A 72,089-nucleotide genomic window follows, 5' to 3' on the forward strand; every position below is an offset into this window, starting at 1 on the left:
GAAAAACTACTCAACATATATAAACTCATCAAGAGTATGAAACTTACTTTCACTTTCGAGTAACCAACTAATTAACCCTTATATATGTCTGTTGAGGCGATGGGATCCAGGCGCCAAATATGTATGTATAGAGGATTTGACAGAGATTATATATTCGATCATCATCATATTCGATCCTAGACTGTGGAGTGACAGATTCGAGACACAGTGAAAAATACAATATGTGGATGTGGTGGAGAGGAAGAGACAGATGGAAAGTAAACGGTGAATCTATTATTAAAGTAATGGTGGGTGAGTTTGGGGAAGACGAAGACAGTAGGTGGGTTTTGGGCTTTTGTGTTTTGTCCATTTGCATCTAATATTTTACTAAATTATATATGTTTTTTCAATTTATATAATGCTTTTTTATTTCATATGTAAATGTATTATAATATTTTTTTAATACTATTAATAATGATTATGTTTTCTTATTTAATATTGTATATGCAGTATTATGTTACGTTTGTTTTACGTATTTTAGATGTATAAAATTATTATTTTATTAAAAAGAGAACGAAAGTGATAAATTGGTGACAATTTCCTTTGTATTGTGAAAGAGAGTGGAGTGGATTGGGGTGTGATGTAAACTAAGAAGCAAAGAGGCATCCATACCTGATAGTCTAAGCGTGTGACTAAGTAGTGTACCACACCACCCCATTAATTTTATATAAATATATTAATTACACACACACACCCATTGTAACACGGAAGCCTAATACCTTATTCAACACATTTTATTAAGATATTGCCCGCCTTATTCCGACAACCTACAATGTCCTTGCACTCAAGATTTCCAGCAACTCCTCAAGGTGATATCGAAAACCAGCTGGATGATATCATTACGGAAGAACACAATGGAGATGGTATGAACATGGGTCAGACCGGAGATGTTCAGATCCCGGTCAGAGAAATGTCTATTCAAGCCTCCGCAGAAGACATGTTCATTTGTCTTTTACTAATCCGACTACATTATATCTTTTTAATAGCAGTTATATACAACAACTCTGGAGTGAACCCATAGATAAAATAACAAGTGAACACATTCAAAACTCGACATTGGATAAAGCCTACGTTTTCACGAGAAAACCCGTGTTCAAATCCCTTGGCAGTTGGTTTTTAACCTTTATTTTGAATTCCGGTTACCTATGCTGCACTACGAGTGTCATCTCTTCATGAGTTGACTCTATGGTTAATTTATGTTATAGAGTTATGTTATTTTTAGATGAAACTACATTTGTATTGTTAATGTAAAAACATGTTTTAGAACCTGTAGCTAAAACTGTAGTAGTACTACATCAAATTGTATGTATTGAAATTACCACCTTAATTAGTTATAGCAATATCGCATAAGGTACCTTTTTTTAAGTGCACTACAGTAGCTAAAAGCGTCGTAAGTAAAACATATTTTTTTTATGAAAAGGGCCCTGGTTTAGGAACTCACTTGGGGCTCCTGAAAATGTTGATCCACCAACCCGACCCGAAAGTTTTAACATTTACTTGTGAGAAATACGATTAATGAAAAACGGTGAACCCATTGAAAAATAATTCCGGATGTGTTTGGTTATTTGCGAGTTATATGGAATTTGATACGATTGTTGGGGAGCATTACCTGGAGCTGGTTGATGAAGATCCGCATTGTTTTGTCGAAAATATGGGTCCTTTGGTGGTGTAGAACGATGCCATTGATATGGAACATGATACGATTGTTGGGGAGAGTCTCCAGAATATTGATCGTTTGGTTGTGTAGGCTGATGCTAATGACAATGAAACTGATACGATTGTGTGTCGAAAATCCGGGCAGCTGGAGGTCAAACATCTACTGAAGTTGAAGAAGACAGGTTACTTCATGTTAATATTATAGTATTAATATTCTTAATTATTAACGTTTTCGAATATATATATATATATATATATATATATATATATATATATATATATATATATATATATATATATATATATATATTGCCTACCATAAAATCCTACGTGTCGCTCTCACGTCGCTCCTCACCCCCTCTAAAACCACCAGATTGCTTGATTTGTAAATGGTGGCCTCTCATTGATTTAGCCCATTTTAACCCATTTACCTTATACGGGTCATAACGTCTCACCACCCCTTTATTTGTGTAACCCTAAAATCAATCTTTCCCATCATCATCATCATCATCATCATCATCATCATCATCTAATTCAACTCCCTCATACCTCACAAACACCTCAACCCCCCCCCCCCCCCCAAAAAAAATACATAAGTAACCCTAATTATTATTTGATTTTCTTCTTTGGTGGGTTGGTGACTTTTATTTTTGTATCCTGTTCTAAGTCGGATTTCTGATTATTGTATTTTCGATTTTCCCGTTGACGATAATCTAATTTAACTCACCGATGTTTGTTTAATGGATTCAATTTGGGTAATTTGTATTTGTATTTCAATTGCGTTATTTGTATGACTTTGTAAATTGTTGTAGTTTCAATCATGATTAGGGTTTTTAATAGTAGTTGTTTATTATGTTATCTATTAATTCTAGTTAGATTTACATTTATGTTAATTTTGAGTATTTGAAGTGGTGATTTGATAATATCATTCTCATGTTTTTAGTTCCCATAAATACACCCCTAAATTGATTCTTTTTCTTTTCTTTTTTGTTCATCTTTAATGCTTAAAAGGTTATATTATAGAAGGAAGTGGAACATTGTTGTCAAAGTAAACGTCAATAGATTTTGGTTACATTTAGTCTAACATTTTGCTAAGAGTACTTTATATCAAACTTATTTTGGTCATGAACAAAAATCTTTGATGGCGTCAATATCATGAACTTGTAATAACCTCAACCACATATAACTTTTCCATAGTACTTTTTTTTCATGATTTTACCCTATGTACATGATTTGATTTTTCACGTTATATATTATGTCACACCACATGTAATGTTCTTATTTATTTAAAAATGCTTAAATCTTTTAAAAATGAATAAACACACTATTAAAAAAAACTTTATCCTCTAATCATTACAACACAAAAAATAAAAACACATAATGAACTAAAACACAAATTACGAATTTCCCCTATGGCCACTTTCACGTGCCAGGTATGACTTCAGATCCGTCGTCTAATGACGGTTGTTGGTTATCTCCTCGGAGGTGGAATTAGGGTTTGGTAATTCAACTTCGTCTATCGCCACCATCGTATCAGGAAATAAAGTGTAGTTTTTCGTCTCATGAATAGGAAGTTCCCGATGAGCTTTTAGTGGTCGTGTAAGGTGACTAAAACGACAACTGTTCTTGCTATCACACCTTCAAAGCACCATTGTTAAAAGCTTCAGCGGGTTTTGGTCTTGCTTCAATCATCCAGATTTTCTTTTCTATCGTGAATGATGATGATGGTGGTGGTGTTGATGATGATTATGTTTGGTAGGGTTTTGAATATTCAATGAACCCTATATTAAGATCCATAAAAAAAAAGAAAATATTAACTACCACATAATTATCAAAATTAACATCAAAATCAAAATACCACATTATACTTTTGTGCTTTAATTTAAACATGTTTCATGCCATTATTTGATGGAGAAAACATGGTATAAGTATATACTATTGGACTTTTAAACCACTCAGGCCAACTAACAAGAAGTTTGCCATATCTATTACCTATCTACAAAAATGAAAAATTAAAAAGAGAGTCGAAAATAATATGTATTCTTTACCATCATTAGCAAAAGCCCATTCATTTCGAAATTTCTAAAGAACCCGCCATGCAGAGGAAAAATACCATGAATCAATTTCCGCTACTTAACAGTAACCGAAAGCGAATCTAGGCAAGTCAAGATGCCTGAGATTGTAATTAAGGTCAAGAACCGAGGTCAAGTAGAGCCATTTAAAGTCTAGACACAATCCAACACCCATCGAATCAAATGATCCATAGTCTCATTAGAACATAAAGGGCAGAGAACCGAATCAACACCTATACCCCTATCCACTAAACCGGTACACAAAGGAAGCTGATTATTTACGTTACGCCAACCCAAGATATTGTAGTTTAGTGGGCACCAATCTATTCCAACGGGTAACTAACCCTTAATCAGGTGAGGTCATAAAAAAGGTATTTTTTAGAACTAATGTTGAATTGTGTAAATAATTTTTCCTATTATAAAGTGTAAACTTATTTATTGAGTCATTCGTATTTTGATGGAGTAGTAAAGTGATTAAGGTGTGATATAAGAGGTCATGGGTAACATTTAACGATTAAAAACTAATTAAATAAATAAACCTATTCATTGAGTTGATAAATCTTAAAGGCACTAGATCAATATAGGATTGGTGAATTGAAAGTTTGAAAGTTAAAACTTTAGCAATTGTTAATTCTCCACATCTATTAAAAAGCCAACATAATTTAAAGGACAGTAGGGTCATTTGGAAAATAATTGCAAGGTGACAAATCTACTACCGTCATCACATGGCTAAATAATTCAAACATTAAGGATTTGTATATTTTGTATTTTATGGTTAAATCCAATATTTGCTATCAACTCTTAAAAGTCTTCATAAATTTAATTTTATAGTATGTTAAAACAGGTTTGATTGATCACTTAATATTTTTTATTTTTTAATCATAATTACTATATTAAAAATATGATTGCAAAAACTGATATTTAGATGATTATTAAACTGTTTTATGTTTTAGACTTTGCTAATTTGTTAATCTATAATATATATAAACGAAACTACAAAAATCCTACGTGTCGCGATATGGTCTTTCCATTTTTTTGGAGTCACCAGATTTGCTTGATTTTGTAAATGGAGGTTTCTCATGCATCTGAACCGAATTCACGGATATGAGTCTCATCAAACCCAGATATATCTTAAACAGGCTATAACATCGCATTAAATTAAAAATTAATCTCACCAAATATTTGATATAAAAATCTTATAAAGTAGGGATATGCTAAAAATTAATATCTGATTTATTTAAAAAAAGATATATATTTATAATTCAAAAAACATTTTTATAATTAAAAAAATAAACGGTTCTTGGGTCTCATCAAACCCATATAGCTTTTAAACCGGGTTATAACATCTCATTTATTTGTGAAATAATTTATCAACAAACCATAAGTATATTATTAACTTTCATACAATAAAAAAAATAAAAAATCAAAAAATCAATAAATGTTAGAAACAATTATAAAACAACCCCCACAATACGGGGGATAAAAACTAGTTTATATACATATATCTATATATAACATCTATGATATATATAAACGAAAACCCAAAAATCCTAGGTGTCACGATGTGGTCGCTCTCCCTTTTTTTGGAGTCACCAGATTTGTTTGAATTTAAACGAAGGCTTCTCATGCATTTGACCCAAATTCATGAGTATGAGTCTTATCAAACCCAAATATTTCTTAAACGGGTTATAACATCTCATTAATTAAAAACTAATCTCACCAAATATTTGATTTAAAAATCCTATAAAGTAGGGATATACCCAAAATTAATATCTGGTTTATTTAAAAAAAGCTATATATCTATAATATATATAAACAAAAATAATAAAATCCTACGTGTCGCGATGTGTTCGCTCCCCTTTTTTTTGGAGTCACCATATTTGCTTGATTTTTAAATGGAGTTTCTCATGCATTTGACCCGAATTCACGGGTTTGGGTCTCACCAAACCCAGATATTTTTTAAACGGGTTATAACTTCTCATGAAATAAAAAATTAATCTCACCAAATATTTGATATGAAAAACCTATAAATTAGGGATATACTAAAAAATAATATTTGATTTCCTTAAAAAATATATATTTTTATTTATAATTAAAAAACAATTTTATAGTAAAAAACATAAGCGGGTCATGGGTCTCACCAAACCCAAATAACTTTTAAATTGAATTATAACATCTAATTTATTTGTGAAACTCTTTTATCATCAAATACTTATTATATTATTGATTTCTGTACAATAAATAAAATTAAAATCAAAAAAATATATAATATTATAAACGAATAATGAAAAACAACCCTCGTAATATGGGAGATAAAAACTATTATATATATATATATATTATAAATAAACTAATTTTGAAGTTCAAGCTTTTTTCTTTGTGTTTCAGTTGGTCATGTGTATTAAAAATAACATAATAATCAAAGACAGCAGCTTTAAATCACTATTGACAATCGTAAATTTTACTTTCGTTGTTAATAACAATACTAGTCTGACCGAAAAGTAACTTTTTTTATCCCTAACAAACAACTGATTTATTTTATCCAAATAAAAATTTTGTAAATTATTTGAAACATAAATAAAAGTTGGGAGTACATGCATGGAGGTACTTTAGTATTTTCTTTTTCTTTTATTAAGAGTATGTTTGCACTTAACCAGTGACGGATCTAGGACTTTTTATGAATGGGGAAAAAATAATGGTCAAAATAAGTTGGCGTAAAACGGGTCGGGTCAATATCTTTTGTACTCATGAATTTGTTTAACGATATTTATTTACTTATTAAGTATTTACGATATGGGGGATGGATCTTGCGAGAAGTGCAAGAAGTGAAGATGGAACTTCATTAATCCTTAATTTCACTCCCTTTTTTATGATGTTACCTACATGTATCTAGGTTGGTTGTATTTATGTCTTAGCTACACGTATTCAAACCTACCTACACACATATACATGCGTACCTACACACATACAAACGTACCGAGCCACATTCAAACCCACATACTTATACACATACAAACACACATACACATATACAAAAATACGTACCTACACACGTACGTACGCACCTACACAATAAGAAAGATAGTGAAATTAGGGATTAATAGAGTTACACCTTTACATCTCGTACTTTCCGCTGTAAAAAAACTTCTGAAATAATCCAATTTATGATATGATATAATATAGTTAATATCTTTGATCAACTCTACATATATAGATAATGCTTATGAAATTTAAGAGTTATATAAATAAAAATGACGTATACATATATAATATCTAACAAAATTAGAAAACAAAAGGCAATTGTTATCTATCTATACTCTATAATATATATATATATAAACGAAAACCCAAAAACCCAGGTGTCGCGATGTGGTCGCTCCCCCTTTTTTGGAGTCACCAGATTTGCTTGATTTTTAAATGGAGGCTTCTCATGCATTTGACCCGAATTCACGAGTATGGGTCTTACCAAACCCATATATTCCTTAAATGGGTTATAGCATCTCATTAAATTAAAAACTAATCTCACAAAATTATTGATGTGAAAATCCTATAAAATAGGATATACTAAAAATTAGTTGATTTATTTAAAAAAGATATATAAAATTTATAATTAAAAAACCAATTTATAGTAAATAAAATAAACGGGTTTTGGGTTTCATCATACCCATATAGCTTTTAAACCGGGTTATAACATCTTATTTATTTGTGAAATAATTTATCATCAAACCATAAGTATATTATTAATTTTCATACAATAAAAAAATAAAAATTCAAAAAATAAATAAATATTAAAAACAAATAATATAAAACAACCCCCGTAATACAGGGGATACAAACTAGTAATATATATAAACGAAAACATAAAAATCTTACGTGTCACGATTTGGTCACTCCCCCTTTTTTGGAGTCACCAAATTTGCTTGATTTTTAAATGGAGGCCATGCATTTGACCCAAATTCATAGGTATGGGTCTTACCAAACCCAGACATTCCTTAAACGGGTTATAACATCTCATTAAATAAAAAAATTATTCTCATTAAATTATTGATGTAAAAATCTTATAAAATAGGATATACTAAAAATTAATATCTTATTTATTTTAAAAAAGATATATATATTATTTAAATTAAAAAACCAATTTTATAGTAAAAAAAAATAAATGGGTCTTGAGTCTCATCAAACCATATATATATTATTAACTTTCATAAATATTATTTATAATTAAAAAAACCAATTTTATAGTAAAGAAAAATAAACAGGACTTGGGTCTCATAAAACCATATAGCTTTTAAACCGGGTTATAACATCTCATTTATTTGTGAAACAATTTATCATCAAACCATAACTATATTATTAACTTTCATACAATAAAAAAAATATAAATTTAAAAAATAAATAAATATTAGAACAAACAATATAAAACAACCCCTGCAATACGGGGGATAAAAACTAGTTACTTATTATTAAAAAAACCAATTTTATAGTAAAAAAACGGGTCTTGGGTCTCATCAAATTCATATAGCTTTTAAACCGGGTTATAACATCTCATTATTAACTTTCATAGAATAAAAAAAATAAAAATTCAAAAAATAAATAAATATTATAAACAAATAAGATAAAACATCTACCGTAATACAGACGAAAACATAAAAATCCTACGTGTCGCGATGTGGTCGCTCCCCCTTTTTTTGGAGTCACCAGATTTGCTTGATTTTAAAATGGTTACTTCTCATTGATTTAACCCAATTTTGACCCGTTTAAGGTTTTAATTTCGCGGGTCGTGATTCTTACCAAACCCGGATACACTTAAATGGGTCATAACACCTCTTTAATCCTTTCTCCTTTCTTTGTTATCCCTGGTACCGAACCCTCACTCTCAGCCACCCCCTTCGAATACTACACCGTCTTCTTTCTTAATCGAAGCCTCCACCACCCATCACTCCAAAGTCACAAAGCCCTACACCTCAATTCCCGCCAAAACTAATACTCTCATCAATTTGGTGATGATCGAAACTGTGATACGGATCTGATGACACCAGATTGCTCGATTTTTGAATGGTGAACTCTCTAATTTCTACTCTCTCTCTCTCCCTCCGTCAAACCCTAAAACGTGGAGGAGGTTAAACTATTTATAATGCAATAAAGTCTTAGGCAGCGGCAGCGACTCCGTTTGCTGCTAAAATTAATATGTTCTTTATGTCAAAATTGATCTACAAAGGTTTTAGTTTTTTTTTTTTCAGTGTGTTGAAAGTGTATCTTTGTTGTAAAACTAATGGAGGTTAACGGTTGAATAATAGTTAATAAGAAGCTTACGGCTGATAAAAGCCCAATAATGACAGCTGCAGACTAGCCCGTGGGTTAGGTTTGCTGTTAAAAATTTATAACAAAAATGTATTATCTTTTGTGTTTATACATTATTTGATGTCTATCGTGTTACATGCATAGAGTTGATATCTTTACAAATTTAATTGCAGATCCGAAATAGGTGATAAGTTACGACTGCCCAGGTTCATTTGAGAATTATGTTTATATTGGTCGAACAGGAATGGCTGGGGCTAAAGGGACGACACACGTCTTTTTTGCGGTAGCAAAACAGATTTGCCAAAAAAAAGATGGGTACAAATTGTTATTGCTTATATTATTATTTATGTAACACTTGATTTGGATCTTTATTATACTTTTGATAATGTCTAAAGAACAATCCATATTATAAACATAATATCATAACATGTAGGTATGTAAATGAACCAAACAAACACAAACGTATAATCAAACACATTCATTTGCTCATGTTCGTTCATTAAGGAAATGGGTATGTTCGTGTTTGTTCGTTTAATACCTAAATGAATAGTTCGTGAACGTAAACGAACACAAATAAACAAGTCTTATACATCATATAGTTCTTACAAAAACACATCTAAATTAGTGATTTAAATTTACATGATTGATTTAAACGATTTCTTTTTATGTTGATATTTATATGAAGATAACTACTTTGGTATTTATTAATTTAAATAAAAAAGGACACCACATATGAACGTAAATAGACAAACTATTTTGAGTCAAACCTTTTTATTTCATTATTGAGTCCTTTACCCTTTTTGAGTGGGGTTGAATATTATGGGCTGGGATGTTGATAATCATGGAGTTGACAAGCTACTGTATTAGAATATTGCTTATTGATATGTCAAAGAGGGAGTCAAACTCGAATCACATAATAGTTAAAATTGGAGGCACCAAGTGCATTAGGAAAATTGAAGACCAAGTGAATATCATAATCATACGTGTACAGGATTTAAAAGGCGCTGTGTAATGGAACAAAAAAATGGTGTTCGATCTGTGCATGATAGACATGGATGGATGTTTGCATTATGGATAAGACTAGTATGACAAGTGTTAAGGATAGCAAACAAAAGCCAACTGAGGATCGAACATCATAACATCAGGTGCATTCCAAGTGGATCCAAAACAATTTTGATGATTAGCAAGACCGTTTTTTATGTTTTTGATTGGTACATTGTTGGCAGGAAATATTAAAGTAAAAGATAATTGTTGGCTCCTGTAATGAACAGTGAAAAGTACTACATTGTTGGTTACAAGGCTATGGTCGAATCACAAATAAGCTCTAAAGGTTTTTTTTAGTTACATTTAAAGCATCTTTTGTGAATTAAAATGGCAATCTTTTTCGAATTATAATGGCACTGATTAGGCATGTAAAAGAAGCAAACGAACATGAATTATGTACGATAGGTACGCGAGACGTTTAAAGGCAAAAAAACAAAGGCAAAGGTACTAAATGCTCAAAAAAGGCTCAGCCAAAACCTAAAACACTAAAAAAACGCTCAAAAACGGTTTCGTGAAAAAAAAGTGAAAAATTGATCGATTAACCATCCAAGACTGTTTTTTTCGGTGAACCAATGATTAATTGGATATGTGTTGACGATTCCAAGATGTTTGGATGTGATTTCATGGATCGATTTCGTGAAAACATGGATTCGCGTACCTATTGTACGTTAAGGTATTATATATATAATCTTAGGGTTAGTATCATTTGAGAACTCCAAAAAAGTTAAGAACTTCTAGGAACTCATAAGAAACAAACATTTTTTAAATTTTTTTTCATGTATTAACATTGTTTAAGACTAGTTTTACCATATTTTAGATATAAATTTGTTATTACATATATAAATCATAAGTTTACGTATGTGTAAAATTTATGTAATAGCAAATTTACATATATGCAGGAAAAAGTTTAGATATGTGTAAAAACTAATTTTCATAATTGTAATCGTAATTATAGATATAAAAAGTGATAAAACTACACTCAAATAAGACTAACATACAAAAAAAATTATTAAAAACGTTAATTTTCAAGGGTTCGTTCAAGTTCTTAAATAATTTAAGAGTTCTGTAATGATACTAATCATATATATATATATATATATATATATATATATTAAAAAGGAACAAAAAATTGTGTTTTTATAATCTTTAATACAAGATAAAATTCAAGACGAGCTCAACCCGAATACAAACTGAAGCGAGTGATTTGCCGATAGATGAGCCCAAGTGTCTTAGACTTTCACTCGATTTGCATTGTGGTTGGGATGGAATATTGGGTGAAAGGTGAAAATACAACCCCCGATGTGGTGTGTATTTGTACCAACAACTAACACCATCACAATGAGACGTCATGCAAGAACAATTGACTCAATTATGTGCCAGGGTCGATGAAATTAAAGTGAAGAACAAAGCTAGGTTTGTTTGTTAAGATGTTAACGGACCGCTTTAAATGTATTTTGATATTATGATTAATTAGAATCCATGCAATAACTCCCGCTCTAGGAGAAACGTACGTTTTACAAGTCCTATACAGAGTGAGAGGTCCAATGATATTTTAAAAGGTACGCACTGTTAATGGTCAGATATGACTTACTTTTTATAGATACATGATATATCCTTGGATTACTAGATGATGACATGAAATACATTGAGACAATGAAGTGCAAGCCTTGCAAGTAATGGTGATTACTTACGTCATTGTTTGCTACAATGTTGTCTACAAAAATACTATATATACATTATTCATAATCATAATACACAAAGATCATATATATACACACAAACACACTAATATATAACTCATAACTCATTTACACAACTTCAGTGTGATTTATAGTCTCAATACATTCGTTTAAAAAATTTAAAAAACATTATACAACCAAAAAAACATAATTTAGCTATTAAGCTCATGTAACATTTAATTTTAATACAAAAATCCTTAAACTCTATTCATAGCACTGGTTGATCGACACATTAGAGTTTATGTTTAAGTTGAAACTTAAACACATTATAGTAAAAAACCCTACATATTTAAACTAAAATACAATTAAACTTAAAAAAATATCAACACCTCAAAATCATAAAAAATATAATTAAATTAATAAACAAAATAGATATTCAATATAATTTAAAAATAAATAAATAAACTCGCGTAATACGCAGGCTAAAAGCTAGTATATATATATAAAAACGAAACCTCTAAAATCTTACATGTCGCGTTCTGATCGCTCCCCACCCCTCTTGAGTCACCAGATTGCTTCATTCTTAAATGGTAATTTAACCCGATTTTAACCCATTTATACTTTACACGGGTCATAACATCTTAAATACGGGTACCTAGAAACCATCGTCACCTTTCATCACCTTCTGAAACTTTATCCAATTAATACAATTCCTTGCTGCTAATTAATGATTAAAAACTGGTTTCTAACCCTGTTATGTTTGTGTTAATAAGTATTGATGCTTTGATCTGTAATAATTTTCGTATGTAACTATATATGCTCGTGTTCTAATTTTACGTTTGTGATGTGAATCAATGTCTCTTCTTACCCACTCCCCCTAATATCTTCTTTATTAGCAGAATATCAAACACATTTGCATATTTGTTTTCTTTTTTTTTATTTTGATTGAAAACAAATTGATATCTTTGTTTTTTAAGCAAAAAACGGAGATCAATTGCTATTTTTTTTTAAGTTTAATTTGTGAGTGGTTTATGTGTACTTTAGTCTAAAAAATCATATTTTTTTCTTTCAATCGATCGTAATTAAACGAACTCGATAATTGTTGATTTTGAGTCTTTTTAATGAATAAAGCATGTGATTTTGTAGTTTATTTACATATGAATCATGCATGTAATCTTTATTATTTGAACATATAGCTAGAATGATGCCTTTAGATCAAGATTCTTATGTTTGGTTTTAACCAATTTTGGACGGTGGACTCGTGGAAGTATATGCAATTTGTTATCAAGGGTGATAAAATGGAGTGTGCTTGTGTTTGTTCGTTTAAGTTTAACTAAACAAACGATCGAACACGAACGAGGCTTTTTTGTTAAGTGTTCGTTAAGAAAATGAACAAGTCCGTGTTCGTTTATAAACGAATGGTTCACAAACGTATATAAATGGACATAACTGAGCTAAAGCCTATTAAAAGTAAATGTGAACAACAAAATTCCGTCTTTGACATCGGATATTGATGGAGAAATTTTATTTGCTGGTTCTTTTAGTTAATATTGTCTTAATTCTAGGAAAACATTTGCTTTTGATTATTCTTGGCTGATTTGTTTTATCTGCAGGTGCTATATGCCTTAAATTTAGTGTAGTTTGTTGCCTATGTTGTTAAATGGTTAAGTTCATTTTGGGCTGAAATGGATTACCAATTATAAATGCACATTACCAGACCCTTGAACCCATGATACCCACATGTCACTAGGGTTGGCAAAATGGACACTTGATGGGCTGTAACAAGTTTCATTCATTTAAATTCATAGTATAATGTGTTGTTTTTGTGTTAATTCTTTTAGTTTAATGTCCTTAAAGAGATGTTCATCTGTTTTAGGATTAAATGTTGAATTTCCAGATTGGGAACTTTGTGCTTTCATTGTATTTGACTTTTGATGGTCAAATTTCAGTTTATTTGATATCAAAATTGATGACCAATGGTTTGTTTTTCTATAGAAAAAGATGAACATATGGGTTAAATGGGTTGTGTTTGGGTCAACCGTATTTATGTATGTTCGGGTTAAGTTTGAAATCTTTGACATGCATAATGATATGGGTCAGGTTCAGATTACACACTTCAACTCGTCTACCCACCAACTTGGCATGATGGACACCCCTAGGACTAATAAATTTGAGTAATGCCATTTCTATTAGTTTAACATATATTTTTTTACAAGTGATGTTTGAAAGTATAATAATAAAAGGCATGATCTAGAAATAGAGAATATATAGTAAAGGAAACTAGTAGGGATGAGCAAAATCGGTACCCGGTACCAATTACCGATACCGAAATCAGTACTGATTTGTTACGTCGGTACCGAAGCGGTACCAAAGTTAAGTTTCGGGACCGGTATGGTACCGGTATTTCCCGATTTTTTACCCTTGGTACCGGTACCATCTCCGTACCGGTACCGAACCGAATATTTCGATACCGATACCAAGAATTTCCGATTTTCGCGATCGGTATTTTCGGTACCGGTACCGGTCAGTCCGGTACAGTACCATGTTCATCCCTAAAGGAAAGTGTAGTGCCCAATAACACGAAAGCTTTGGTTACCCTCAAAAGGGTTGATGTGTGTCATCAGCTCCAGAATGCAGAAGTTGCCTGCATTGTAACCGCTATCTTCAATAAATGCCAATTCAACCCTACTCCCTATCAATACACTTATAACTCATATCACTATAACCATAGAATAGGTGATATTATAATTCACTTTTAAGGGATCATTATACTCTTTGAAAAATGTTTTGAAATAGTCTAATGCCTACACTTTTATTCTTTTGTAATAGAATTTTGTCGATTTATGGTCCTTTAAGAAAAGAGAAAAGTATATTTATACAATTTAGAGTGAGAAACAATAAAAAGTACATTATACAATTTTCTTTTAGTTATAAATTTTTTAAGATATGGTTTTGGTAAAACCCATGATCCGTTTCTTTTTTTAATATAAAATTGTTTCTTAATTATAAATCATAACTTTTAAAAAAATATATATTACTAATTTTTAGTATATCCCTATTTTATAGGATTTTTATATCAAATATTTGGTGAGATTAATTTTTAATTTAATGAGATGTTATAACCCGTTTAAGGACTTTCTGGGCTTGGTAAGACCCATACCCATGAATTCGGGTCAAACGCATGAGAAGCCTTCATTTAAAAACTAAACAATCTGGTGATAGTAATAATAATAATAATAATAATAATAATAATAATAATAATAATAATAAATTAAAATTTCATTTTTGTCTATGATCGGAAAACCTTCCTTAATAAAATACAAAAAACAAGTAAAAATATCTTATGACGTGTAATCTCGTAACTCTTATTTAAAAAATTCAAAAAGCTGATACAAGCAACAACACATAAGTTGTTATGTTCATGTATACTAAGAAACACATCAAAGTTTATGTGGAAGTTCAAATATCAACACATAAAATTCTATGAAAATTCAAGTTATCAATGAATCAAAAATCATCAAAAATTAAGAATATTGACTATGAATAACGTGAAAATTATAAACGCACAAACAAAATCATTAAGATACAAAATCTGTAACTCAAAGTGTATGTTTAAGTTGAAGCCTAAACACATCATAACCAATAATTATATATTTACAATGATATGCATAAAAATATAAATAAACTTGCGTAACACGCGGGCTAAAAGCTAGTGTGTATATATCTCTATATATAATAAATGAAAACAGGTTCTGACACGTGTCACCACCACATGCATTTGGGACACGTGTCAGCCCCACATTCTATTTGATATTGTGTTCATCAGGCAAGCTATCCACGTCTGTTGTTTACAAAGCTTCATTTGGAAGTCTCAGTTCATAAAGAATGTGGATTTATCTAGGCCTCTTCTCTCTCTTTCTTCTAGCATATTCAAATTTCAAAATCATATTCATCATTCTCTCTCTTCACACTTCTCTTTGAATCTTGAATTCATTTTTATTAAAATCATCTTTCTCTCTCTTTCAATCTTCCATCTTCCTTCTTCACTCTCAACCACCACCCTGGTAAGAAGCTAATCAGTTCTACCACCAACTCTAGCAACCGATTTCTGGTTGATGATGGTGACGGTGGTAGATTTTCGGTCAAAATGGCGACATAAGGTTTGTTGTTTACGTTTTGGTTGTTGCTTTTGTTAAATCGAAGTTAGATTTAGATATTTAAGCACATATTTCTCCATTTTAGGGTCTCTTCTCTGTTGGAGCTAGGGTTTCGACGACTCGTGAGGAAGAATAGTACATCGGAAAACCGTCCTAACTGGCGACATCCTCCCGTTAACGGCTCTCGAGACAACCGAAGTTGCTAACCCCCACCTAATCGCCGACCACTACACAACCACCACCGTTAACGACTCTTTGCATTTCAGGTTCTAATTTCTTGACCATGCTATTTTTCTGTTACTGTCACTATTCTTCGTTTTGATTATTTCTTCCATTTCAGGTTCCAATTAAAACATTATGTTACTTCATGACAGATCTAAATCATCCTCATATCCATGAATCAGGTGAACTCACTTTCGTTTTTTTATTAGAGTTTGGCTTTGCATTTTTTTATGTTAATTTCTTAAATTGATATAAATGTAATTCATGGTTTTTTATGTGTAGTTGTTTACTATTCATGTCGGTTTATCTGTTTTACACTATTTGGCTTATTATTGTTCATGATTCTTTGTTGGTTTTCATAATCCAAATACTCATCCAGTGTCATTGGGTAACTTTTACTTTTAAATATTTTGTTGGTTTTCATAGTCCTAATACTCATTTCTTAAATGTGTTTATTTTCATAAATTTTAATATATATTTTTAATTGTTTTAGATGTTTTTTTTTAATTTATATTGTTGGGTGTTGCCTTTGATGGTTATTAAATACATTCTGAGTTTATGATATGAAAACAATTTAATCTTTGGCAAGATGTGGATCGTAGGGCGAAGTTAATTTTAAACAAAGCTGTTTGGTTTTGATATTCGACGATCAAAAACCGGCACTAACGGTTTGGTTCACGATTTGACCTAAAAAACCGTTCAAACCGGACCGTTAACACCTCTAATCTAAAGTATGTTTAAGAAAGCGGTTTTGAAATATTTTTTAAAAAAAGCTCCAACCTCCTAACCGAACAGCTTTGTTTTTCTAATTTTCTTTTAAAAACATAAGTCAGAGGTTCACCCAAGTATATTATTAAAACTTGGCCTGAAAATGTCGGGTAACTAATGGTTGCAATACGGGTCAGTTGTCTAGATTTGGTGACGGGCCTAACCAAATTATTTTTAGGAACATATTGGATTTACGAAGATCTTTTTTATACTAATACTTAAATTGTTTACTGTTGTTATATTTCTTTATAAGGTTATATTTAGAAGGTACTTTTACATTCTTTTCTCTCATTTTTCATTCTATATATTTTAATCTTTTTATTTTCAATAATGGTCTTGCTTTTATTCAATTCATCAAAAGTCTATAAGTAAATATAAAATGTATTGTTTATATAATAAACATAAAAAAATTATAGATGGAATTGTTTATGTTTATTAAATAATCCTTAAGTTGGGCAAAATTTGTATAGGAGTCTACACATGATCCTTAAGTTGGACAAAAATTTGTATAAGGGCCTACACATGATATGGTGATGGATGGTGAAATGGAACCATCATCTTCTAAAGTTGCTTCTATTCTTTAAAACTTTATTTATATTTTAAAAATTGTGTCTATTTTTACTGATTCCCTAATTATATTATATAAATTAATAAATAAAATATTCTCACACATTTTCATTTGATACTTACAGGGTACCACTATGCAAGCAAACATCCTTAGGAGATTGTTTCCTTAGTTTGAGGATGAGCATCTTCTGAATGAATCATGAATCGGTTAGTTTTATGACTTATCATAATATTTATTTTTTATATTTTTAATAATATCAGTTTAGTATCATTTTGTGGTTTTATTTTACTTGTAAGTAGGATTTGTTTTGCTTATGCTTAAAATTACATTTTTAACACTTTTTTAAGTCTCATGCCTCTATTATATAATAACTTATTGGTTACAGCTTTTTACACATTATAAAAAAAATTTAAAATCGATAACTGGCTTTTGACCTATATACCATTTTAATATTCGAAGCTAATTTTTTTATATTTCAATACTTTACATGAAAGTGTTATCAAAATCTCTACCAAGAGATTTCACACTTTCTTCATCTTTCAATATTACTTAAAATAACTTCTTTCACCTTACATATAAAGGAAAAATCAACAAAACTCTACTTTTACTTTTTATATTTTCGAAATTCGAGATGGTGGTCAACTATTAAGACAAATACATATTTTCACCAAAAAATTATGCAACACTCTTACCAAGACAGATTATGCATATGCATCACTCTTTGTATGATGCATATTTAAAATAAATGTAACACTTTTATGCTTTTTCTTGTAAAATCTCAATTACTAATTTATTTTCTATTTTAAACCACTCCATATCAATTGTCGCCTTTTAGTTTGTGGGTCAAACGTATCACTTTTAATAAGCGGGTTAACCTTATCATTTTAATCAAATGGGTCAAGCTCATCATTTTTAGCATACAAGTCAAATATAGCACTTTTAGTGAACGGGTCAAAATTATAATTTTAGTGAACGGTTTTTTTTAGTCTAATTTTCGTATCAGTTGGCCTTTTGTATTTTGGTTCTTTCGGGTTGATGCTATGACAATATTTAATGTCTAATTATCATGTTCTAATATTTATGATTGTGAATTTTCTACACTTTTAGGGTCTACATTATAGCAATAATAATATATTCTGGTTGGTTAAATGTCCGAGCTATGCAGGTTAGAGCAGAAAGGCGGCCCCCATGGCACCTCATGGCTCATAGCAGTTGTGGGGAGCTCTTTATGTAAGTTCTTTTCTAATATTACCCTTTGGTTTCTATATTTATCATCCTTTAAAGTACTTTAGCTTATCATGACTTTCGTTGACCTCAAAATAAATGCTTTCGTGTTTTTGACTGTGTTGGTTATCTTGAAAAAGGTCAAATCCCTCATCAGGTATTTTGACTTACCATTGACTTTTTGTTGACATCATAAATCTCTTTGCTGATTATTGCTTATTTTTTTTCCTTCTTACAGCATACATATCATTGGTCATCTCTAAAGTTCTTTTCAATATTGAGGATCGTTGATAGAAGGTACTTAAAAACATAAGTTAGACTTGTACAGTAAAAAAGATGACCCAGAAATTATACATTAACAATGAACCAATATGAGATTGAAGCATAAATACATACTCTATGTTATGGGGTTCATTGATTTTTGACTTTTGTGTAATTTGTCAACTGTTGCAGATCTATGAAAAGAATGCATGTTTGGTAATTCCCATCTCAAAAGATAAGCATGTAGATAAGCTCTACTAAACTATTACAGCTGGTCAAACATGTACAAACACAAGCTTCCTTCAACTTGTGTATCACATGACAAAACTGCTATATAATAACTAAAATGTTTCAACTTTTTTAAACTTTGTACAAATTTTGAAATCGATCAACAGCTTTTAACTTATATATCATTTCCATATTAAAAGTCAGGTTTTATATATTTCAAGACTTTGCATCAAAGTGGTATTAAAGTTTTTATCCAAGAGGTTTCATATTTTCTACATCTTTTCAATCTTACCTAAAATGACTTTTTTGATCTAATATATAAAGGACAAAAAATCTGTAAAATCTAACTTTTTACCTTTTTGTCTTTTCAAAATTTGAGTGTGTGGTCAACTATTGATACACCTACATATTTTCAAACTTTCTATCAAACAAATATGCAACACTCTTACCAAGACACATACTTCTTGTTTTGTTTGATACATACCTAAAATAATCTATTTAATAATACTATATTTTGTTTAGTGGATTAATATTTATTTTAAATGTTTGCCAAATTGTGAAACATACCTATTAGTAAGTTGGTTAATGAGAATTTATTTGAAGGTCTGTTATCACCCAATTCAAGATTAGGGTTTTTTTAGATTAGAGTTTTCAATGTTATATTTGATTTCCAAATTTAAATCACAAAGCTTCTAGACGAAGATAAAGGAAGGTTTGTAAAGTAGAGACGCGGATTTTTGTTTGGTGAACCTGATGTGTCACACAGCAAATAAAAACTATAAGTTATATACATCATACTATTAATATATTTAAAATATAATTTTTTCAACCCGTGTGTAACACGGGATATAAGCTAGTATATATATATATACATGATTAGGCTCATTTGAGAAGTGATTTTATATCGAGAAGTGCGAGAAGTCCATACAACCAATCAATTTTTTTCTTTTTATTTTATCTTTAAATTATGTATAAGGATATACTAGTTATCTATCTAAATCTTATATTTTGGTAACTAATAAATGCTAGATTTCAAATCATATTATTTGATTTTGTTTATAATTAAATTCAAGCTTTTATGAAGCAACATATTATCAATGGGCTTCAGGTGAATATATATATCTTTATACGAATTTTTAAAAACTGTTATCAAACTATCGATTATTGTGTGTTTCTTTTATATGTAGGTTTTTGGATTCGAATAGCGAGGGAATAAGACACTCTATTGTTTTCAATCAATTTCTCATATTTACAATATTATAGTAATAATTTAATATCTTAGTTTAATATATTAAGTTTTACTTAGTTTTTAGAGTTCACATTGATTACAAAATTCAGATCAACATGCCATATATGATTTTAATATAATTAACAGATCCCTCTTAACATAAAGTTACTAGAAAACAAATATTTAAGGTTCAAGATCTGGTAGAAAATGTTGAGGTACATATATAATCTACAAAAAGCAAGACAAGTGCAATACAAAAGCAAAACATATTTTAAGGGTACTTAAATAGGTAACGATAACCAAATTTCATACAAAAATGCTTCAATCTCTTTACATAAACCTCCACCAAAGCACTATTGCGTTCCAACAAATCCAAGCCTCTTTTGCATGTGAAGCCTTGAACGCCAATGTCTTTCATTCTTTATAGAAAAGAAAAAAAACAATAAATTAAAGAGTAAAACTAACTTTCTATTCTTCCAAACCAATCATCATACATATAAATATTGAAATTTGTCTTAGATTGTAACTTAATAACCTTCACATAAACAATCACTTGCATAGATTGATAAAACCTTACACATTCTTTTTTAGAAAAAACCTTACACAATTAATAAAAGAAAATCCTTCACAACAACAATATACATATTACACAGCAAATGAGTACTTAAATTGACTGATTAAAACTTACACATTCAATATACCTCCTTAAACAATATGTATTCCCTTCGCATTCTCACCAACATCCTACACAAAAGTTATATACCCTTCGCATTTCAACATATCCGCCTACTCAGTTTACAAACATTCATACACATCAACTAAAAGTCTCCTTACACAATATGCATACCATGCACATTATCACCAATACCCTACACAAAAATCATATACCCTTCACATTTCAATATACCATCCAACACAGTTTATAAACATTCATACACATCAACTAAAAGTCTCCTTACATAATATGCATACCCTACACATTATCACTAACACCCTACACATAAGTCAAGTACCCTTCACATTTCAGCATACAAGCCTACACAATTTACTAACATATCATACACATCAACTTAAGGCCTCCTTACACAAATATATATACCCTGCACATTACCACCAACAACCTACACAATAATCATATACCCTTCACATTTCAACATACCAGCATACACAGGCTACTAACATATCATACATAACAACTAAAAAACACCTTACACAATATCTATTCGCTACACATCATCATCAACATTCTACACATAAATCATTACTATTCACATTTCAACATACCAACCTACACTGTCTACTAACATAGCATACACATAAACTAAAGTCCCCTTACACAATATGCATATATCATACACAATCTACTAAAATGTCATACACATAAACTAAAAGTATCCAGAAAATAATACTCATATTAAGACCAAACTTATCGATTGAGATTGTGAAGGATTCCATCTGTGAGTACGACCTGACAATATAATTCAGAATTTTATTTTATATTAATTACAAAACTTAATAAAGGTATCACTAACTAGATAAGTTAAAATATTTATTGTATAATCAAGGGATTACTCCATAGAATAGTAACCAACTTTGAAAGCTGTTCCAATCAAGTCACTGATAAAAACTTTTGTCCCAATTAGGTCATTGAACTTTCATTTTTGTTTCAATCATAGATATTTTACCTGAATAGCAGGTAATCTAGGTTTTTTTTTAAAAAAAAACCCTCAAAAAATTCAAAAAAATTAATAAAAAAACCACAATTCAAAATATAAAACAAAAACAAAAAAGTAAAAAAAAAACTAAAACGTTTCGTCCGTTGTCCTCGTCCAACAAACAAAAAAAAAACGACCCGAAACTCGTTTTGACCTTTCCGACCTGGATCCAATTTAAAATATAATCAAATAGATCTCTAAACTACACCCTACAAAGGATTAAAATTTTGTTTAAGGCATAAACCAAATACACCGTTGGATACTAAATATTAATTACTAATCATACAATACAATAAGATGTAATTATACAACCTTTTAAATTCCTACAAATGCATTCTACATACAATATACCATCACCTACACACACTACGCTATGGATGTTATTGTTTACTGAAGCATCCAAAAAAAATTAATAGAACACAACTTGACCTTACTTGAAATTCATCATCTATATCTATGCGTAATATATGTAGATGTGTGGTGAACATTATGTTGCTACATCTTTACAATCAATTCAACAAATTGAAATCATATTCTTTTTTATCAAATACCCTAATTAAATAAAAACCCCAAACGTAGGCATTTAAGTTTAATATTATATATTATATGAAATTTGATTGAAACAAAATTCAAAAAATTAAACGGCATACCTTGATTGCATGATTATTTTTTAAGCTTCCATGACCTATGCTCCAATGAATCCCAAATAATGCTTAATCGGAACACCACACTAAAAACGAACGACTGATTCTTATTTATATCCTTTGTACCCAAATAATCATGTTAAGGCTGAGGATTTTGTGTATCAAGTTCTTCAAGCAAAGCGATTCTAGCTAGTGAGTCATGAGTTGATTAGGGCGCAAGTGGGGGGTTGGATTGATTATCATACAGGCGTTTCACAGATGTATGTAGGAACTAAAACACAAAAATACCCTTATGTTTTAGAATACATTAAAATTAGGGTGTCAATAATTACGATACTGCCACTTTTAATGTAAGCCTTAGATCAAAAATAATCAAAGGTTATAAATTACTTCTCGCTATAAAATCACTTCTCGCATGAACCATCCCCTATTATATATATATATATATATATATATATATATATATATATATATATATATTCCAGAGCGTTAGATTAAAAAAACGCGTTGTGGCAATTTTGTAAATAACCCAACAGTAGTTCACGATCAAAATTCGTCGATTACAAATCGACTCAGATCCAAATTCGAAACTCGTCACTTAAACTAATCCAATTTCTAAACTCTAATCACAGCTTAAAGTATGAAATCTCTAAAATCAAAAACCAAATCAAAATCGAACGTCGTTGAACATCAAGAAATCTTCAAAATTGATCAAAAAATGATGATTTAATCAATCGAATTGATGTGTAGAAGTACTTAGATTCATCAATCATATATATATATATATATATATATGGGAAGATTAACGTACAAATGAAATTATCGTGCTAAACGTGAGAATCAAGTAGAGTAATTATATATACAAGTAGAGTATTTATGTAATTACATCATAGAGTAATTATCATAGAGTAATTACATAATTACTCTACTTGTATATATAATTACTCTATTTGATTCTCACGTTTAGCACATTAATTTCATTTGTATTTGATCCAAACCATATATATATATATATATAGTTTTACGTTTTTTATTTGTGTTTTAACCTAAATCAAAATATATTTTTTTTCCTTTTAATACCTCTACCGGTTTACCTAAGTTAAATCTTTTAAGTGGCTTGACTTTTCTATGTAAGCTTTCGAACATTATCAACATCCCATCTATCACGTGCGAGGTCACATAAATTATCTTGGTTGTGGTTGTGTGTGTGCTATTGTTGCATGTTTTGTTTCAACTCAACTTTATTTTAGTTACAAACTTAGATGACCGACTTCATATAACTCATATACCGGACCAATAACTATCTTAAGAGAACGTGTCAGTCGCTATAGTGAATCCGTCATAGTCAATCTCTAACATATCCAAGCCCCGAGCGTTTATAACATATCCAAGCCCCGGGTCAACGCGCACGGGTTGTTTAAAATAGTAATAATAAGAAGAAAATGGAAATAATAATAATAATAATAAGGTGGTGGGGCCAGAGAAGAGAAACAGAAAGATGTAGTTAAGTTTAATTAGGGCTATCATATCATCGTATCGTTTGGGTGAGAGGTCCAGGATTCGATTCCTGGCAATGGTGGTATATTGTAAATAGTAGGAGGAAAGCATTAACATTCAATAAAAAAAAAAAAAAAATCATCGTATCGTTACTTGTTACTTGTTACTTGCCGCTTCTAAGCTTCTTCGGCTGACTTTACTTTTTATATATTTTCATCTTCAGGTAGGGTATCAATTTTAAATTTAAGGTTTTACATCTGAATGAATTATCTTTGGTTTCCTTAAATCTGTCTTTCTCGTATGTTTGTTTGTTCCTAGGATAGGATATGACAGAGCCTTCCAAAGTCATCCATGTTCGGAATGTTGGCCATGAGATCTCCGAGGTTCGTTTCATAAGAATATTAATAATAATAATAATAATAGTTATACTATTATTCTATCTCACTCACTAGACGATATTTATTTTGTAACATCAGTGTAACAATAATGATCCAGAAACTTTTTCTAGTGGGTTCAGTGTTCGGGTCGGTCGGTTTAAGGTTTATAACATAGTAAAAGTACTGCACAATAACAAAAACAAACATCTTTATTAGAAATAAAAAAACACTACTACTAATTACGAGTATCTAATAAAAACATCTAAACGATTACAATGAGGTGGCACGTAAATGAGCAACAAGCTGTGCCGCAACCCCCTTTTGTATAGCAAACCAAGTCCTACTAAAATCAAACTTTTTGGTTCTTAGGGGCCGATAAATTACTATGCACGACCTGTTGAACGCTGTTCAAGATGTCAACGGCCGTTGGGGCTAAGAAGCCAAATGAGGCGAAGGCAGAAAGGATAAACACGTATTTCTAATTCATTTTACAAATTTCGACGTAATCATTCATTCTAACTCTGGTTTTAACAAATTAACAAAAATGATTGAATCAAAACATGATATATATATAAATTTAAACAATACGGTGAACTCGTGAAGGACTGAAGCTGAATGGTTAAATGTCAAGGGGAGGCACTGGCATTGAGAATGAACCCCGGGTTCTCACATTAGGAAGGAGGGATGTTTACCACTAGACCAGGGTTCCACTTTGTGTATTGGTTCACTCACATTATATATATGGGTTCGTTCTCATATTTTATATAGGCGTTTTATATAAAATCCAAAACTCAATGGGTTCCCGTGAACCCAGTCTCGTATACGTAGATCCGCCCTTGCATTACATCAAAAGAGGCTATTATCGATACTGAAACAACTGCATATTTTTTCTGCAACTTTCTTTTTGTAATTTTTGTGATTCATAACATAAAACTTATTCATTTGAAGAATCTTGAATGCTGAGAAATGGGCTTTTATTATAATTCTTATCTTAAATGTTTCATTTTCAGCCTGATCTGCCTCAGCTATTCCAGCCTTTTGGAGTCATTAACAAACTAGTCATGCTTCGCGCAAAAAACCAGGTATTTCACTTTTTTTTTTCATACGCGTTTTGTTAATTTCTTACATTACTTTTACGTATGCCGCTGATGCTGCAGGCTCTCCTACAAATGCAAGATGTTCCTTCTGCTGTCAGTGCAATGCAATTTTATGCCAATGTGCAGCCAAGCATAAGGTATTATACTACGAGTAACAAAGGAAATTTATCATACATATTTTTTTGGGTGCTTTTGGTTTCCAATAACGTATATCATTTCAACCTTACAGGGGTAGAAATGTTTACGTTCAGTTTTCATCTCATCAAGAGCTAACTACAATGGAGCAAAATACTCAAGGACGGTGGATGAGGTTTGTATTATTTAACCGCTATTCTTTTAAATTTGCTGTTACAGAACACCGATGTTTACTCAAAAAACATTCAACTTTTTTGAGCGGATTTTTCTTTAATAAACTTTTACAAGTTAATATTGTCAGCATAGTTATCAAAAGCGAGGGAGGCGCTTGCCTAGGCGCAATTTCAGAGTGCAGCGAGGGTTTAGCGCCTGGTGTTAGTCAAGGCGAACATTTGAGAAAAAGATCTAATTTTTTATGATTTCTTTTGATTTATCAATACCTAATTGATAAGGCTTACCTAAAAAGCAGTCAAATTTAAGTAAATCAATAGCTGGTTACTTAAAAAAAGTATGATTTACTAATTTACTCTTTACGTCATCGATAATTCTTGATTTAATTATTTAATACATTCTAGTTTAGCTAGATTTATATAAATAAAAGGGTTTTTGTTTTGATGTTTTTAATTGTTAATTGTATTAATTTCAACTATATTTGGGGTGTAATATTATGTCTTATATTTTTCTTGGGGACCAATAACCGATATATCGGTGATATTAACTGCATAGCCACACGCGTGTGCGTTTATCATTCCTTTCATCTATAATTATTTGATTGTTTTTTTCTTTTGCTTTCAGTTGGATATTCACAGGTTGGTTCTCGTTGTCCCTTGTAAACAGGGAGTTATATTATCTGATATTTTTGTAATTACTTATTTCCTATGCTGCATAATCATATCTTAATAATATTTACTACGCATGCATTTGTGTTACGAGCTGATGCTTTTATGGGATGTGTTTGTTATAACTTATTGGAATGCAGATGAACAATGCGGCTGCAATCGCCGCTGCATTTGGAGGCGGATTGCCTCCCGGAATAAGCGGGACCAACGACAGATGCACGATTCTTGCATCTAATCTAAATCCCGATGTAACATCTTCCTCTTTTTCTTTCACATGCATTCACTTATTGTAAGTCAATAAGTTTCTATGTTTAAAGATATTCATGGTTGATAATGATTAGCGGATAGACGAGGACAAGCTGTTCAACTTGTTTTCTCTTTACGGGAACATTGTGAGAATCAAGCTTCTTCGAAACAAACCGGATCATGCTCTTGTTCAGATGGGCGATGGCTTTCAGGCTGAGTTAGCAGTGCACTTTTTGAAGGTATTTTTTTGTATTTTTTTTATTATTCTTTATTTTTTATAAAAGTAGATTACTTAGAATGTGTTTTTGGTATGTAGGGAGCTACACTATTTGGGAAGCGTTTGGAAGTTAATTATTCAAAGCATCCGAATATTACAATGGGCGCTGAAACACACGAGTATTTGAACTCCAACTTGAACCGATTCAACCGCAATGCTGCTAAAAACTACCGTTACTGCTGCTCACCAACCAAAATGATCCACCTGTCGAGCCTACCCCAGGACGTAACAGAAGAGGAGATTATATCCCATCTTGAAGAACACGGGAGCATCGTGAACACAAAAGTGTTTGAAATGAACGGGAAAAAGCAGGCTCTTGTTATGTTTGAGAACGAGGAGCAGGCGACTGAAGCACTTGTGTGCAAGCATGTCACCACACTTGCGGATTCTATTATTCGTATATCCTTTTCTCAGCTGCAGACTATTTGATGATGCTGCATGCTTTTGTCCTCGCAAACCACTCGTCGTTTGTTTTTCTTCTTTCTTTTAGTGTGTATGAATTTACTTGAGATTTTAGATCATGTTTGTACTAGTTTTTCTGATTGCTTGTATTATTTATTTTGTCGTGTTGTTTTTAATCGTTTTGCAGAATAAAAACTTAATATAGACAGCTTCTTGTTTAGGTTTAAAACATATTCATTTTTCTGTGTACAAAAATGACTTTTTCATAATCAATATTATTATTGATAGAGCTGGAGTTTGATTTAGGATTGTTTTAATATATTTTGTTGGTAGGATTTTGTCAGGGCCTATACGAGTCGAATAGAGATTGTGTGCAAGACAATGATATGAATATGAAATGTTAAATTTGAAGTCCAACCCTGTCTATATGCCTCATATTGGCATATGCAAGCCGACTGTATAGACCCTGACGGATAGTATGGTACGAGATACAAATAGTTCCATCACCAAAGAGCTAAACTATATGCCTTGTATACGCCCTATACATAGGGCGTACCTACTTTCTCCAGAGGGGGTTCATGGGAAACCCCCGAGTTTCGAAGATGTAGTGTAACGTTATATAGGAAAACTGGAGTGAACCCGAAAGTCGAAGTTGTCATCTTAAACACGCTATCTAATCATTATAAAAAACATATTTTTCGCGCGATTTTTACGTTTTAATTATAGTTGCAGGCAATTTGTTGCAGCTAGTAAGTTTTTTTTTGTTCATAAGGGCAATTAGGGAATATTTAAGGTCAAAGTAGTTGGATTATCAATTTTTCTCATTTTCAACTGTCAACAGCAGGTTATGAGTCTCAAAATTAAATAAAAAAACATGACAAGTTGCTTACTGCATAGCAAAGGGCATTTTGGGAAACCATAAATTACAAAAGTTGAGTATTAAGTCCAATAGCAGCTGCAACACAAGATTAAATTGCAAGTTCATGTCAAAGTTCAGATTCAATCAATAACTTTGAAGTCAAGCCTATTAGTTTTAAAGGGTCATGCTAAACGTACCCCTCTCCCTTGCTAACCTTACCCGACCGAACCGTCGAACCGACCCGATTCTTTTTATGTCCAACCCTATGAAATTGGAGTATCTAAAACCAGTGAACCCCCTGAAAAAATAAAAATTAAAAAATTCTACGCTACTGCCTATATGCATCGAACAGTTTTTCGTGGATGAAATATATGCCTCCTATAGGGTCTTTATCGACTCGTATAGTTCTTCGTGGATGAAGTATACGTCTTGTATATGACTCGTATAGGTCTATACGACTTAAAACATTTATTCGAGTCGTAAATTTAACGGTCAACAAGGTTTGACAAAAAGCTGAACCTATACGACTCGTATAGCTCAACAATAGTCGGATAGATGACACAGTGGAAGCGTTTACGAGATGGTGTACGTTTAAAATCTACTTATGAAGGGCATATGTTGAGTTTAGCCCATGAAGATCAAATTCAATGATGAAGCAAAATTCAAAGTCGAATGCTTGTGATGATGCTGATGGTGGTTTCAAAGATGATGGCTCTTAATCTTGTAGACGGGTATGTACGTATATATAAGAATTATATTGTTATACCTGTAGCATCTTTCGGTATCAAAAACAAGAAAACAAGCGGTATAAGTGTACACACGACTTGAATCCCGATCCCTAAACTAAGATTATCAAAAGAACCCGAAGAAATGTTCAAAACAGAAGCCAAAGTATCGCCAAAAAATGAACTCATTGCAGACCCAAAGTTGTTAACCGACATGTAGAGTGCAAACAGAGTCCCTTCTATTCCAGGCGGGCATAATTGTCCAGATAGGATCAAGAAAGGCATGAACCTGCAATCACAAATCAACCCATCACTCACTTTACTGTCGAACACATTGATTTTATTACAAGATATTATCATATATATACTTGAACTGGTTGACTACATCCGAGAGAGCGGACCCGAACAACACCATTACTTTGTCTGATATGCCATGCGAAACATTTATTCTAGAAACTAATATTAAGTCAAGAAGAGTCAGCTGTGCCAGAGTAATATGAGCAAACCTGCAAACATGTATCAGTTTAGAATCAGTTAGCAAGCTTTCTTTAACATACACTTATGATATATATATATATATATTTTAGAATTAATTACACAGATTGGCCCGGCCCATATTGCAACTTTAGTACTCAAATTTAAAAAATTACAACTTTAGACCAATTGTTTGCACGAATGTGACACCATTGGTCCATAAATGGATGGAGGTAAACTTTTCAATTAAACTTTAAAAATGACCAAAATACCCTTGGAATACTAAAAAGTAGTTTGGTTATTTCACACGCAATTAATGAAAAAAAAGTAACCTCCTTCCATTTCAGGTACTATGAAAGCGTTGCTTGATAAGCATCCCGTCTTGCCCCCGCCCGCCTTGCCTGATGCCTTACTCTTGGTGGCCCCTTTGGTTGTGGACGTTGAAAGTGTCCTAGGGTGTATTAAATCGTTTCCTAAAGGGACTTCATGTGGTAGAGATAGGCTTAGGGCCCAACATATTTTGGATGCCCTATGTGGGGAAGGATCCGCGATTGCCGTGAGGTTGCTTAAGGTTATCACTGAGGTGGTTAACTTGTGGTTAGGGGGGAGATGCCCTGTTTCTTTGGCGGAGTTTGTGGCCTCGGCACCTCTAACGCCACTGCTTAGCCCGACAATGGGGTTAGGCCTATTGCCGTTGGCGCGATTTGGAGAGACTTGTATCCAAAGTGGCTATGAGGAGTGCTGGGAAAGAGATGGAAAAATACCTTGGTGATTTTCAATTCGGGGTGAGGGTCCCGAGTGGAGCGGAGGCGGTGCTTCATAGTGCGAATAGATTTCTTAATATGTTCCACTCGGATGGGTCGTTGGCTTTGCTTACAGTAGATTTTTCTAATGCCTTCAACCTGGTGGATAGGACCACCCTCCTGCAGGAAGTTCGTGCCAGATGCCCATCTATTTCCCTATGGGTTAATTTTCTTTACGGGCAACCTGCAAGGCTATATGTAGGGAATTATTGTATCCAGTCAACTAAGTCAACTACTGGGGTTCAACAAGGCGATCCTTTAGGACCCCTTCTCTTTGCTTTAGCTTTACACCCCCTCATTCATCAAGTACGAGATGGTTGCAAGTTACTTTTCCATGCATGGTACTTAGATGATGGCACGATTATAGGAGACGCCATTGAAGTGGCTAAAGCCTTGGATATAATTAGATCTAAGGGGCCAAGTTTAGGGCTTGAGCTTAATATTAAAAAGACAGAAGTATACTGGCCGTCGTGCAATGGGGTAAAGGCAAAAGTAGGTTTATTTCCTATAGGGATTGGGAGACCGGAGTTAGGGGTAAAACTCCTTGGAGGTGATTGGGAGACCGGAGTTAGGGGTAAAACTCCTTGGAGGTGCGGTTAGCCGGGATGCTGGGTTTATCAATAATTTGGCCATTACCAGAGCTTCAAGAGCCGTGGAACTAATGAGATGTCTTACTCGTCTGCGTGACCCTCAATGTGAGCTTCTCTTGCTTCGCTCATGTATGGGGGTGGCTAAATTGTTGTTTGGACTCCGAACATGTCAGCCTATGTTTGTTAAGGAAGCTGTCTCTGTTTTTGACAAAGGGCTTCGAGCGGCGATTGAGGATATTGTGGTATGTGGGGGTCCGTTTTTTGGGGATTTTCAATGGAGACTAGCCTCTCTCCCTATCCATTTCAGTGGTTTAGGGTTATATTCAGCTGAGGATGTTTCCACCTATGTTTTTTTCGCCTCGAGAGCACGATCTTGGAAGTTACAGGACCACATTTTGCGTGATTGTGATGGGTGGGTTGGATTCCGATTTTGGGTGTGCGATGGATTATTTGCACAACTCTATTCCCGATTTTGATCTTGGCGGGTTCGCTAATAAGGACACCGTCCCCCCTAAAGCCCAAAATGCTTTGGCGAGTGCCCTTTATAGTAAAACCGTCCAAAGTTTGGGAGAAAAGTTTGACATGTCCTCTCGTCAAAGAGCGGTATTAGAATGTCTTCAGGCTCCTCATGCTCAAGACTTTTTGACTGTCAACCCAGTCGAAGGGTTAGGCCAGCACATGTCAGCAGTGGAGTACCGAGCCATTCTTAAATATCGTTTAATGATCCCACTGTTCCCAGTTGATGAGCCATGCCCGGTCTGTCGTAAGGTTGTGAACACGCGATTCATTGCAAAGAACTCCCTGGGTTCAAATATAGACATGATTTGGTCAGAGATGTCCTTTGTGATGTGTTAAAACGGGCGGGAATCTCGGCAAGAAAAGAGGCTCCTGTGAATTTCTTGTCGGATCCACGTGAAGGAAGGTCTACTCTCCGACCAGCGGACATTCTTGTGTTTGGATGGGCGGGGGGGAAGCATGCTTGTGTGGACCTTACTGGGGTGTCCCCTCTTGTCGGGCTTAGGGACACCGGGTTTGTTGCTAGGCATGCCGTGCTAAAGGCAGAAGCAGGAAAAATTGCTAAGCACGAGAAGGCGTGTGTGGAGAATCAACACGCCTTCATTCCTTTTGCTTTTGACACATTTGGGTCTCTTGCCCCCGATGCTGTTGCGTTTCTAAAAAGAGTTCAACGGGTCGTGCACAGTAACTCATCGACGCCGAAGAACGATAACTTTGTTTTCAGTAGGATCGGTTTTGCCATTCAAAAGGGGGTGGCGGCGCAGCTTGTTGCCCGCTTACCTGCCTCTTTATTGTAACTGGAACTATTTTTAATATAATTTAACTCATTTCAGGTACCAACGATGTTAGTCACGTTCGTGTAAACAGTTGGTCTAAAGTTGCAATTTTTGAATCAGAAGACTAAAGTTGCTACGGGGACTATCCGTGTTTAATATACACTTACATGAGAATCTTTCTTAATTTCATCTTCTTTAAGAAACAGTTGTAAGTGAATGCTCCAAACATGAGGCCTATCCACCCATTAACACGTTCGGCCCCCAAAAACGAAGCTTCAAGATTCAGAACTTCTGTCTGGTAGTAGAACATAACATTTGACAGATTTGGAACAGTCACCTGTGCTAAGAAAAACCAACCCATTGGTCTGGCTTTCCCAATAATCTCAGTCAGAAATAAGCAAATTATGGGCCCCTTTTAAACAAGGATGGGACCCACCAAATAATATGTTAAGAATTTGAAGCTGTAATTAACAATGATAGATATTACATATACAAGTATATTTGGCAAAACATTAAACTTCGCTAATCCGCGGGTCAACTGTTGCACATAGTGTTCTTAAATGCTTAAACCATCCTAGATCAGTTTACTAGATAAATATAAAAAAATTTAGCAATGGTGCAATGCATCTTTATAATCCTATTTAACACATTAGTTAAGTATAAAATTTGATAAAAGAAAAACAAATGTTGGCGGGTCTCCTAACCCGACCCATGTTGAACCGTATATAAAGTTATAAACGTTGACCACTTTGACCCATTACAGACCCGCCCATTCGGTTTTTGAGTTTTTAGAAAACCATTCGGTTTCCGTTTTATCGGTTTTACCATAGTTATAAACTTTTTTGTTAATTAATGATTAATTGGTTATTATACATTTGAGCTTAAAATATTTAGGTTACAGGATTTATTAAATTCTTATAAACTAAACATTCAAAATGAAAATCCGTAAATTTGGTTTTTCGATTTTTTATGCATGCAGAACCGAACCTAAATTCAGTTTTACAAAAACATAAAACCAAACCGTTGGTTAATGTTTAAATTCGGTTATTTTGGATCGGTTTTTTGGGCTACTTATTGGTTTTTCAGTTTCATGCGCAGCCCTAAACTATACATAAATTTTTTTCATAAGAAACTAAAGTAATAGAAAGTTTATCACGTTATACCTAAAAATAATCGGGCGTCGAATAGCATTAAACAACGTATAACCGGCCCGTTTAAAAGATTGGAACCAGTTTGACAGCAAAGATTCTTCTTTTTCAGTCTCCTGATATTTACCTAAAATATTATTCAATATTTTCTTGCCGCTTTTATGGCTTCTTTTTCTCATCAAAGTACCAGGCTTTGGAGGTGAAGCGGATTCGGTCGATAATCTAGCTTCATCCAAAATATCTATATCAGAGTCATTATAAGTAGAAAATTCAGGTAATTGTGAACCGCTTATAGATGAACTGTCCGCCACAAAACGACATGAAAATAGTTGTACAGCTGGCAAAACAGAAAACAGTAAAAATATGTTGTGCATTTGGAAGTTGTTTAGTGCATATGTTCCGAACAAACTCCCACAGATTCCACCTAGAGCCATTGTCATCCATGATATTGCTTGCAGATCGCCAGAAAATGTAGCCCTAAATGGAAGTAATTTTGAAAAATAAAAATAATTAGCTTGCAGATAACAAAACCTGTAAATGAACACAAACGACTGAACACGAACAAGTAACGAACGGGGTTTTCTTGTTTGTGTTCATTTGTTAAGAAAATGTGGTGTCCGTGTTTTTTTTATGTTAGTTCATTAATAGTATAAAGGAACAGGTCACGAACGTTAACGAATGAACATAACTAAGCATAGATGAACGGACATAACTAAGATAAAAAACCAATTAAAAGTAAATGTAAACAACAATGTGTTGGGCCTCAAAGTTGTTAAAACTAGACTAAATTGTAGCGGGCCTAAAAAAAATTAAATGAAAATATTAACGAATGCAAACGAACGAACTTAAACAAACGTAAACTAATGAACATAAATGAGCGTAAGCTCAGACCCATAAAAGAATGTACACAAATGAATTTAAATGAACGAATGTTCACAAACATAAATGAATGATCAAGACATGTGCTAATGTTTTGTTCTTTTAACTTAATGAACAAACAATTTTGTTCATGTTCGTTCCTTTATTAAATACGCAAACTTCCCGCCGAACGGTTCGTTGAACGTTGCCCATTCTACTCAAATTTACCTCACAAGTTATCCATCAATAAAATCTTTAAAGAAAATCTTGGAGAAAAGAGCATACTTTTCATGTCTAGCTGCCTCTGTAATCATTGCATCAATTACAACATCCGCCATTGCAGATCCCATATTTTGCAATAACAATAGTATCATAAGTTGATGTTTGGAATCCCTTACATATTTCCATGATCCAAGAATCAACCACGGAAAGAGGGAAAACAGCGTTGCAATGACTAAATAAGGAATTCTTTTTCTTCCATTGATTGAAATACAGTCTGATATTATTCTGCACATAAGATGTGCACAATATTTGGTTCAACTTAATAACTAACGTCAATAAATTCATAAATTAACAGTTAGAGTAATACCCAAATATTGGTTTTATGCTCCACGGAACAAATGATATGGATGTTACAAACTGAGAAGCAGAAGATGATAACTTTAATCTGTATTTTAGCTGGTAAGAAACTGCTGTCCATACAAAAGATCTAAGCCCCTAATCAGATAAATCACATAAAATGAGTTAGAAAAAAGATCAATGCCGAAACAATGGCAGATATAAAGAAATAGCTTAAAGTGAAAACGTTTAAACGACTCGAAATTCAAAAAAGTATTTTTTTAATGCATAAAACCTCCTAAATCATTTTAGTCTAGACTTGGAAACGAACTGAACGAACATGATTAAAGCATGTTCGTGTTCGCTCCTTCAGAAAATGAGTGTGTTTGTTTATGTTCGTTCATTAACAGTAAAAGAATTGTTCACGAACTTACATAGACGCACGAATATAACCGAGATAAAAACCAATTAAAAGTAAATGTAAACAACAATGTGTTGGGCCTAAAAAGTTATTAAAACTAGACTACATTGTAATTGGCATACAAAATTTAAAAGAATATAAGAACGAGTGTAGACGAACGAATGTAAACATATGAACTTAAACAAACATAAACGAATGAATATAAACGAATTTAAACAAATGAATGTGAACGAACGAACGAGACATGTATACCGCTACCGTACAGTATCAGTACGGTACCAGTATTTGGTAAAAAATGGCCATCCCTAAGATGAGTTATATAAAGATACAACTATGCAGTTAATGCGGAAAATATCAAATTCTGGTCAAGGACCGATATCTAAGATATCAGTTATCGCAGGGGATACCGGTAAATTTAATATCATGCAGAATTTATATATATAGTAATTTAACACTAACAATTCAGTATACTATCCTACCATTAACAAACTAACCTTTTGCAACTTACAAAACACTAACAATTGTAGCAAGCAGAAACATATTAAAACTTAAAACACTAACATTAAACACTAAAAATTGACAATTAATACTTACAAAAACTGATATCAGGAAAATCGGTGATATATCGGTCAATATAATATTGAAACCGATATTATAACTGATATTTTGCAGCGATATTTTACCAAGGGACCGATAAAAAGTTAACAACACATATTTCATGGACAGTAGAAACAAGCACTCAAATTGCAACAATTTCAAATAAAAAAATAATAATAATAAGATTAATATGATGTTCCTGATTTTGAATCGTAATAAGTCTAAAAACTAAAAACGTTGAATAAATAGGCAATAATAATAGCAAAATTGGGGATGTAATATTCATATTGAATAAAAGAAGTTAAATAAATAAATAAATAAACCTGAGAAAAGTAAATGAAGCAGATGAGCCAAAGAAACGAAGCACCGAATGTGATCCGAAGCTCTTTGATCCATCCTAACATCTTATTTTACATATAAAATACATCATCTGAAATGACAGAGAAGAAATACATACGTACGTACGTTTTTCGTTTCATTTCGGTTCCTTGTCCAACTGTTTCATTTCATTGGGTCAAATAATAAAACAAATATTTTTCTAACCCAAACAAAACGTTACATTTGATTTGATACTGTACAATAATGCATTAACATACGATACATATGAGAGACGCTCAAAGGCAAAAGTACTAAAATGCTCAACCAAACCGTAAAACGCTTAGCCAGAAAACTAAAACGCTCAAAAGCGGTTTTTGTGAAAAAGGTAAAAAATTGATCGATTAACCATCCAAAACTGTTTTTCGGTAAACCAATGATTAATTTGATATGTATTACGATTCCGAGATGTTGGGATGTGATTTCATGGATCGATTTCGTGAAAAAAAAGGATTCGCGTACCTATTGTATGTTAAGGTATTATTGTATTAGATTTTTCCCTATGTATATATAACCCAATAAAAAATTTACTTGTCTTGGTTTTTACTTTACCGTAAATTGCAGTTTGTATTTATGTGGTTTAAAAATAAAAGTAACTTCACTTGTCCTTCTCTCGTGAAATTTGAACTACTTGCGTCCATGTGGGTTTTGAGACGGTATCAGTTTGAGTCCCTCCATCTATTTTCATCAAAAAAATCCACTAAAAGCCATAGTGAATTGTAATCAAATGATTCCAACTAATTCATCGGATGGGTTCGAGTTGAACGAGGATACCTCTAGTAGTCTCCAATTTCTTGTGGATGTTGTCGCTTAACGTGAAGTTGAAGACACGACAACAATAAAATTAGAAAAATAATAATAAAAAGTGCCCCGTGATTGTGAGAAATCTCAAGAGGTCCTAATGAAAGAGTTCTTAATTAAACCAACTAGCCACGATATTACACTTTTATACACCATACGTGACTATACTCATTTGGGTTTGGAGAATGTGTTCGACCAGTTTGTGTGACCAATTTATTAAAGGTGAGCACCAATGCCTGATGATCATGCTCAAAGTGGTCGCGTCATATGATCACTAGTTTTGGCATGCGTTCTTTGGTGCTACACGTTCAAACAATGATATCAATGTTCTCAACAATCTTCATTATATACTAAAGAGATGCATGGAACCGCACCTAGGAGCCTATTTCATGTCAACGAGCGACAATACCAACGTGGCCAGTATCCTACCAATAGGATCTACCCTACTTAGTCTACATTTGAAAAATCATTCATGTATCCAATCGAGGCAAAGTAAAATAAGTTCAAGAAGGTGCAATAGTTGTCAAGAAAAATTGTCAAGCTAGCTTTCGGTGTTTTAAAAGCTAAATGGGGTATAGTTAGGCGACCAACACGTCTTATAAACAGGAGAGTATTAGGAACGTGATGTATTCTTGCACTATATTACACAATATGATCTTGATGACGGAAATGTGATATCGCCTCTCTATATAACGGATCCTGCGACCGATATAATTCTTGAGGATAAAAGATTGAATAGTTTTTTATGATTTAGGTTAAAAATAAGGTGATTCTCTCTCATTGGTTAATGGCAATTGGGTTGTGCTCCTGCTACCTGTTTTGGACAAAAATATGTTAAGGATCAAGTATCCAAATCTGTTAAGTGAGGTAATGTGCTAATTTGATAATGACAAGTGAGTAATCATAATATTGGTGAACACAGAGGTTTGATCACGAGGGAAAAAGCCCTTAATCAAGATAGTCTTACTTCGGTCAAAACTTATCAAGGCAATTTTTGGTAAAATAGCTTCGGTCAAGGATTAATGAGATAATCTTTGGTCGAATCACTTTAGTCAATGATCGACAAGGTAACCTTTGGTCGAGGAGTATGTGATTATCGTGATCTCCGGCACAAAAAACCCCCGGATGGTGAAAACTATCACCGTCGATTATATTAATAAGCTAAAGGTGGTTACAAGTGTTGGAGTTGTTGATCAACGATTACAATCGAGCTAAGTGTGTGTGAGATTACAGAGAATTTGTGAGCTATAATCTGCAATAGTAAACTAGTGAACTGTGTGTGTCCTAGGGTTGATCACAACTCAAATATTTATAAAGGAAAAATAAATTAACTAACTAACAATAAATCCTAAAAATCCGCAAGTCTTCCACTAACCACTCCCATTACTTTGACCACGTGCCATAGAAGTCCAGTAGCGAAATAAGTGGAAGAATAAGTCTAGGAGCCGTTAATGTTGATAAATATCAACATTCATATGAGAAACAACCGTTAACAGCACCAAATACCGAGGATCCATGATCCTGACATAGCTCTGGAACTCTTCAGAAGGATAATTGATCCAGACATGTCTTCAAGAATAACATATCCTCAGCACTCAGTTATTTGTGACTCAACAAGAAGTCCTATAAATCCGCCACTTCTCCCACTAAACGTGTTACAGCCATTTGACCACTTGTTTGACAAATCCAATAGCGAGATATTCGGTGGAATAAGTCTTGGAGCTATTATACTTATTAAATAACAACCTACACACAAGAAACAATTGTTAATAATACCAAGTACTGAGGACCACTGATCCTGATAGGATCTGTCTAAGGATAACTGATCCTAGAACATATGTCAGGATAACGTATCCACAGTGTCAAATTTCCGTGCCCTAACAATTGCCCCCAAAATGGCGGTTGTGATAAGATCACAGCTGTCATTTTGCCTTTGATTTCAAACTTCCTGCAAAAACATATGAGATTTGACAAGCTAGATATAATTATCATATATCTGTAGAGTTTCCCTGAGAACTTCCCTTCAAGCTAGATATCCAAAACCTCTTATTCTCCCTGCAAATCATGAACAGCTAGTAATACATGTTTAACCCGGGTGGATGGTCTATATTTTGAACGGTGAAGTCCGGGTTAAAACTTTTAGTTAAGTCCAGGTGACTTATGTTTAATAATAATTGAAAACTTTTGACTATTCGCTTGTTACTTGTTATTGTGAAAGTTTGTTTGATATAGCTTTAGCTTTATTGAAAGTTTTAAGAAATAATCTTAAATAAAAATTTTAGGATAGAATACCTTGTAAAAGTAATTTGAAGATTTCAAATCCTTAAACAAAAAGAAAATTTATAAGGATCACAGACAAATAAATGTAAAAAATGAAAAATAGAAACCATACTAATGGGTCTGATTAGACATGGGTTACCATAAGTAATGACCCTTCTGTGATCCTGGTAGAAGCAATTTAAGGATTTTGAATCCATAATTCTTGATCTTCATAATGAACTTAGAAACTCTGTTGCAAACAACTTATAATGTTAACTGGGATTAAACCCAACAAGCTGGGGACAAGCCCATAAAATAAACTGGGGACAAGCCCGTGTAATCTGGGGACAAACCCGTGTAATCTGGGGACAAACCCGTGTAATCTGGGGACAAGCCTGTGTAATCTGGGGACAAGCCCGTGCAACTGGTGTTAAACTGGCGACATGGCCCTTGAGAAGAGGTGAAAACCCCTTAAACCTTAGGATTAAACTGGCGACAAGGCCCTTGAGAAGAGGTGAAAACCCCTTAAAACTTAGGATTAAACTGGCGACAAGGCCCTTGAGAAGAGGTGAAAACCCCTTAAACCTTAGGAAATGGTACGTCTACCATATATCGTAGGATCCTCCATATAGCCGGAAACAACAAAATTGTCATCCACTAAACGTGTACTGGTCCCGCTGCCCCGGACTATACATCGGATATCGTGCGCAACTGGCGATCGTGAGAAAGGTGAAAACCTTTAAACCTTAGGGGATATGACCATCGGGGGTCATACCCAATCGTGGGCAAAGCCAATGGAAATAGTAAAGTACCTTATATGTAAAGGAGAGGTGGCCAACCTCTTAGACATTGAACTTCTCATTAGAATCTGCATTGTTACTTAAAAACTTGGAAAAGATAAACGTTAAAAATATATTATCCTTAGAATAACAAAAATATAAAATGATAAGTAATCAGATAGATATTACCGATTTTAGGATCCTTGATCCTTTAAGGATAATGTATCCTCTCAGGATATTGGATCCTAATTAGACAAAATATTTCTTTAGGTGGATAGCATTCCATGCTCTTGGTAGTCTATTGCCTTCCATTGTAAGCAAATGATATGCCCCCTTTCCTGCTTCCGACTCAATCTGATAAGGTCCTTCCCATTTGGGCACTAGCTTCCCATCAGCCGGATTTGTTGTGTTTTGGAAGGCTTTCCTTAACACCAAATCTCCTTCTTGAAATCTTCTGATTCTGATATTTTTGTTGTATGCCCCAGCTACCCTTTGTTGATAAGCTGCCATTCTGATCTTTGCTAGGTCTCTGAGTTCTTCTATAGTATCCAAGTCTTCAAGAAGGATATCCTCATTGGCTTGAGGATCACGGATGCTCGTTCTTGCCGTAGGAACCACCATTTCTGTGGGAATTACTGCTTCTGATCCAAACACCAATGAGAAGGGTGATACCTGTCTGCCCAAAGAACATAAGGAAGTTCTTCAGCCCATTTTCCCTTCTTGGATCCTAGCTTATTCTTCAGATTGTTGATGATGATCTTGTTGCTAGACTCTGATTGACCGAACCAGAGTGGAAGTAATCATTTTGATGCCCCAACTGTCACAAAAGTTAGTGGTTCTATTCCCGATAAACTGGGAACCATTGTCACAAACAATTTCAGCAGGAATACCAAATCTAGTTATAATATTTTGTTTAATAAAATATATCACTTCCCTTTCTCGGACTTGTACAAATGCTTCTGCCTCAATCCATTTGGAGAAGTAGTCAGTCATAGCAAGCATAAAGACTTTTCCACCGGGTGCTTTTGGTAACTTGCCTACAATATCCATACCCCATTTCATGAAAGGCCATGAGTAGGATATAGGATATAAAGGCTCCGCTGGCTGATGAAGGATGTTTGCATGTCTTTGACAAGCATCACATTTCCTTGAATACTCCACTGCATTCTTCTTCATTGTTGGCCAGAAGTATTCGGTTCTAAGTATTCTAGAAAATAATGCTCTTCCACCTGTGTGATTTCCGCAATCTCCTTCATGAAAATCCTTGAGTACTTCTTTGATCTCAGGATCCTCAATGCATCTTAAGTACGGACCTGCAAGAGATTTTCTATATAGCATATCATCTAATAAAATGTACTGTGATACCTTGAGTTTGAAGGATTTGGGATTCTCTGTTGTTGGAATTTCTCCTGTTTGTATGTATTTTTTGATCGGGAGGATCTAGGATCCTTGATTGTCCGAGGATAATGGATCCCAAAGTACAATCTGTTTATCACTTGTTATTTCTCCAACTTCTTGCTCTCCTATCGCCGGCAAGAGAATGTGGATTATTGGGATTTTCAAATCCTCAGGAATCTTCAGGGATGAGGCTAAGTTTGCCAAGGCGTCTGCCCCAACGTTTTCTTCCCTCGGTACCTGTGTAATACTAAACATTTCGAAGGATTTCGATAACTCCTTCACAAAATCTAAATATTTCATTAGTTTCTCACCTTTAACAACATACGATCCATTTAAGTGGTTAGTTATCAATAAAGAATCTACCTAAACTTTAAGATACCTGATCTTCATGCTTTTGGCTAATTGCAAACCTGCGATCAGAGCCTCATACTATGCTTCATTGTTTGTTGCTTGGAATTCACAAGATATGGATTGGGGTATTATGTCCCCCTGTGGCGATTTCAGTAGGATCCCTAATCCTGTTCCTCTTACGTTGGATGCTCCATCTGTGAAGAGTATCCAAGGATCCTTGGTCTTTTCCAGTTGTTGGACCTCCAAGTCAGCTTCTTTTTGTAGATCACTAGTGAAATCAGCCACAAAGTCCGCTAATGCTTGAGATTTGATTGCTATTCTTGGCTCATATTGGATATCAAATGCACTTAATTTCACAGCCCACTTGGCCATTCTACCTGATAACTCTGGTTTTCTAAGAACATTCTTCACAGGATAATTAGTTCTCAAAATAATATGGTGAGTTTCAAAATAATGTCTCAATTTAGTAGAAGCCATAACTAAAGCAAGAATTAATTTTTCAAGATGAGAGTACCTGGCTTCTGCATCTAACAAACTCTTACTTACATAATATACGGGGTGTTGTTCACCTTCATGATCCTTAACGAGAACAGCACTTACTGCATTACCTGAAACTGCTAGGTATAAATACAAGGATTCTCCATCCACAGGCTTCATTAAGGATGGTGCTGAGGATAAGTAATCCTTCAACGACTTGAGTGCTGCCTCATGCTTTTCTGTCCATTCAAACTTCTTATTCTTTCTAAGAATATCGTAGAAGTCTTTGCATTTCTCGGAGGATCTTGAGATGAATCGGTTGAGAGAAGCTATTCTTCCTGTAAGCCTTTGGACATCCTTTGTGTTTGCAGGAGATTTCAAATTGAGGATGGATTCAATCTGCTCGGGGCTTGCTTCAATTCCTCTCTTAGTCACCATATATCCCAGAAATTTTCCAGCCTTAACACCAAAGTGGCATTTTGACGGATTCAATTTCATGTTATATTGGTCGAGGATATTGAATGCTTCCTCGAGGTCTCTAAGGTGATCCTCAACTCTCTTTGATTTCACCACCATATCATCTATGTAGACCTCCATAGTCTTACCCAACTGATCCTTGAACATCATGTTGACTAATCTTTGGTATGTTGCCCCTGCATTTCTTAGTCCAAACGGCATAGTAGTATAACAGTATATGCTGGTAGGAGTCATGAATGCTGTATCCTCTTGATCAGATGGTTCCATCTGAATTTGTTGAAATCCAGAGGAAGCATCCATAAAGGTAAGCATTTCATGTCCTGCCGTTGCATCCACCATGGAATCTATATGTGGTAATGGGAAAGGATCCTTGGGGCATGCCTTGTTTAAATCAGTAAAATCGACACACCCCCTCCACTTTCCATTCTTTTTTGAAACAACGACCACATTAGCTAGCCATCGAGGATACTGAACCTCTCTGATCATACCGGCCTTAAGAAGTTTTTCAACTTCTTCTTGTATGATCTTGTTCCTCTCAGGAGCGAATTTCCTTCGCTTATGATGGACGGGTTTAACAAATAAATCAAGGCCGAGTTTATGAGTGATTACCTCTTTTGAAATACCTGTCATGTCTGTTGGTGCATAATGTCAGTAGTTCAGTATCTCGTGTTTTGTATGTGTCTGTAATCGTGTTAGATTGTTTGTTTTGGTTTTGGATATTGTGTTACACAAGTTCGCCTGGGATGTAGGCGAACTACGTGGCAAGCGAAGTTATGACAACTTCGCCCAGTCTGTTAGGCGAAGTTGTCGAGGCTTATATATTCCTCACTTCGGCTTGGCTTAAAAAAAAGTTTTATGAGAACGTGTATTGTGATAATTGAGATCACGTGTTGAAGTGTTGCAATACAAACGTGTTTATTAGTATTGTAACGTGTGTTTGTGTATCGTCTCAACATATTATATATCTTACGCTCGTATCGTATTACGTGGGGATTCCGTACCCTCGTGTTACGAGATACTCCTGTGTAGATCCGGCTGGGAACCTACAATTGGTATCAGAGCTTTTGCTCGTGATTGTGTGGTTCGGGATTATCACACGGGTGTTAAGATCGTTCCGTTCGACTATTCGCGAAACGAGTTTACGTTGAAATACCTAGTTTTTGTGTCTTGCCCATCTCCCACCATCAAATATAACCCAATACACCTTCGCATACATCGTAATACGTCCAATTAAAACCTGCAAAAACTTGTGTTCATCAGGCGAAGTTGCCGTCATCGTTCGTAGGGGGTTTAAGCGAACTTATAAGGTTTAAGCGAAGTTGAGTAAGAAGCGAAGTTAGGAGGAAGCGAAGTTAGGAGTTCAAGCGAAGTTATCATCACAGCGAAGTTAACAAGCGAAGTTGTCATAACTTCGCTGTCTGGTCACTGTTTAAAAAAAAAATTAAATACTTTCTTTGTATTTCTAGTCGTGTTTCTTTCAACTATGACTTCAATAAACATTACAGAACTGGTAAAAATGGAGGTTGAAGCCGGTTCAGCAACTAAAGCTCAAAAAATGCTTAAGGGTACCGATTTCGTTGCATGGAAAGATCGGTTTGAACAGTATGTGAAGTATCAAGATGCTAAGATGTGGGTTTTCATTCAAGACGGATACATTCCACCAACATCCTTGTTTGAAGGTCGTGAACAGATTAAGAAGTACAATAAGATGGAAGAGGAGGAAAAGAAAATGTATGAGGCAGAAAGTAAAGCTCATGCAGCAATAACAATGGCTCTTTCACAAGAGATTCTTCATACCTTCAAGAAGTACAAAACTGCTAGAGAGCTATGGGAAGCACTAGAAAATAGATATGAAGGAAATGTGGGGATACGTGCTTCCAAGACAAAGCTACTAAAAACCCAATTCTCTGTATTCAAGTATTTGAAAAATGAATCACTTGACGATATCATCACAAGATATTATCACTTGATGACCGAACTTAGTAATTACTCCATTGAATACAAGGAAGAAGAGATAGTAGAGAAACTTCTTGATGCTCTTCCACCGAAATGGGAAATATACACGGTTTTGATGAGAGAGGATAAAGACTTTGCCAATATTGATTTGGAAACAGCAGTCAATAAGTTACGAAATTTTGAACTTAACATGGTTCGGAAGGAGACACCAACTGATCAGGTTCAGGATCCGGGAATGTATGGTGTGAAAGTCACTCCAAGTTCAAGTTCAAAATCAGAATCCTCTGCCTACTACTCAAAGGGAGAATCAAACTCAAACTCAACTCGAGATGGTCATGTGATTCTCAATATGGATGGCGACGTATGTTTCGTAGCTGGAGGTAGTAATCCTTCAAAACCTCAAGCCACAACTGGAAATTTCTCGTCAAATGTTCCGAGCTACAACTACTCACAGATGCCCATGAGTGTTAAATCAGCTGAACAACAGTTTGCTCTCTATGCATCCTTCATTGCATCTTATGAGAACTACATCAAAGGTAAAATAGTCGACCCTGCAACATTGGATGAAGACTATGATCAGATCGATGCTGATGATTTGGAAGAGATGGACCTGCAGTGGCAGATGGCTATGATAGTAAGAAGGGTAAAGAGATTCATGAAGAAAACGGGTAGAAAGTTCGTTGGAGAAAGACCAGGGTTTGATAAATCAGAGGTTCGATGTTACAACTGTCAACAAAATGGTCACTTTGCTAAGGAATGTACAAATGAGAGAGTCGAACGAAGTCAGAACAGACCTGCACAACAGAATGGGGGTGGTAGTGAGAATAGGACTATGGTATCTAGACAGAATGGTGGATACAACTGGAATATACACGTTGAGAAGTGTTCGAACAGGCTAATTTGGTAAACATCGAAACTGGAGGAAGTGAGAGGGAGACGGGAGAAAATCAAGCATATATGGCAAAAGTGAACGATCAGCTCTCTGAGGTAAGTTCTGAACTTCATTGTTTGCAATGTGAAAATTTGTCTGAGCAATTGAAAACAATAACTGATCAGTTTGTTAGTTTGGACGCACATTTTAAAACGTTAAAAGAAGATCATAACTACACTAAAACTAGAGAAAACAGTTACTCGGTAAAAATAAAAGCTAGTGAAAAAGATATCAAAAGTCTTAAAGCCAGTCTAGCTGAAAAAATACAAGTAATTGATCTTAGTTATAAAGTGCTAGAAGAAAAAACCAAACTAATTGCTGAAAAAGATAAACAGATAGCTGATTACTAGGTAAAAGTGGTGGAACTAAACAGAAAAATTGAACAATTTAGAAATTCTTCAGCAATGCTAGATCACATCATAAGTGTTCAACGTTCCCCAGTTAACAAAGGGGGAATTGGATTTTCTGAAGTTCCACCACCGTATAACAATAACTATACTTATAATCCTAGTAATCAGCAATATGCGAATGTTGAGATTAGTCAGACAGTTCCAGTCAAAATTTCGACTAAAGAACCTGAAGTTAATAAGAGCGAAACGAGTAAGTCAAGTTCTAATGTTGAGATTTCTGTCCCTAGCTCCGTCTCATCAAATTCGGACAAGTCATCCGAATCGGGTGAGATAAAAGAAGAGGTAGTGTTACTAAAACGTGGGGAAGAATATAAGCCTGATGAAAAGAATTCTTCCCTAAACCCGTTCGTCCCACCATATGTTAGACAAACGGGTAGTAATGCAACCTCCACATCTGCAACAACTGTTGAGACGAAAGTTGAAAACAGAAGTTGTTTCGGATGCAATCAAGTAGGACACCTTATTGCTAATTGTCCTCTAAACCAGAGAACATTTAGAGGTATGAGGCCTCCGAAAACTGAGAATAAAACGAAGGCGAACACACCAAATTTAAGACATTGGACTAATCCAAGATTACTAAGAAATCGTTCTTATTTTTCCCAGTTAACTACCAAACCAACAATTATAATTCAGTCAATTCACTAAGGTTTGGAAGGCCTCATAGCCAGTCCTCTAGAAGGTTTCCTTTCAGAACTTACAGAAACCATCCTCAAACTGATTTTGGGCAACCAAAGTACTGGATGCCGGTCAACAGATTTAATCGACCCAAGACCAGTAGGTCTTGGGTCCCCAGATTTTAATCTATTTCTTTAATTGTGCAGGAACAGTCAAACAGAGCTGTAAACAATCTGTGGGTTGTTGATAGTGGCTGTTCCCGGCACATGACTGGTAACAAGAATTTGTTACGTGACTGGAAATATGTTCAAGGAGGAAGGGTTAATTTCGCTGGAGAGAGTGGAGGTAGAATCAGTGGTATTGGAATTGTGACAAATGGTAGAATGAAGTTAGAGAAGGTGAATTTTGTAGAAGAGTTGAAGCATAATTTGTTGAGTGTATCTCAGATTTGTGACAAAGAATACACGGTGCATTTTACTAAAAATGAGGCAATTGTTCTTTATCCTGGTTTCAAGATACCAGAGGCCTAGGTGGTGATGAGAGCTCCAAGAGAAAAGAACACGTATGTGATGGATATGAGGTCAACTGAGATGACAACAGAAGAGTCATGTCTTCTGTCAAAGGCAACTGAGTCCGTGTCAGAGTTATGGCATCGAAGAATGGGGCATATGCATCTTCGCAAAATGAATTACATTGTCAAGAATGGGCTGGTGCTTGGTGTTCCCTTGAAGAATTTTAACTTTGAAGATCAATGCTTGTCGTGCAAGAAGGGAAAGCAACACAAGAAACCTCACCACTCCAAGAAGGTTAACTCAATTGTCAATACTCTAGACCTACTTCACATGGATCTCTTTGGTCCTGTGAATGTAAAGAGTCTAGGTGGAACATCATACTGCTTGGTTGTAACCGATGATTACTCTCGATACTCTTGGGTATACTTTCTAAAGGCAAAAGATGAGTCAGTTCAGTTGGTAATTAACTTGATTACCAAGGTTGAAAATATTGTTGGGAGAAAGGTTAAGTACATCAGGAGTGATAATGGTACAGAATTCAAGAACTACCAGATGGAGATGTTCCGCTTACAGAAAGGGATAGAACATCAGTACAGCATTCCGTATACTCCGCAACAAAATGGGGTAGCTGAGAGGAAGAATAGAACGCTAATCGAAGGAGCCAGAACCATGCTGGCGGATGCTAAACTTCCCGTGGTGTTCTGGGCTGAAGCTGTTGCCACAGCCTGTTATATCCTTAATCGTGTTTTAACTGTTAAAAGATTAAATAAAACTTGTTATGAACTTATGCATGGTAGAAAGCCAAACTTGAATGGTCGGCGGATGCTAAACTTCCCGTGGTGTTCTGGGCTGAAGCTGTTGCCACAGCCTGTTATATCCTTAATCGTGTTTTAACTGTTAAAAGATTAAATAAAACTTGTAATGAACTTATGCATGGTAGAAAGCCAAACTTGAATGGTCTCGAACCCTTCGGGTCCCCATGTTCGATACTAAAGACAAACTCAAAATTTGGTGAGAAAGCCGACGAAGGTATTTTAGTCGGATATGTTGTTGGGACACCCAACAGAAGAGTCTTTAATTTATCGAACAGCAAGGTTGAGGTGGTATGTAACACTGACATTACGAGTTACAAATCACCAAAGCCTAGCATGGGACCCGCTGAAGCTTTCGACTATGATAAACTGTTCAAATCTTTTAATATGCCTTACCTGGATTTTGCAGAAGTTGATGAGAAAATTGCTTCACAGATTCTGTATGACGAGAAGGAAAATATTGTGCAACGTCCGCGATATGATGAAAGTCAACCTTCCTCGTCAAGTGCAGTTGATACTCCTGCTGCCTCTACTGAAGAAGAATTCTACAATCCATTTCACTCTCAACATCAATCACCCATTGATGAACTCTCTTCGAATTTAGAAAACAATCTGGAAGTCGGTCCGGTTCAGACTACTGGAATTCACAAAAATCACCCTTTGGAGAACGTGATAGGTAATCTGTCTGACGGTGCTCAAACAAGAAGGAGTTTGGATGAACACACATGTGTTTACGCAAGCATTAAAGACACGGGTATCATAAATGAATGCTTGTACACCTGCTTCATCAGCCAGATTGAACCGAATAATTATCAAATGGCTCTAAAGGATAGCTCATGGGTCGAAGCCATGCAAGAAGAGTTAGCACAGTTAGAGAAGATGGAAGTATGGAAATTAGTTGAAAAACCAAAGAATGTAAATGCTATTGGTACAAAGTGGGTTTTTAAATGTAAGAGAAATGAGAAAGGGATAATCATACGGAACAAGGCAAGGCTGGTAGTAAAAGGGTTCAATCAGCAAGAAGGAATCGACTACAACGAAGTGTTTGCTTCTGTGGCAAGATTGGAGGCGATTCGACTATTTTTGGCATTTGCTGCACACAAAGAGATGAAAGTGTTCCAGTTAGATGTGAAAAGTGCCTTTCTTAATGGTAAAGTCGATGAGGTGGTGTATGTTGAACAACCTCCAGGATTTCCTGAACCTGATTTTCCTGATCATGTGTACAAACTGAGTAAAGCTTTATATGGGCTACATCAGGCACCTCGTGCCTGGTACGCAACCTTGTCCGATTACTTGATTGAGAATGGGTTCGAAAGAGAAAAGATCGACAGCACGCTGTTTGTCAAGAGAAAAGGGGGAGATTTTCTACTAGTGCAAGTCTATGTGGACGGCATCATTTTTGCTGCATCAAAAGTCGCCATGTGTCAGGAATTTGAAGCAGTCATGAAAAAGAGGTTTGAAATGAGCGCCATGGGCGAATTAACTTTCTTTTTGGGATTGCAGGTAGATCAGAAGAAAGATGGGATGTTTATTCATCAAACAAAATATGTCCATGATGTGCTCAAGCGCTTCAAGATGGAAGATAGCACCCCATTTGATACTCCAGTTTGCGTCAACCACAAAATGGGTGCTGATTCGGACAGTGATGAAGACGTGGATCCCACCCAATATCGAGCAATCATAGGTTCTTTAATGTATTTAACTGCATCTAGACCTGATATTATGTTTGCAGTTTGTCTTTGTGCTCGTTTTCATGCAAGCCCGATGGAATCTCACATGAAGGGAGTGAAGAGAATATTGCGGTATCTCAAAGGCAAGCCTAAGTTGGGATTGTGGTACACGAAAGGGGGAGAACTGGATTTGGTAGCTTACACAGATTCTGACTATGGAGGTTGCAATCAGAACAGGAAGTCAACAACCGGTGGATGTCAGTTTCTGGGAGGATGATTGGTGTCGTGGCAGTGCAAGAAGCAGACCTCAGTAGCCATTTCCACCTGTGAAGCAGAGTACATGGCAGCATCGAACAACAGCAATTGCGCAATTACGGTCTGAATTTCACTCAAACTCCTATTTGCATTGATAATACTGCTGCAATCTCAGTAACTAACAATCTCGTCAAACACAGCAAAACTAAACATAATGACATTCGTCATCATTTTATACGGGATTGTGCTGAGAAGAAATTAATTGTGCTTGAAAAGGCTGATTCTTTGGATAATTTCGCCGATCTTTTTACTAAAGCGTTTGACCGATCCCGTTTTCAAAATCTTGTTGAGCTGAATGGGATGATCAATCCCGAGTAACCTTGTTTTTCGTTTTTATTCTTTAAAAAAAAACATCACTATCGCTTAGAATTATGTCGGTTGCTTCAGTTTGAAGGACACATCTTCGGATATGTTTGGTCCTTACTTCTACTAGTAGATTATGAGGATAGCCATTAACCAGATGACTGAAAGTGACCGGGGCGGTTTATGATGGGTTTTTATTCTTTCGCTGAAAAATAGTCGTTCATACTTAGTTAGAAGGACACATACTCGTATGTGGTCGGTCCAGCTGATCCATTGGATCTTTAGGATAGCCGTTTACCTGAAGACTTTGACTTGATCGGGGCGATAGAATTTAAATTTTTTTAGGGAGATGATATAAATTTTTCAAGTCTATAACTTCGTAAGAAGTTTCAATACAATGTTTAAAAGAAAATTGATCCAACCATGGAAAGTGATAGAAAAACTAATTCTGTGTGCTTAACTGGTGAAGTTATTAAGCCTAAAAGACTCTAGAACAACCATTGTAAGTTATGGTAGCTTTATATGGTGCGTAAAAGTAGAAGTGATACAAACTAAATCTCCTCGATTTAATGTGGAGAATCATTCTGAGTTGTGCATGTCTCCATATACATCTTTCCGAATGATAGGCAGAAAAGTGATTACCCAGTCATACACGAGCCCATGAGTGTTCTGATTCCCGAGAAGATGGTGTGTCAAGTACCTGCAGTGATCCAGATTCGGGACTTGCAGTCGTCTATTATTTGAAGCAGTATTAATATCTTTATTAAAAAAAATGTTGTTAAGCCTTCTGAAGCTTATGTTATTTCAAATATCAATCGAGAGGCAAGAGAACGGGAAGAAGACTCTAAAGATCGATGTGTGCTTACTGTTTAATCAAACACTACGGGTCGAAGTCAACTCGGGGTGACTTGGGAAAGCCAAATACGCTTTGAGAATAGATAGGAGGCATCACAATCTCTCATGTGATGTCCATCTAAATTTTGAGCTTAATTGAACCTAATCCATATCATAGAAGCGATGAAAACCATACTAAGTTTTATACCTGCTTACAACCTGTTTCTTTATGTCATAATACCGCTGAACATGGATCTATGTGATAGCCACTTAATTAGTATGATTCCAGTTCGGATCTTTTCTAAAACATGCAGGTTCTCGTCAAGACTGAAATTTGATCCCGTTTAATTAATTACTAAAATTTTCATTGCATATTTTGTTCTATGATTTAAAACTTGGTTACTTGGTTCTTTGATCGTAAAAGTTTAAACCTTTAACGGAGAATTTTAAAAGACAGTTGCATTTTAATCAAATTTATAAGGGCCTGTTTCATAAATTAAGTTAGGCGAACTTGTGATAAGGTAAAGAGGCGAAGTTGACCATGGTTGACCTTAAGCGAAGTTAATGGACCAGCGAAGTTGTCACAGGGGCGAAGTTAATCTTAACTTCGCCCATGTATTTTCAAACCTATATAAGGGTCAACGTGTGTAGGTTCCCAGCTGGATCTACACGGAAATATCTCGTTCTACGTAGGTGCGGAATCCCTACGTAAGACGATACGAGTGTAGAATCGATATACATTAAACACAAGCAAACACACGTTACAATAAACAAAGAACACGTTGTATTGCAACTAATAACACGTGATTCACCGATCACTATTACACATACTGCAACAACTCCTCCACAAATAACCCGTAGGCTAACCTATATATCAAACGACAACTTCGCCTAACATGTTTAGGCGAAGTTGTCACTAACTTCGCTTGTTCCACAAGTTCGCCTATATCAGGCGAACTTGTGAGACAAGTTCGCTTAAACATCAATACACATCCAAATAACACGATTACAGACACTAGATACTGAACTACTGACATCATGTACCAACAGACTCCCCCTTGGCAGTAGCTTCATATCTCTATCTTCAATCACGTGTCTTGTAATCTCAAAAATCTTGTATCTTCCATCTTCAAGCATGAACGCCTTCTCGTACACAAACTGAAACTACTCTTTGATATTTCTTTGCTTCTTCTTTCCAAGCAGGAATGTAAAATATCTTTTTCTCGTTCAGCACCTGCAGATCAGCTTGAGACAAATTCACTAAATGCATAGGATCATATACTCTCATCAGCTCTTGTTCATCTTCATCCTCCTTTACTGCTTCAGCTGTTTCACTATCAACGTACCACCATTTCAGATCTTTGAGCACATCCTTGGGCATTTGTTTCATCGGCACTTCTTTTAGACACCGGATCGGCTTATACTTCATTATCATCCAAGGCTTGCCATCTGCTCTCATTCCTCTGTCTTTGTTTTCAACGAGCTTTCCTTTCTGTGGTTTCAACAGCTCGAACTTTTTCTCCTTTATGCTTTCCTTCCAGACTATCTTTCCAATGATCCTAGCCATGTTATCATCACTCCTGTTGATCAACCCCAACCTGGCTAAGTCCTTCACCTCACACTCAGGCAACGTATTCAACGACCTCAACAATCTCTTGAAATACTGAACCCCATCATAACGTTTAATCACAAAAAGTTTCAACTGTTCATCATATAACCAGCATATTATCCCCTTTTTCAATTCAGCATACCCTTTGATGTTGTAACTTTTCTTGAACATAGTAGGGACCGCCGGTTTCTTAGTCTTTACGAACCACTGAGCGTAGCCTTCTTTCCATCTTGGCTGCTCCTCCCATTCAGTCTCATCACATTCCGTATTTTGACCCAAATCTGACTTTTCAACTTCTGGAATTTGATGTTCAACGTTGTCCTCCACAATCTCTCCTTCTTCAACTTCATCGTCAATCACGATCTCAGCCCCTATCTTCTCAATCTCTTCCAATGGTAACACATCATCATCATCATCATCTAACACCTCCTCAGCATCCACAACCACCACATCATCACCCCCTGAACCGCCAGCTGCACTCGTTGACTCCCCCTGAGATGTGGAAGTCCCAAGAGCTTGTTCAGTTCTTGGCAACTCACCACCTGCACCTTTCGATGCATTGGGATCATCGTCTCGATCGTTGCTCTTTTTTGTCCTCAGCTCGTCACCCTTACAGCTCGTCTCCCCCTGAGATGCCAAGAACTGTTTCAAGGCATCAAATATTTTACCATGCTCGATCAGGAGGGACGACTGAATTTGATTCTCCGCAACGAGGCGCTGAATAGCATGAGTCTGGATAAGATTTACTCTTGATTGTTCTGCCACGACCCTTTCAAGCGCTGCTATTCTTTCCGAATCGGATAAGGTTGCATCGAAATCAAACCTCATATGTGATATGTCTTGAGCGTACGGAGGAGAGATTCCCAATGTAACGGGCACCTCAGAAACAGGTGGAAACGTAACCGCAGGTGGTATCGTAACCGACAACCCTGCAGTGGCAACAACTGTCGACTCAACAAACCTTGCTACGACCTCCGATGGAGTAAGAGATGGAGGTGGCAAGGACACAATCTCCAGAGCCGAGAGCTGGAATGTAGTGGATGGGATGCCGAAGGAAGATGAGGCAGTCACCACGATAACATCCGCGGCGCTTAACCCTGTAACTGGCAGTGATGAAGGGACCATAGTCATACCAGACAGTGCGGGTGGAGTGAAACGAACCACCCTTGAGCTCTCACCAGCTCCCGAACCTGCACTCACTCTTTCTCTTCTCGATCTTCGAACCAACCGATGTAAATCTTCCTCAAAATCCGAATCACTGTCATCGGGGTCTCTCTTCCTCTTCCCGTGAATTCTTTCTTGAGTAATCAGAATCTGTCTTGCTTCATTCACATCATCATTCGAAGAATCAGAATCAGCCTCCGTCGTAGCTGCCATAGCCACATCCACACTAGTAACCCGTGCAACCGAGACTTGTACATCTTCCTCAGGATCAACACGCTCCATATCAAAAAATCCTTGACCGCCAAACGCAGCTTCAAGGTCTACATTTTCCTCCGGTGCCACAACAGGAGCAGCAGGTAAAGTTTGTTGTACCTCAGGTGGTGGTTGAGGTGCTCCAACCTGTTGTGGTGCCGGATCCCGAAACTCGTCCCCACGAGCTGCAACATACGCGGGATTGATCAAGTACCCAAACAATGGAGTATGTCGAGGACGGAGCTCAGGCTTACTTCTTGCACTTGATGATCTACACTGAGCGAAGATTCTCTTGCCTACACTCTCCACATATCTAATCGGGCGGCGCTGAGGTAACGTGGGAGCAACGTGATTCAAGATCATTTGAAGGAATCTTGGATACATCAAGAACCTCTCACGCGCCACCGCTCGTCTTTGACGGTCTATCTCGTAGAACACCATCTGACTAAAGCTATAACGCTTATTGTAAGTCAGTGCTGTCATCGCCGACTGCATCGTTGCACCCATTCCATCTGTACCAGCCTTTCTCCCCGACATACACACGATCATCACGTGCATGAGAAAGCGCCATTGGTCCAGCAAGAACCCTTTGCGTCTCTGAGTATCCCCCAAAGGACCAGAATAGCCCATTCTCAGAAAAGCACCATCTCTGAATGGAGCCACGAAGTCGGTAGGGTCATTTCTCGTTTCATCCCCAAACTGTAAAGCCACCCTGATCTGCTCAGACGAGAACTGCACTACCTGATTGTTAACCGTTGAACGCATAACTGTGGGCTCGACTCGACAATCATATTCCACTGTCTGCCAGAAATCCTCTATGTTTGGCAAAGAGATAGGCAGTGTTGTAGTAATAGCGTGGAAGATACGCGAGCGGATAAGATACGTGATGATTTCGCGGAAATCATCAACACCGCTCGCATCCGGGTCCAAAGTTATGTACATGTTATGCCCCGGGAAAAACTGTCGGTTGTTGTCTCCACCTTCATCACCACCTGCACCTCCTGCTCCTGCAACAGTTGCCATATCTGCAATACAAACGGTCTAAGTTAGAGAAATGTCGAGGCAGATCGTAACTTCGCTTATTACCATGAGCGAAGTTATGATTTATTCTGTATAGGCGAAGTTAGGGGTGGGGCGAAGTTGGTAATAACTTCGCCTTAACTTTAACTTCGCCTGATAAATGTTAATTAAAAAAAATTAAAAGGGCCAGGCGAAGTTAATGATAACTTCGCCTAACCACAACTTCGCCTCATATACTGTTAAATAATTAAATATCAGGCGAAGTTAAACCTTAGGCGAAGTTAAGGATAACTTCGCCTAAACTGTAACTTCGCCTGAATCTGAAGCGGCAACAGTAAAGACGTCCAAACGAGGTGAATTTTATGAGTCTGATGATTGTGGACTCTACAAAACATGTTTTTGAGGAGATCACGACGATCAAGATGATTACGACCACGTGAAAATAAGTTTGAAAAGCGGGTGTTGAGGGTTTGAATGAACGGGGTCACTATCTGGTCGAAACGACCTTGATTAACGTCATTGTCATAAATTATAAGATATGACGACACTACACACCTTTATATCGGATTAAAACTGAGATAAAACAACGAGGTGTGAGTCGAGAATTAACTTCGCCGAGAGATTATTTGATAAGTTCGCTGGGTTTTTGAAAAAGTAGGGTTTGACCAAGATTTTCTTTATATAGGGTCAAAGTTGCACAGGCGAAGTTGGGGCTAACTTCGCTTACCCCTTAACTTCGCCTGTTTTATTAACTTCGCTAGATAACAATGTTACATAACAGACCCTCATAATTAGGACGTTATGCCACTAACTTTTAAAACTTCCTTTAAAGAGTAAAATGTTACGATCAACTACCAAGTAACCAGTCATAAAACCATAAACCGACATAAGTAAAATAAAATTTAGAAATAAAGTACACGGGATCAAATTTCAGTCTCGACAGGGACTACCACGTTTTAGAAAAGATCCGAACAGGAATCATACTAATTAAGTGACTGTCACACAGATCCATGTTCAGCTGTATTATGACATAAAGAAACAGGTTGTAAGCAGGTAAACAAACTTAGTATGGTTTTCATCGCTTCTGTGATACGGATTAGGTTCAATTAAAATCAAAACTTAAATGGGCAACACATCAGAGATTGTGATGCCTCCTATCTATTCTCAAAGCTTATTTGGCTTTCCCCAAGTCACCCCGAGTTGACCTCGACCCGTAGTGTCTGATTAAATAGTAAGTACTCTTCGATCTTTAGACTCTTCTTCCCGTTCTCTTTCTTGCCTCATGATTGATAAGTATTACATTATAAGCTTTAGAAGGCTTAAATTTTTTTTATTTTTATTTATTTATTTATTTATTTATTTAAATAATAAGATTTACACAGCTTCAAGTAAACTACTGCAAGTCCCGAATCTGGATCACTGCAGTTTCTTGACACACCATCTTCTCGGGAATCAGAACACTCACGGGCTCGTGTATGACTGGGTAATCGCTTTTTTGCCTATCATTCGGAAAGATATATATGGAGACATGCACAACTCTTAAGGAGTTTCCACGTAAGATCGAGGAGATTTAGTTAGTATCACTTCTACTTTTACGCACCATAAAAAGCTACCATGACATACAATGACTGTTCTAAAGTCTTTTAAGCCTAATAACTTCACTAGTTAAGCACACAGAATCAGTTTGTCCATCACTTTCCAAGGTTGGATCAATTTTCTTTTAAACATTGTATAGACACTTCTTACGAAGTAGTAGACTTGAAAAATTATTTCATCTCCCATCAAAGTATATTAAATTCTATCGCCCCGCTCAAGTCAAAGTCTTCAGGTAAACGGCTATCCTGAAGATCCAATGGATCAGCCGGACCGACCACATACGAGTATGTGTCCTTCTAACTAAGTATGAACGACTAATTTTCAGCGAAAGAATAAAAACACATCATAAACCGCCCCGGTCACTTTCAGTCATCAGGTTAATGGCTATCCTCATACTATACAGGTAGAAATGAGGACCAAACATATCCGAAGATATGTCCTTCAAACTGAAGCAACCGACATAATTCTAAGCGATAGTGACGTTTTTTTTTTAAAGTAAAAACGAAAAAATTTTCTTCCTCATCATAAAGAATCTGCGTAGCTATTCTCTCATCAACTTCTGCACAATCCAAGTAAGGCAAATTAAAAGATTTAAAAAGCTTATCGTAGTCGAAAGCCCCAGCGGGTCCCGTGCTTGGTTTTGGTGATTTGTAACTTGTGATGTCAGAGTTACACACCACCTCGACCTTGCTGGTCGATAGATTAAAGACTCGTCTGTTGGGTGTCCCAACAACATACCCGACTAAAATACCTTCGTCGGCTATCTCACCAAATTTTGAGGTCGTCTTTAATATCGAACACGGGGACCCGAATGGTTCGAGACCATTCAAGTTAGGCTTTCTACCATGCATAAGTTCATAACATGTTTTATTCAATCTTTTAACAGTTAAAACTCGATTAAGGATATAACAGGCTGTTGCAACAGCTTCAGCCCAGAACACCACAGGAAATTTAGAATCAGCCAGCATGGTTCTGGCTCCTTCAATTAGCGTTCTGTTCTTCCTCTCAGCCACCCCATTTTGTTGCGGAGTATACGGAGCGCTGTACTGGTGGTCTATCCCTTTCTGTAATCAAAATATCTCCATCTGATAGTTTTTGAACTCTGTCCCATAGTCACTCCTGATGTATTTAACCTTTCTCCCCATAATATTCTCAACCTTGGTAATCAAGTTAATTACCAACTGAACCGTTTCATCCTTTGTCTTCAGGAAATATACCCAAGAATATCGAGAGAAATCATCAGTTATCACCAAGCAGTATGATGTTCCACCTAGGCTTTTTACATTCATGGGACCGAAGAGATCCATGTGAAGTAGGTCTAGGGTACTGACTATTGAATTAACCTTCTTGGTGTGATGAGATTTCTTGTGTTGCTTTCCCTTCTTGCACGATAGACATTGGACTACAATGAATATGTTATGGACATGAGGTCGACTGAGATGGCAACAGAAGAATCATGTTTTCTGTCAAAAGCAACTGAATCGGAGGTCGACTGACCTCAGGAGCAAACACTTCATTGTAGTCGATCCCTTATTGCTGATTAAAACCTTTTACAACCAGCCTTGCCTTGTTCCTGATAATTATCCCTTTTTCATCTCTCTTGCATTTGAAAACCCATTTTGTGCTAATCGCATGCACATTTTTCGGTTTTGCAACCAATTTCCAAACCTCCATCTTCTCGAACTGGGCTAACTCTTCTTGCATGGCTTCGACCCACGAGCTGTCCTTTAGAGCTATTTGATAGTTCTTTAGTTCAATCTGACTAATGAAACAGGTGTACAGGCACTCGTTAATGATACCTGTTTCTTTGATACTTGCGTAAACACAGGTGTCCTCATTCAAGCTTCGTCTTGTTTGTACAGATCACCTATCACGTTCTCCAAAGGGTGATATTTATGAACTCCTGTAGTCGGAACCGAACTGACTTGCAGATTGTCTTCTAGGTTCGAAGATAGTTCATCAATGGGAGATTGTTGTTGAGAGTTAAAAGGATTGAAGAATTCGTCTGCAGTAGAGGCAGCAGGGTTGTCGACAGCAGTTGACGAGGAAGGTTGACATTCATCGTACTGCGGTCGTTGCACAAAAATTTCTTCCTCATCATAAAGAATCTGCGTAGCTATTCTCTCATCAACTTCTGCACAATCCAAGTAAGGCAAATTAAAAGATTTAAAAATCTTATCATAGTCGAAAGCCCCAGCGGGTCCCGTGCTTGGTTTTGGTGATTTGTAACTTGTGATGTCAGAGTTACACACCACCTCAACCTTGCTGGTCGATAGATTAAAAACTCGTCTGTTGGGTGTCCCAACAACATATCCGACTAAAATACCTTCGTCGGCTATCTCACCAAATTTTGAGGACGTCTTTAATATCGAACACGGGGACCCGAATGGTTCGAGACCATTCAAGTTAGGCTTTCTACCATGCATAAGTTCATAACATGTTTTATTCAATCTTTTAACAGTTAAAACTCGATTAAGGATATTACAGGCTGTTGCAACAGCTTCAGCCCAGAACACCACAGGAAGTTTAGAATCAGCCAGCATGGTTCTGGCTCCTTTAATTAGCGTTTTGTTCTTCCTCTCAGCCACCCCATTTTGTTGCGGAGTATACGGAGCGCTGTACTGGTGGTCTATCCCTTTCTGTAAGCAGAATATCTCCATCTGATAGTTTTTGAACTCTGTCCCATTGTCACTCCTGATGTATTTAACCTTTCTCCCCATAATATTCTCAACCTTGGTAATCATGTTAATTACCAACTGAACCATTTCATCCTTTGTCTTCAGGAAATATACCCAAGAATATCGAGAGAAATCATCAGTTATCACCAAGCAGTATGATGTTCCACCTAGGCTTTTTACATTCATGGGACTGAAGAGATCCATGTGAAGTAGGTCTAGGGTACTGACTATTGAATTAACCTTCTTGGTGTGATGAGATTTCTTGTGTTGCTTTCCCTTCTTGCACGACAGACATTGGACTACAATGAATATGTTATGGACATGAGGTCGACTGAGATGGCAACAGAAGAATCATGTCTTCTGTCAAAAGCAACTGAATCGGATGTCGACTGACCTCAGGAGCAAACACTTCATTGTAGTCGATCCCTTCTTGCTGATTAAAACCTTTTACAACCAGCCTTGCCTTGTTCCTGATAATTATCCCTTTTTCATCTCTCTTGCATTTGAAAACCCATTTTGTGCCAATCGCATGCACATTTTTCGGTTTTGCAACCAATTTCCAAACCTCCATCTTCTCGAGCTGGGCTAACTCTTCTTGCATGGCTTCGACCCACGAGCTGTCCTTTAGAGCTATTTGATAGTTCTTTAGTTCAATCTGACTAATGAAACAGGTGTACAGGCACTCGTTAATGATACCTGTTTCTTTGATACTTGCGTAAACACAGGTGTCCTCATTCAAGCTTCGTCTTGTTTGTACACCATCAGACAGATCACCTATCACGTTCTCCAAAGGGTGATATTTATGAACTCCTGTAGTCGGAACCGAACTGACTTGCAGATTGTCTTCTAGGTTCGAAGATAGTTCATCAATAGGCGATTGTTGTTGAGAGTTAAAAGGATTGAAGAATTCGTCTTCAGTAGAGGCAGCAGGGGTGTCGACAGCAGTTGACGAGGAAGGTTGACATTCATCGTACTGCGGTCGTTGCACAAAAATTTCTTCCTCATCATAAAGAATCTGCGTAGCTATTCTCTCATCAACTTCTGCACAATCCAAGTAAGGCAAATTAAAAGATTTAAAAATCTTATCATAGTCGAAAGCCCCAGCGGGTCCCGTGCTTGGTTTTGGTGATTTGTAACTTGTGATGTCAGAGTTACACACCACCTCAACCTTGCTGGTCGATAGATTAAAAACTCGTCTGTTGGGTGTCCCAACAACATATCCGACTAAAATACCTTCGTCGGCTATCTCACCAAATTTTGAGGTCGTCTTTAATATCGAACACGGGGACCCGAATGGTTCGAGACCATTCAAGTTAGGCTTTCTACCATGCATAAGTTCATAACACGTTTTATTCAATCTTTTAACAGTTAAAACTCGATTAAGGATATTACAGGCTGTTGCAACAGCTTCAGCCCAGAACACCACAGGAAGTTTAGAATCAGCCAGCATGGTTCTGGCTCCTTTAATTAGCGTTCTGTTCTTCCTCTCAGCCACCCCATTTTGTTGCGGAGTATACGGAGCGCTGTACTGGTGGTCTATCCCTTTCTGTAAGCAGAATATCTCCATCTGATAGTTATTGAACTCTGTCCCATTGTCACTCCTGATGTATTTAACCTTTCTCCCCATAATATTCTCAACCTTGGTAATCAAGTTAATTACCAACTGAACCGTTTCATCCTTTGTCTTCAGGAAATATACCCAAGAATATCGAGAGAAATCATCAGTTATCACCAAGCAGTATGATGTTCCACCTAGGCTTTTTACATTCATGGGACTGAAGAGATCCATGTGAAGTAGGTCTAGGGTACTGACTATTGAATTAACCTTCTTGGTGTGATGAGATTTCTTGTGTTGCTTTCCCTTCTTGCACGACAGACATTGGACTACAATGAATATGTTATGGACATGAGGTCGACTGAGATGGCAACAGAAGAATCATGTCTTCTGTCAAAAGCAACTGAATCGGAGGTCGACTGACCTCAGGAGCAAACACTTCATTGTAGTCGATCCCTTCTTGCTGATTAAAACCTTTTACAACCAGCCTTGCCTTGTTCCTGATAATTATCCCTTTTTCATCTCTCTTGCATTTGAAAACCCATTTTGTGCCAATCGCATGCACATTTTTCGGTTTTGCAACCAATTTCCAAACCTCCATCTTCTCGAGCTGGGCTAACTCTTCTTGCATGGCTTCGACCCACGAGCTGTCCTTTAGAGCTATTTGATAGTTCTTTAGTTCAATCTGACTAATGAAACAGGTGTACAGGCACTCGTTAATGATACCTGTTTCTTTGATACTTGCGTAAACACAGGTGTCCTCATTCAAGCTTCGTCTTGTTTGTACACCATCAGACAGATCACCTATCACGTTCTCCAAAGGGTGATATTTATGAACTCCTGTAGTCGAAACCGAACTGACTTGCAGATTGTCTTCTAGGTTCGAAGATAGTTCATCAATGGGCGATTGTTGTTGAGAGTTAAAAGGATTGAAGAATTCGTCTTCAGTAGAGGCAGCAGGGGTGTCGACAGCAGTTGACGAGGAAGGTTGACATTCATCGTACTGCGGTCGTTGCACAAAAATTTCTTCCTCATCATAAAGAATCTGCGTAGCTATTCTCTCATCAACTTCTGCACAATCCAAGTAAGGCAAATTAAAAGATTTAAAAATCTTATCATAGTCGAAAGCCCCAGCGGGTCCCGTGCTTGGTTTTGGTGATTTGTAACTTGTGATGTCAGAGTTACACACCACCTCAACCTTGCTGGTCGATAGATTAAAAACTCGTCTGTTGGGTGTCCCAACAACATATCCGACTAAAATACCTTCGTCGGCTATCTCACCAAATTTTGAGGTTGTCTTTAATATCGAACACGGGGACCCGAATGGTTCGAGACCATTCAAGTTAGGCTTTCTACCATGCATAAGTTCATAACATGTTTTATTCAATCTTTTAACAGTTAAAACTCGATTAAGGATATTACAGGCTGTTGCAACAGCTTCAGCCCAGAACACCACAGGAAGTTTAGAATCAGCCAGCATGGTTCTGACTCCTTTAATTAGCGTTCTGTTCTTCCTCTCAGCCACCCCATTTTGTTGCGGAGTATACGGAGCGCTGTACTGGTGGTCTATCCCTTTCTGTAAGCAGAATATCTCCATCTGATAGTTATTGAACTCTGTCCCATTGTCACTCCTGATGTATTTAACCTTTCTCCCCATAATATTCTCAACCTTGGTAATCAAGTTAATTACCAACTGAACCGTTTCATCCTTTGTCTTCAGGAAATATACCCAAGAATATCGAGAGAAATCATCAGTTATCACCAAGCAGTATGATGTTCCACCTAGGCTTTTTACATTCATGGGACTGAAGAGATCCATGTGAAGTAGGTCTAGGGTACTGACTATTGAATTAACCTTCTTGGTGTGATGAGATTTCTTGTGTTGCTTTCCCTTCTTGCACGACAGACATTGGACTACAATGAATATGTTATGGACATGAGGTCGACTGAGATGGCAACAGAAGAATCATGTCTTCTGTCAAAAGCAACTGAATCGGAGGTCGACTGACCTCAGGAGCAAACACTTCATTGTAGTCGATCCCTTCTTGCTGATTAAAACCTTTTACAACCAGCCTTGCCTTGTTCCTGATAATTATCCCTTTTTCATCTCTCTTGCATTTGAAAACCCATTTTGTGCCAATCGCATGCACATTTTTCGGTTTTGCAACCAATTTCCAAACCTCCATCTTCTCGAGCTGGGCTAACTCTTCTTGCATGGCTTCGACCCACGAGCTGTCCTTTAGAGCTATTTGATAGTTCTTTAGTTCAATCTGACTAATGAAACAGGTGTACAGGCACTCGTTAATGATACCTGTTTCTTTGATACTTGCGTAAACACAGGTGTCCTCATTCAAGCTTTGTCTTGTTTGTACACCATCAGACAGATCACCTATCACGTTCTCCAAAGGGTGATATTTATGAACTCCTGTAGTCGGAACTGAACTGACTTGCAGATTGTCTTCTAGGTTCGAAGATAGTTCATCAATGGGCGATTGTTGTTGAGAGTTAAAAGGATTGAAGAATTCGTCTTCAGTAGAGGCAGCAGGGGTGTCGACAGTAGTTGACGAGGAAGGTTGACATTCATCGTACTGCGGTCGTTGCACAAAATTTTCTTCCTCATCATAAAGAATCTGCGTAGCTATTCTCTCATCAACTTCTGCACAATCCAAGTAAGGCAAATTAAAAGATTTAAAAAGCTTATCATAGTCGAAAGCCTCAGCGGGTCCCGTGCTTGGTTTTGGTGATTTGTAACTTGTGATGTCAGAGTTACACACCACCTCAACCTTGCTGGTCGATAGATTAAAGACTCGTCTGTTGGGTGTCCCAACAACATATCCGACTAAAATACCTTCGTCGGCTATCTCACCCAATTTTGAGGCCGTCTTTAATATCGAACACGGGGACCCGAATGGTTCGAGACCATTCAAGTTAGGCTTTCTACCATGCATAAGTTCATAACATGTTTTATTCAATCTTTTTACAGTTAAAACTCGATTAAGGATATAACAGGCTGTTGCAACAGCTTCAGCCCAGAACACCACAGGAAGTTTAGAATCAGCCAGCATGGTTCTGGCTCCTTCAATTAGCGTTCTGTTCTTCCTCTCAGCCACCCCATTTTGTTGCGGAGTATACGGAGCGCTGTACTGGTGGTCTATCCCTTTCTGTAAGCAGAATATCTCCATCTGATAGTTTTTGAACTCTGTCCCATTGTCACTCCTGATGCATTTAACCTTTCTCCCCATAATATTCTCAACCTTGGTAATCAAGTTAATTACCAACTGAACCGTTTCATCCTTTGTCTTCAGGAAATATATCCAAGAATATCGAGAAAAATCATCAGTTATCACCAAGCAGTATGATGTTCCACCTAGGCTTTTTACATTCATGGGACCGAAGAGATCCATGTGAAGTAGGTCTAGGGTACTGACTATTGAATTAACCTTCTTGGTGTGATGAGATTTCTTGTGTTGCTTTCCCTTCTTGCACGATAGACATTGGTCTTCAAAGTTGAAATTTTTCAAGGGAACACCCAGCACCGGCCCATTCTTGACAATGTAGTTCATTTTTCGAAGATGAATATGCCCCATTCTTCGATGCCATAACTCGGACTCCGATTCAGTTGCTTTTGACAGAAGACATGATTATTCTGTTGCCATCTCAGTCGACCTCATGTCCATAACATATGTATTCTTTTCCCTTGGAGCCTTCATTACTATCCATGCCTCTGGTATCTTGAAACCAGGATACAGTACAATCGCTTCATTTTTGGTAAAGTGCACAGTGTAATCTTTGTCACAGATCTGAGACACACTCAGCAAATTATGCTTCATCTCTTCAACGAAATTCACCTTTTCTAGCTTCATTTTACCATTTATCACCGTCCCCATTCCAGTAATTCTACCACCACTCTCTCCAGCAAAACTTACTCTACCTCCCTGAACAGGTTTCCATTCGTGTAACAAATTCTTGTTACCCGTCATGTGCCGGGAACAGCCGCTATCCACAACCCATAGATTGTTTGCAGCCCTGTTCAACTGTTCCTGCACGATTAAAGTAAAGAATTAAAATCTGGGGACCCAAGACCTATTGGTCTTGGGTCGATTAAATCTGTTAAAAGGCATCCCGTACTTTGGCTGTCCAAAGTTCGTATTAGAATGATTTCTGTAAGTCCTAAAAGGATACCTTCTTGTAGATTGACTATGAGGCCATCCAAACCTTCGTGAATTAAATGAATTATAACTAATGATTTGGTTGTTAACAGGGAAAAACTGAGATCGATTTCTTTGAAAACCTGGATTAGTCCAATATCTGAACTTTGATGAGTTTGCAATCTTACCATTATAGTAATTACTGTTAGCTCTATTCTCAGTTTTCGAAGGCCTCATACCTCTGAATCTCTGATTCAGAGGGCAATCAGCAATCAGGTGTCCTATTTGATTGCATCTGAAACAACTCATGTGTTCAACTTTCGTCTCAACAGTTGTTTTAGATGTTGAGGTTGCATTACTGCCCGTTTGTCTAACATATGGTGGGACATACGGGTTTAGTGGAGAATTCTTTTCAGTTGGTTTATGTTCCTCTCCACGTTTTAGTAACACTGCCTCTTCTTTTGTCTCACTAGACTCGGATGTCTTGTCCGAATTTGATGAGACAGAACTAAGAACAGAAATCTTAACATTCGAAACAGGCTTACTCGTTTCGCTTTTACTAACTTCTGGATCTTTAATCGTAACTTTAACAGAAACTGTCTGACCAATTTCAACATCAACAGATTTCTGATTACTAGGATCATAAGTATAGTTATGATTATAAGGTGGTGGAACTTCAGAATATCCAATTCCTCCCCTTTTAACTGGGGAACGTTGATCACTTACGAGGTGATCAAGTATTGCGGAGGAATTTCTAAATTGCTCAAGCATTCTGTTTAGTTCCACCACTTTCACCTGGTAATCAGCTATCTTTTTATCCCTTTCAGCAATTAGTTTGGTTTTCTCTTCTAACACTTCATAGCTAAGATCAATTACTTGTATTTTTTCAGCTAGACTGGCTTTAAGACTTCTGATATCTTTCTCACTCGCTTTTATTTTTACCGTTTAACTGTTTTCTCTAGTTTTAGTGTAATAATGATCTTCTTTTACTGTTTTAAATTGAGCATCCAAACTAACAAACTGATCAGTTATTGTTTTCAATTGTTCAGACAGATTTTCACATTTCGTACAAGGGAGTTTAGAACTTACCTCAGAGAGCTGATCATTCACCTCTGCCATATAAGCTTGATCTTCTCTTGTCTCTCTGTTTTTTCCTTCAGTTTAGATGTTAACCAAGTTGGCTTGTTCGAACACTTCCTCAACTTGCAGATTCCAATTGTATTCCCCGTTGTGTCTGGATATCATCGCCCTATTCTCGTTACTTCCTCCATTCGGTTGTGTTTGCCTGTTCTGACTACGTTCTACTCGTTCATTTGTGCATTCTTTAGCAAAGTGTCCATTCTGTTGACAGTTATAACACCGAACCTTTGACTTATCAAACCCTGGTCTTTCGCCAACAAACTTTCTACCAATTTTCTTCATAAACCTTTTGACTCTTCTTACTATGATCGCCATCTGCCACTGCAGATCCATCTCCTCCAGATCATCAGCATCGATCTGATCATAGTCTTCGTCTAAAGTTGCAGGGTCAACGATTTTACCTTTAATGTAATTTTCGTAAGAAGCAATGAAAGATGCATAGAGAGCAAACTGCTGTTCAGCAGATTTAACACTCATGGGCATCTGAGAGTAGTTGTTGTTCGGAACACTTAAGGAAAAACTACCCTTTGTTGCTTGAGGTTTAGAAGCATTTGTTCCACCAGCTACGAAACATACATCACCATCCATGTTGAGAGTTACATGACCATCATGAGTTGAGTTAGAGCTCGAGTCTCCCTTTGAGTAGTAAGCAGATGATTCTGACTTCGAACTTGAACTTGAATTAACTTTCGCACCATACATTCCCGGATCCTGAACCTGATCAGTTGATGTCTCTTTTCGAACCATGTTAAGTTCAAAAGTTCGTAGTTTATTGACTGCTGTTTCCAAGTCAATGTTGGCAAACTCTTTATCTTCTCTCATCAAGACAGTGTACATTTCCCATTTCGGTGGGAGAGCATCAAGAAGTTTTTCTACGATCTCCTCTTCTTTGTAAACAATGGAATAATTGCTGAGTTCGTTCATCAGGTGATAATATCTTGTGATGATATCATCAAGTGATTCATTCTTCAAATACTTGAACACCGAGAATTGGGTTTTGAGTAGCTTAATCTTGGATGCACGTATCCCCACATTACCTTCATATCGGTTTCCAAGCGCTTCCCATAGCTCTCTGGTGGTTTTATATTTCCTGAAGGTGTGAAGAATCTCTTGTGGAAGAGCCATTGTTATCGCAGCATGAGCTTTGCTTTCAGCCTCATACATCTTCTTTTCTTCCTCTTCTATCTTATTGTATTTCTTAATTTGTTCACGACCCTCATACAAAGCCGTTGGTGGAATGTATCCATCTTGAATGCACACCCACATCTTAGCATCTTGATATTTAACATACTGCTCAAACCGATCTTTCCAAGCCACGAAATCGATACCCTTTAGCATTTTTGGGGCCTTAGTTGCAGAGCCGGCCTCAACTTCTATTTTCACCAGTTCCGTAATGTTTATCGAAGTCATCGCTGAAAAAAAATACGAACAAACACTCAAAGAAACCCAAAATTAATTAATTTTTTTTATTCTGAACAGTACTGTAGGCGAAGTTAATGATAACTTCGCTTAAGTCTTAACTTCGCTGGATTACACAACTTCGCTGAAATCTTAACTTCGCTTCTTCTCAACTTCGCCTGATAAGGCGAAGTTGTAGATAACTTCGCTTAAGTTAAGCGAACTTGCGAGGTAGGCGAAGTTGTTAATAACTTCGCTTAAACTTATATCTTCGCCTAAACCCTACAAACAGTGGCGGCAACTTCGCCTGATGAACACAACGATTTTGCAGGTTTGATTTAGACGTATTGCGATGTATGTGAAGGTGTAATGGGTTGTTTTTGATGGTGGGAGAAGGGTAGGACACGAAAACTCGGTATATTAACGTAAACTAGTCCCGCGAATAGTCGAACGGAACGATTTCTACACCTGTGTGATAATCCCGAACCACACAATCACGAGCAAATGCTCTGATACCAATTGTAGGTTCCCAGCCGGATCTACACGGAAATATCTCGTTCTACGTAGGTGCGGAATCCCTACGTAAGACGATACGAGTGTAGAATCGATATACGTTAAACACAAGCAAACACACGTTACAATAAACAAAGAACACGTTGTATTGCAACTAATAACACGTGATTCACCGATCACTATTACACGTACTGCAACAACTCCTCCACAAATAACCCGTAGGCTAACCTATATATCAAACGACAACTTCGCCTAACATGTTTAGGCGAAGTTGTCACTAACTTCGTTTGTTCCACAAGTTCGCCTATATCAGGCGAACTTGTGAGACAAGTTCGCTTAAACATCAATACACATCCAAATAACACGATTACAGACACTAGATACTGAACTACTGACATCATGTACCAACAACGTGGTCAAACACTTTACAAAATATCAGAAACTAAGCGAACTTACACTCTCTTCCAACCTCGGCGAACTTAAAACTCGAATCGAACCTCATTATTATCTATTTCCATCCGTGTTAAAGGTGTGTAGGCTCGGTATAACATGTAATTCATACTAATGGTGATAATCAGAGGCCTTGGTGATTCGATTTGTGACATAGTTTGTGCTAACCTTTAAACACTCGATAAACTATCTGTTTCTACAATGTTTGTAACTCAGTTGATCTTCTAGATCTCATTAGAACTATCTTTTCATGTTTTCATTCTCAAATACACCAAACAAAACCTCGATCGGACCTCAGTATTACGCCGTTTCAGATTCAGGCGAAGTTAGGTTTAGGCGAAGTTGTTCTCAACTTCTCCCTAAGCATAACTTTGTCTGCTCATTTTTTTAATTAATTAATTGTTCTGGTTTGTTCTCAGGCGAAGTTAGTGTTAAGCGAAGTTATACTCAACTTCGCCTTATGATTAACTTCGCCTGCTCAACCTTTCATAATTAACTTCGCCTGCACATTAGATATTATCATAACTTCGCTCATGGTAACAGGCGAAGTTATGATCTACTACGCCAATGTTCTAACTTAGACCGTTTGTTGTGCAGATATGGCTGCTGTGGCAGGGGCTGGTGGTGCTGGTGGTGACGAAGGTGGTGACGACAACCGACAGTTCTTTCCGGGTCACAACATGTATATCACTTTGGATCCGGATGCTAGTGGTGTCGACGACTATCGCGAGATCATCTCCTTCCTCGTTCGCTCACGTATTTTTCACGCCATCACTACAACTCTCCCCATTTCTCTACCGAATATTGAAGATTTCTGGCGAACGGTAGAATATGACTGTAGAGTTGATCCTCCGGTTATGCGCGCTACAGTGAACAATCAGGTGGTGCAGTTCTCGGCAGATCAAATCAGAGTCGTCTTGCAATTCGGGGCTGAAACTACAGATGACCCAACAGATTTTCCAGCTCCATTCAGAGATTGTGCATTTCTACGTATGGGCTATTCGGGTCCGTTGGGTGATACTCAAAGGAGAAAGGGATTTTTATTGGATCAGTGGCGTTTTCTGATGCACGTGATGATTGTGTGCATGTCAGGTCGTAAAGCTGGTACTGACGGTATGGGGGCAACGATGCAATCTGCTATGACAGCCCTGACTTACAACAAGCCCTACAGCTTCAGTTAGATGGTGTTTTATGAAATTGATCGTCAGAGACGTGCGGTCGCCAGGGAAAGATTTTTAATGTACCCAAGATTTTTACAGATGATTTTGAATCATGTAGCACCTACGCTACCTCAACGACGTCCTATCCGTTATGTTGAGAGTGTAAGTAAGAGAATCTTTGCGCAATGCAGGTCGTCAAGTGCTCGCAGCAAACCAGAGCTTTTTTCTGCGGCACACTGCATTATTTGGTTATTTGGTGAACCTTGCTTATATTGCTCCTCTGGGAGACGAATTTCGTGACCCGGCACCGCAACAGGCTGATGTTCCTCAACCACCACCTGTGGTACAGCACGCACTGCCTGCTGATCCTGTTGCAGCTCCGGAGGAACAGGTCGATCTTGAAGCTACCTTTGGTGGCCAAGGGTTCTTTGATATGGAACAAATTGATCCAGCTGCTGAGGTTCAAGTCCCAGTAGCTGAGGCTTCTGGCGTGAATGTTTCTATGGTTGCTACGTTTGTAGCGGATTCTGAGAGAACCGATTCTGACTCCTCCACTGATGATATCGCTGAAGCACAACAAATTCTGGTCAGACAAGAAAGAATACATGGCAAGAGAAAGAGAGACTCGGATGACAGTGAATCTGACTTTGAGGAGGAGTTAGACAAGTTGATACGAAGATCGAAGAAGGTCAGAACTGGTGAGGGTTCGGGAGCTGGTGAAAGCTCAAGGGTGGTTCGTTTCTCTCCACCCTCGTTATCTGGTGTGACTATGGTTCCTACTTCTATGACTGTAACAGTACCGATAACCTCCAGTGTTCCCGTGGTGACAACGTCATCATCATTTGGTATTCCACCAACCACGTTTCAGTTTTCGGCTCCGGAGATAGTTTCCTTGCCACCTCCTACTGTTACTCCATCGGAGGTTGTTGCAAGATTTATTGAGTCAACGTTGGTTGCTACTGCTGGTTATCTGTCACAATTCCACCCGCGGCTACTATTCAGCCTACTTCTGATACTCCAGCCAGTTTGGGAATACCTCCACCTTATGCTCAAGACGTTTCTCACATGCGTTTTGATTTTGATGCTACCTTGTCCGATTCTGAAAGGATAGCTGCTCTTGAACGGGTCGTTGCTGAACAGACAAGTATCAATCTAATCCAGACTCAAGCTATCCAGCGACTTGTAGCAGAAAATCAGATCCAATCGTCCCTCCTTGTTGAGCACGGTAAACTTTTTGATGCTTTAAAACAATTCTTAGCATCTCAAGGGGAGACGAGCTGCAAGGGCGACGAGTTGAGAACCAAGAAAAGACAAGATAGAGACGATGATCCCAATGCATCGAAAGGTGCAGGTGGTGAGTTGCCAAGAACTAAACAAACTCTTGGGACTTCCACATCTCAGGGGGAGTCAACTGGTACGGCAGGTGGATCAGGTGGTGAAGATGTCGTGGTTGTTGATGATGATGATGTGGGTGATGATGATGTGTTAACTGTTGAGGAGATTGAAAAGATAGGAGAACAGATTGTGATTGATAGTGAGATAGAGGAAGGTGAGATTGTGGATTACAGTGTAGAACATGATATTCCAGACGTTGACAAAGTGAATGTGAGTCAAGATATGGATGTGTCTGATGAGTCTGAGTGGGAAGAACAGCCGAGATGGAAAGAAGGCTACGCTCAGTGGTTTGTTAAGACAAAGAAACCATCGGTTCCAACAATGTTCAAAAAGAGTTACAATATCAAAGGGTATGCTGAGTCGAAGAAGGGTATTATTTGCTGGCTGTATGATGAGCAGTTGAAGTTATTTGTGATTAAACGCTTTGATGGGATTCAGTATTTTAAGAGGACGTTGAGATATCTCAATACCTTTCCTGAGTGTGAGGTGAAGGATTTAGCTAGATTGAGATTGATTAATAGGAGTGATGACAATATGGCCAGAATAATTGGGAAGATTGTGTGGAAAGAAAGTGTGAAAAAGAGTTTGAGCTGTTAAAGCCTCAGAATGGGAAGCTAGTTGAAGATAAGGAAAGAGGAATGCGAGCTGATGGAAAACCTTGGATGGTGATGAAATATAAGCCGGTTCGGTGTTTGAAAGAAGTGCCGATGAAGACAATGCCCAACGATGTTTTAA

At 36.4% G+C, this 72,089-nt stretch overlaps 2 protein-coding genes across 2 annotated transcripts; one reads left to right on the plus strand and one right to left on the minus strand.

Moving 5' to 3' along the window:
• Positions 1 to 24,614: 24,614 nt before the first annotated feature.
• On the plus strand, positions 24,615 to 27,876 carry LOC143555857 (polypyrimidine tract-binding protein homolog 3-like). Its single transcript, XM_077045334.1, has 8 exons — positions 24,615 to 24,686; positions 25,691 to 25,762; positions 25,838 to 25,914; positions 26,007 to 26,286; positions 26,708 to 26,773; positions 26,892 to 26,999; positions 27,093 to 27,236; positions 27,314 to 27,876. The coding sequence occupies exons 1-8, from the start codon at positions 24,630 to 24,632 to the stop codon at positions 27,701 to 27,703; spliced, it is 1,194 nt and encodes a 397-aa protein (XP_076901449.1). The 5' UTR covers positions 24,615 to 24,629; the 3' UTR covers positions 27,704 to 27,876.
• Positions 27,877 to 29,283: 1,407 nt separating this feature from the next.
• On the minus strand, positions 29,284 to 36,405 carry LOC143555840 (putative folate-biopterin transporter 4). Its single transcript, XM_077045319.1, has 7 exons — positions 36,325 to 36,405; positions 35,015 to 35,142; positions 34,711 to 34,932; positions 33,583 to 34,044; positions 32,587 to 32,784; positions 29,629 to 29,766; positions 29,284 to 29,549 (listed from the first exon to the last, which is right to left on the minus strand). The coding sequence occupies exons 1-7, from the start codon at positions 36,403 to 36,405 to the stop codon at positions 29,288 to 29,290; spliced, it is 1,491 nt and encodes a 496-aa protein (XP_076901434.1). The 3' UTR covers positions 29,284 to 29,287.
• Between the last annotated feature and the right edge of the window lie 35,684 nt (positions 36,406 to 72,089).

This window comes from Bidens hawaiensis, unplaced genomic scaffold (genome assembly GCF_021521415.1).
Source record: "Bidens hawaiensis isolate Kalapana, Puna unplaced genomic scaffold, B.hawaiensis_p1.1 tig00018400_1, whole genome shotgun sequence".
NCBI lineage: Eukaryota > Viridiplantae > Streptophyta > Magnoliopsida > Asterales > Asteraceae > Bidens > Bidens hawaiensis.

Coding starts and splice junctions, on each gene's coding strand:
- LOC143555857 (XM_077045334.1), top strand. CDS start 24,630: ATGACAGAGCCTTCCAAAGTCATCCATGTTCGGAATGTTGGCCATGAG. Junction 24,687..25,690: donor TTGGCCATGAGATCTCCGAG/GTTCGTTTCATA, acceptor TTTCATTTTCAG/CCTGATCTGCCTCAGCTATT. Junction 26,287..26,707: donor GCGAGGGTTTAGCGCCTGGT/GTTAGTCAAGGC, acceptor TTTTGCTTTCAG/TTGGATATTCACAGGTTGGT.
- LOC143555840 (XM_077045319.1), bottom strand. CDS start 36,405: ATGTTAGGATGGATCAAAGAGCTTCGGATCACATTCGGTGCTTCGTTT. Junction 35,143..36,324: donor GCTTCATTTACTTTTCTCAG/GTTTATTTATTT, acceptor TTATCTGATTAG/GGGCTTAGATCTTTTGTATG. Junction 29,767..32,586: donor AAATTAAGAAAGATTCTCAT/GTAAGTGTATAT, acceptor ACATGTTTGCAG/GTTTGCTCATATTACTCTGG.